Consider the following 72089-nt stretch of genomic DNA (forward strand, 5'->3'; position numbering starts at 1 on the left):
GAGCGTCTGTCTTCATGATTAATTAAGAGAATTAGCATGTTTCGAGCTGCGCAAGGCATATTTTTTTGCGCCCTCAGTATACCAAAGACACAATGTCTTCAAATACACCCTTCCAAATAACAATTACAAGATAAATAGCACAATAAAAAATTGTGCTATTTATCTACAAGCACTTTATACACCATCTAGACTTCGTATCAGTAGGTCCTTATTTTTCTCCTGCTCTATAACACTATAACACAGGGAATACACAAGCAATGCATATGCATTTTCACAACTGTGTTAGTAACAGGAGCAATTCAAAATAGCTGAATGCATTCATTAGAAAGGTTGTCCACAAACATTTGGGCACATTTGGAGCATGTTCTAGAGCCCCAGCTTGAGTCTGGTGTTATTTATATTTTTTTCCCATTATTTCCTCATTCGATTAGCAGCTACACTCCCGGTTAAACCCGGCGCATTGGGTTCACTCGAGACGCTTAATGAGTAATGTAATTGCTTTGACCCATATGCTGTCCTTCATTAATTTAATTGCATAATATACACATGGTGGTGCGATCTACAGCCTGTTTAAATTAGGGCAGCTCAGATGAGAGGAGCGCTCGCTTTCCATAGGGCTTTTGAATGAGACCGACGACTTCTTTTCCATTCGTCGCTATTTGCTTAACAAAAGCCGCCGTCATTTGATTATTTGGGGTTCGGCTGCTGTGGGGAAGCTGCAGAGGGAACGGAGGATTTCTATTGGTGGGCGATTTTCTCCCTGTTATACGCTCAGATGGATCTCTGCTGGCTTACACACACTCACACACACACACACACACACACATACACACCCATACCCATACACACACAGATGCAAAAAAATGTGATTTGATTTTTCTTGGCAATCTGAACTGGGTTAATAGGCCTAATTGTAAAAAAGATTCCCTACAGGGGACTCAAGGAGGGGTGTATTGTGTGTGTGAGAGTAAGTGTGTGTGTGTATATATATGTGTGTGTGTGTGTGTGTGTGTGTAATGTCATAGCGATTGGACTTGATTTTTGTTGGATTTTTTTGAGGTCAGCTGGACTCTCAAAGTGTCGTATCCAGACACGCTGATATGAGCTCTTCTATGTTTCGCCCTGACATACATACATGCATGTGTGTGTGTGTGTGTGTGTGTGTGTGTGTGTGTGTGTGTGTGTGTACGTGTACGTTTCAGAGTGTGTGTATCCGTTCTGGCAGATAAAATACAACAGAGAAGGCCCCAGCCTTATTCTCCTATTGTTGAAAGCAGCAGGTTCTCCATGTTAATATTTACATAGGGAATCCACTATACGATATATATATATATATATAATAATATATAATAATAATAATATATAATAATAAATCAGCTGTTAACCTCTTAACATAATTATGCAGCGTGTGTGTATTTGTGTGTGTATCTGTGTTTATGAGGGGGTTTTTTGGCTGAAAAAAAAAACATATTTTTTTCCTATTAAACTACTATTAAACTATTGCAAAAATAGTGGCAGCTAAAAGTAAGCTTTTTTAAGAGCCCATACCATATGTACATTTATTTTTCTTATGAAATATCTAAAATATCTGCTCTAATGCATCTCCAAATGCCAATTTTAAACCTCTCAATATGCCTTCGAATCAACCCGGCTGCTCTGACCTTAAAGTGGCATTACAGGGCTGTGTGAGCATCACACATCAATAATCGACCAGAACTTTATGTGCCTATATTGCCATTTTTCAAATGAAAAAAATCAATCAGGCTGTTTTGTGGCTGTGACGCATGTAAATAAGCTCTGCTGTGATTGGCTACCTTGCACAGCACCTTGTTTATAAGGCCACCAATGTAGGAACAACAGTGTGATGCAGATCAATGGGAATGTGCTGGTGGTTGTGACACCACAAAGACACGAAGTAACCCTAAAACATGGTGGTTTTTTTTATTCACTTTAAGTGGGGAGATAAAACATATTGAAACATGCAAACTAATTAAAAATGCAGTGTTTCTTACATTTACTTTGATATTGTTTTTTTTTTTTTGTTCAATTCATACAGAATTAACTTAGTTTACGTCTTTTTTTCCTGGTGGCTTCAACAAATTGAATTTGTTAATATGTTTAACATTTTCCCTTTTGCAGTGATATAGATGTTTTCCTCAACACTTAAAGGAGAACTCCGGTGTGAAATGGACTTGGGTTGAAATGAATCCTTGAATCCTTGAAAACATGATAACCAGTACAAACTTTTATTGAATAGTCCACCTCCATTCGTCTCCAGCATTCTGAAATACAGCACTTTTAGCTGATGATCCCAACATGCTTACAGTCATCCCAATAATGGACTGTTCTCTCTGTTACCATCAGGAAAGTGCTTCAGAACCCTGAAATCTAACACTGAAAGAATGAGAAGGAGTTTCTTTCCATATGTCGATCATGCATGAAATGGGGACAGAGGTTACGATACTAAACATGTTAACAGGTACAAATACACTGGACTTTTATTTACTGTAATGTGGACATGCATGTACATACACAACATATATTCACACATAAACTTTATCTCTGTCATGGACTCATGTTATTTATAAATAATATTTGAAGTAAATTTTATCCTTTTTTTGCTTTGTTCAGGTTATCTTTGTTTATCTTTGTTATATGTTTGATTGACCGCAGGTTTTTATATTGTAAATCTTAATATTTTATTTTTCCTACTAGATATTATGCACATTTAACTTTTAAAAAGTTTAAAAATGTAGCTTAGTAATATTGTGTGAGCAAACTGTCGTTCCAAGCATTTCACTAGAGGTCAAACTGTGTATTACTATGTATGAGACAAATAAATTTGAATTTGAATTTGATTTAAATTTACAATGCCAGTGATGCAAAGAAATCCCTTTTTTTTTTACACTTTTAACAAACTCAAATTAGATCCACACTTCTTTTATAGAATTTCAAGGGCCCTGAAATTTTGGTAAACTGCCTAAAACGTAGACCTACATCACAGCTTAACCTCTCAGGGTCCGAGGAAAGTGGTGAGAAATCTTGGGCAAAGGCTCAGGCAGAGAATCTAAACTCTAATGATCAAATAAGATATGGACTAGCTTGAGTTTAAACTGTCTGCAATCAAATAAAAGTCAAACTAAATGTGAGAAACACTATTTAAACTTTAATAACTTTATTTAAATCTGTCCCAATCTTTGCTGATTTTAGGTTGTTCATCTGAAGGCTGCAGTTTTCTATGGTCTGAGACCTTTAAGAGGTCGGGTTGGGTCAGGTGGGGCACAGCAGTTTGGTGCTGCATGAAAAAACAACACTAGTGAAAGTGAGTGTGCTAGTGTGAGTGAGAGAGTGAGTGTGTATGATCATGTTTAGCTGAGTTTAAACTTGCCCTTAGGTGAAAGTGCGTGTGCTAATGGTGTGTGTCAATAAGTGTGTGTATGTATGTGTGTATGAGAGAGAGAGAACTGGAGCAAAATAAATTGTGTTTCCTCATTGGCTCGCTCTGAAGCCTGCAGTTAAAAAGTCGAAATTTCCTTGTTGAGCTGCTTCTCCAACCCAAACACACACACACACACACACACACACACACACACACACACGGCTCTGTGGAAAAGATTCAACTAGCAGCTCTGTTGTGGGGGATGGGGGGCATAGTGTGTCAAGAAACCTCAGGATCTCTCTCTTTCCCACTATTTCCTTTTCCTTCTCTCTCTCCCAGTATTCCTTAACCTCTCTCGCTCTTTCTTCTCTCTCTCTCTCTCTCTCTCTCTCTTTTTTTTTTTACTCACTCTGTGAGTCATTTTATTTTATGGTTGTCTCACTGTTTCTTTTTACTGTATTTTTGTCCTTCTCTTGTTTTCTCTCCGATATTTTTGGTCTTTCTCTTAACTTTTGTTTTCCTTCAGTTTCAGTTCAATCTCTTTTTTTTCTCTCTCTCTTTTTTTAATTGTGTATTACTTCTAAAGCTTTCTCTCTCTCTCTCTCTTTCTCTGTGTACCTTAACATCTTTTGTTTCTCTTTCTCTATCTGTATGTATTGTTTCAGACTTTTTTTTCAGACTCTTTAACTCTCTCTGTTGTTTTTTCCCTCTCTCTCCTTCTCCCTCTCTCCCCTTCTTTTAACCTCTCTCTCTCTCTCTCTCTCTTAAAAAGAGGGGGAAGCAGAGCAGAAGGAAAAACAGCCAAAATCTACATTTTGGGAAGAGTAGTGTGTGTGTGTTAAAGAGAGAGAGAGAGAAAGAGAGAGAGAGAGATTATAGAGAGAGTGTAGAGAGGTGGGGAAGGGAAGGAAAGGAGGAGGGGTGAGTGGGAGGAGCCAGAGGTAGGATGAAATGTGATTGGCTGGGTGGGACGCTGCTGGATCGGGTTTCTCTCTCTCTCTCTCTGCTCGGTAGTTTGTTTTTCTCGCGCTGGAAGTTGGAGCTCAGTTCGGTTGGGTTCCTCGCGCGCGGACTCAAATGAGGTGAGTTGAGCGCTCGAGAGCTGGAAGGGTGGTGTGGGGGGGTGGATAGGGAGGGGGGGGTAAATGTATGGGAGGGGTGGGGGGTAGTCCAGCCTTTAACAAATACACACACACACACACACTTATACACACGCAGGGGCTCAAATTTCTGCAAGGTTTTGGCTCGCGCTCTCCGCTTTAAAGCGCAAGAGTATTTTCTAATTGCGCGTAAAGAGCGCAGGCAGCGAGAGCGCGCGCGGGGTTTGTTTTGTATGGTTTTAATGGTAAAGAGTTGGTGGGGTGTTGGAGGGGTAGTTGTGGGTAAGTTATTGGGGGTTGGGGCAGGTAGGGGGAAGGGGGTGTGTGAGAGAGGGAGAGTGTGTGTGTGTGTGTGTGTGTTAACGCTGTGGACTCGTCAGCTAAAGCCTCTCCTTTTTTTCTGGAATAACAAAAGCTGATCCGGACGCTCCTGGAACTCACACTGGATATTTATTCCCTCTCATCATCTTCATCATCTTCACCATCTTCATCTGATCTTTTACCCCCGCGCGCATGGATTTTACTGCGCATTATTAGCACGCGCAGACTTGGGAGATAAATATGAGAAGGAGCTGCGCGTGCCGCCGATCTGTTTCAGAAAGCTCAAGGTAGGAGATTCTGGTTTGCTGTTGTTTAAAGTTTAAAGGCTTTGGCTTGTTGTTGGTAGAGATGCACCGAAATGAACACATTTTGGCAACAACAAACAGATTAAAACCGAACTGAATAAAACATTGAGAGGTTGAATGCATTTCTAAATCGAGAACACGATTTTTTCTGCAGGTTTTCATCGATTTTACCACTTTTTCACGACTGAATGAATAAAGTTGTAAGTTAGCACATGCATTACGTCTAAATGGAAGCCTAAATGAAATACCGTATATTTGTTAAACACTGAATATGTAAACCAAGCAACAAATTACAGAATTGTTCTATACAAGAATGATTCGAAAAATGATTTTTACTTTTTACTTCAGCTGATCAATGAAAGTGACTTTTTGCGATTTTTTCCGAATATTTTCGGTTGCGGGAATATTCGGTGCATCCCTAGTTGTTCATTAAGCCTAAATGAAATACAATATATTTATTGAACACTGAGCATTTTAACCAAGCAACAAATCACAGAATTGTTTGATTAAAAAATGATTCAGTCGTTTTACTTGTGACCGAACAACGAAAGTGTCTTTTTGCGATTTCTGTCGAATATTTTCGGCTGCCGACTATTCGGTGCATCTCTAGTTGTAAACGTGTTCGGGAATGTGCGGGTCTGCAAATGTTGGTATTGTCGTATTGGCTTCTGTATCGGCAAACCTGCAAGTCTGCAGAGTGCAATCCTATAATATAACAAGCTATATTGTTTTTTCAACTAAAACACTATAGCTGCCCTATACAACCTTTAACTCCTCTGCTACTTAAATAACCATAGCTGAACGTGTTTAATAAAGTTGATAAAGCATGAAGAACCTGAGTATGGAGTGCACCAGTGAAATCAGAGCTTTCTAGAGATTGTGAACCGGCTAAATAGTCTTTTAAGTCTTTCTATGAAATGCATATCCTTTTTTTTGAAGGGTGCAGGGATTTCTGGAGGTGTTTGTTTGGAATCTTGGGAGTAGCTACTGCCAGTGCTGGGAATTTGGTTGATGTGGTAAGAAGGGTTGGTGTTGGGGATATTTCAGGACAGCGGGCAGGAAATAGGATCGCAATGTCGGGGATGTTGGAATGAGAGTAGCAGATTATAGAGACTAGTATGTGTGTTGAATGAATGTTGGAAGTAGTATTGAAGTAATGTAAAAATTTGGGATGCTCGGGATTGTTTAGAATTATTCCTATTGCTATTGGGAATGCTGATGGGATTTATTTTTGCTTTGTGTGTTTTTTTGGGGAACTAATATGGATAAATTGGAGTATTAGATATTTTTGGAAAAGCAAGTGCTTGGGTATGTTTTCTAATCCTGATATTTGAGCTCAGGAATGGAAAGTACTCTTTGGGATGATGTTTTATCATGTCAAGGATGATCCCTGACGCTCGGATCTCTTAATCGTCCCAGTGTATCTACTGATGCTAATCAGACAAAGGGATGAACCAGTGGGTTTTCCATACGGGGAGCGCAGTGTCTGGGGAAAATGTCATTGGATCCTGTTGAAGCCAATTCAGAAGCCCCTCTTGGAGTGTATTGATTATTGATTAGATTTTCTAGTAAAGGGAGGGCGGAGTCTATTGCATTATCTTGGCGGAGTTTTATGGGGCCAAGCCCAAAGAGGACGCGCCGTCCGCCGCCGCAATAAACCCGGCCAACCTTCGTCCTCTGCGCGGGGAGTCGGGCGGGGAGCGGAGCTGCTTCAGGAGAATATTTATGAGAGTTTATCGACCGCGCTGAGCGGGGCTGGGCGGTGTTCCCTGCCGGGGGCGCCCTTGGTGGCGGTGGCGGAGTGATGGTGGAGTGATGGTTGGCTCCAGAAGCGCAGCGGCCAGCGGTGAGAGCGCATTAGTGCAATCAATTCAGCAGCTCAACCCATTACAGCCCTCAGAGCTCTCTCAGCTAGTGCTTTCTGCTGATCACACCATCCACCGTGTCCTGAATCTACTTCTCTTCCCAGAAAACTGGGTTCTTCTAGGGTTCTCCACTAGGTGAGGTTCATCATCAGTAGAAGCCATGGTTCAGAATTAACCAAAGTTTAGACGCTGTAAACCCACAATTAGTTTGAACTCAAACAAATAAAACAAGTTTGTTTTATGTAAAATTGCATGTTTCCAAACATTACTCAACTATTATAAATCAGGTTAACATTTGTTGGTACCTCTACATTAAAATGGAAATCTTTGAGTTGAGTCAACTTATAATAACTGAGTTTAATCTATTGGGACAAACAGTTTGCATTTTGGGTGTGTTCTCCAGATTCTGACACTCACCATCAGTGTGTAGTCATTCTCCCCAGGGCTACTTTTGGTACATTTGCAGAGATCATATGTTATGATTAAATGTCTAGCCACTAAATTCACCTTATTCCAGGCGATCAGTGTGAGTATTTATAAAATAAATAGTTAAGTAAAATGGAATTCAAATGAAAAGTAAGAAGAAATCAACATATTTATTCATAATTCAGTTGTAATAGCTTGATGTTTTAAGTCTTGCTAACCTACTCAATTTTTTTCGAAATAAATTAAACTTATTCGGGCTGGGGACAGAAGCGTAATGGGAAATGGGTAAATGGCTCACTCACACAGTTCACACTTTAATCAACTTAATCAGTGTCTCCAAAAGTGCTCAAACTCAACAGATTACATATTTACTCACTAAATAATCAGTACTCTCCATGCTTAAACAACAAACAGCAGAAATAATCGTTGACTAATCAGCTAATCAGAAAAAAATAACCATCAGATTAAATGGCTACCAAAATAACCATTAGTTGCATCTGTGCGTATCTCAATCTCAAAACATGAGATGCTCTTAAACACTCTTCCACACTAAAAAACGATAATGTGGGTATATGTTAGTAAATAAAACATAATAAAAAAGAGTCCACTCAGCATAAAAATATATGTTTGTTACATTTTTTAAATGGTAAATTCAGACAAATTTAAAATTTATTTTTTGTTTGGATGCCTTATTCTTTTTTATTGCGTGATTTTGCATCAGCACAAGAACAGGTTTTTGCATTTTCCAATTGTACCTATAAGCTCAAATTAATGGAGATTTTTGTAAAGGTTTAATTCAATTATGTTGCTGTTTAAGCTTAATTTAGTTGTTTAGTTGTTTACCAAACGAAACAATGGGATTCATTTTAAGTAAAACAGCTTTAGAAAGTTAAGTTCGTCCAACAATAAAATAAAAACCTCAGCTTTTACTCAACAATATTTTAGTTGGGATTACTTAAAAAATGCATGCAAATAGCTTTTTTAAAGTAGATCCAGTATATTATTCATTAAAGTGTGTAGATCATTCATTTAGAAGAATTCTTTAGAGGTACTTTAATAAAAGAACCAACCCTATACTTTCCTTTGTCTTATGAACCGATGAACCCTTTTTAAGGACACTCAATGCAACAATGCAAAAAAGCAGAGTTCTATTGTTACTCTACAGTCACGCACTGTTTAGTACTAAAAACAGGTTCTTTGACTTGTAACAAAAAAAGTAGAACCCTTTTGTTGCTGCATGGAAGGTTCTACACAATAGATTTATGCACACAAATAGCTGCTGTTGCTACAAATCATACTGTTTTATGAACAAACAGGTGCTTCGTTTATAAATCTTACACTTTATCAAAAGCAGAACCGTTTTTGTGCAAGGTAAAGGGTCGTTTTTTCCTCCAAGCTTCATTAAGCATTGCTACTTGTCTTCACTAAAGAACTTAAGGAGAGAACAGCCTTTATAAAAGCATTTATCAACGTATATGTGTAATTATAACAAAAAAACGAGACCAGCCGTTCTTGGTGACCAGAGGAATGAAAGCATTCTTTAAAAAACAAAACAACCGACTCCACAGAATTGCAGTTGTTTATCGTGATATCACGTTATCATGCATTGTTGTAACCTTTATTTGTTCAGTTTAACCTTTAACTGTTAGTAATGCACCCACAGAAAAACAGTTTTTAAGTTTGTGTAGCAAAATAAAAGGGGTTTTAACGGAGGTTTAACACATTAAAATAGTCCAACAACCTCTGTACTGTAGAGAATGAACATACTGCTATAAAGTAAACCTATAGAGATGTGAACTGTTGCTTTTACTGAATAGCAATAAACTGATTTTCTGAACGGATGATCTGTAAAATAAGGGCGTGTAACTCTTTAACGGTCCTTCAGTAAAGGCAGTGGTTCTGTATTAGAATGTATTAAGCCATTGTCACGCATTTTGCTACTCTATACAACTCAGCTATTGCTAACATAGAAGTGCAAATGCACACATACAGCTTGTCTAGTCCTGTAGAGAAGTCTAGACTAGCAGTGAACAGGACTCTCTGGAACAGACGCATATGAAAGGGGATATTAAAGCAAGAAAAAAACTTTTATATACCACGGAGTTCAGCAAAAAACAAAGAAACACACACTGAATGTGCAACTGTGTCCCAGTTTCATCAATATAATACTTAAAAGTGGTTTCAATGGAGGTTAACACGTTAAAATAATCCAATAACCCTTCTTCATGCTATAGAAAATTAATATACTGCTAAAAAGTGACCCTTTAGTCATATTGTAAAAGAGCTGTTCATTGATTCTGTATGTAACTGTTGCTTTTACTGAAGAAGCGCCCGTGAATGACCCTGAATTAAAGAGCGAAAGAGCAACAAAAAGCGCGTTTGCTTTTTTTTTGTCACAAGCAGAAGAACCTTTTTATCCAGCTGTATAGAGCCGTGTTTTGTTGGGGGTGTAAGGGGAGGATCCCGGGTCCGTTTCCGAATGGAGACGTGCTGTTTTTTTCCCCTTGTTTCTTGTCTTTTCTGCTCTGACTGTGATTTATGCTCAGTGCGGCAGATCCCGGTGCTGCCGCTGGACTGACTGACAGCCGTGTTAATGCTCCATCAGCAGTATGAATGGACGCGGCGCTGCATTGGCTAGCTTTGGAATAAAGCAGCTGTTTTCCCCCGGGGGCCGCTCCTGCAGGGGCCAGCGGAGCGGGGTGATCCCTCTACCCGTCCTTCTATGGCTTTCTCCCGTGTGTAGGTGGTTTCGGGTGGCTTGGGTTTGAATATTTACACGTTTAGAGCTGTTAAATGAAGTCGGGGTTGTCAGTGGCCAATCTGGCGATGATAGCGGGAGTGTTATAATCTAACATGAACTGTTTTTGACTTACTTACAGTGGCATTAAAAAAGAAAGTGAGTGTAAAGTACAGATTCTTGCAGCTTGACTGCTGTTAAAACTGGTGGAGAAGATATTTCAGTATGATTTAAATCTGATAAAGGTTTTATTGGTGAGTGCTCTTCTTCATTTTCCTGTTTTTTGACATTTAAACCAAGTGGCTTTGATTCAAGATATTGTTCACATATCTACACAAATAACCCGTTAACACAAGCTACAAGTGGTTCTTTGATTGATGCCGTTGAACTTTGATTGATGCCGTTGAACGGCAGTTGGTCATTAAATCTGGACCTTGGATCCAGTTATCAGTTCTGAATTTTGCAATCCAGATCACTGGAAATGAACAAAACAGCTGATATAATCCATCGACTGTGTTGTGTTCCGCATCGGATTTCAAGAATTTCAAAGTCCACAGACATTGGAGAACCACTTTTGGAAATATATAAAGATCCATTCTTGAATAGAGAGGTTTGTATGAGTGGAAAAAGCCATAAAAAATGGTAAAACCAATTGGTTGTTTTATGGTATTGCTCAAAGAAACCCTTTTGTAGCAACTTTTAGAGGGAAGTTAATACACCTTTGAAATGGATAAATGACAATTTTTCAATATAAAATGATGATTGTTTTATCTTTCTATGACACATTTAGCAGGTATCTTTATTTTTATGGACCAACAAGACTTAATATACACTCCTTTAAGAGTATATATATTCCGAATACTTTGAAGCATGTCACAAAAAATTATGTTTTAGTGTAAAGAACCTTTAAAATCTCAATAAATAACATTTATAACAAGTGGAGATGGCTCTTTAAACCTTTTCAAAATGTTCTTAACAATCACACATTTCTCTGATGTATTTGTATATCTGATATTGTTTAACGGAACCTGAACTGGCATCAGTAATGTTAGAAATATCCAGTTAATAAAGCTTATTGAGCTCCTCTTATTAAGCTACAGTTTCTGTACAGATGTTTAAAGAGGAAGTGACTCACAGAAGGGAAATCCCACTGTATATTGTGAGTCAGGTGAAAACGTGAGGATATATTTCCTGATGATGAAGTGTAGGCCAATATCGTGCCATATCACACACCCCTAATTATCACATCAGGGTACAGCTTTTTTACTGTTTTTAGCAAAAGAAAAATTTACACTGTTCTCATTTACCATTATATATCTACTAGAGACAGACTATATCTGTCCAATATCATTTATTTTACTTTAATTCCGAATATATGGAGATATTTGGAGTGCACTATTATTAGTATCATGACATCATGTGTGGGTCATTGACTTTTTGTTACAAATCTGATAAAATGATTGTATTTTTTAATACCTCAGTTAGAAGTGTGCCATGCCATATCAGATGCTATAATAACATTAAAATTTGCAGTAGTGTATTCTTGAAATATATATATATATATATATATATTTAATTTAGTGTTTTGTATGTTTAGTGTATCGCCAAGAATATCGATATCACGAAAATACCATGAAATATCGTGATATTATTTTAGGGCCATATCGCCCACCCCTACTGCATACTAACGTTGTATGATGTTTTAAGAAAACTCATACTGCATGTTATTATTATATTACTATTTTTATTATTTGTGGTTGGTCCATAGCCTACGTTGAATTGTTGGATTAAAGGCAGAAACACCACCTTGTAAAGGACAAAATTCATACTGGATATTAATGCTAATATAAATGACTTCTGGATGTTTCTGTTATTATTTTATATTTGATATTGACCTTTTTATGTCACAAACCAATCCTACACAGTAGGATGAACGTGATTAAAGTGTCTAAACCACAAAAATAAATAGCAAAAATGAGCTATAATTACTTGCCAGTGAAGTGGGCGGGGCTAAGGTACTATATCATTGGCTTGTAAACTTGTTCATTGGCTGGTTTATGCTCTATGCTGATGGACAACAAGGAGTATTAGTTAGTGTTATGTAAAACAACATTAAGAAAAAAGGATCATCAATAGATGCCGGGTTTGAAAGGGTTTAAAAGGGTTAAATTGAGCAGAAAAGCACACAATTAAACATTCATGGCCAAAAACGAACAAAGTAATATGTGAAAATTGTCGTAAGGATGAATAACGAATCTCTTTTTCACCATTGCATAAATGTGCTGCTTGTGTTTTTTTGTCCTTTGTCTTTCTTTTCACTTAATTTTGGTGTTCGATTATATTGTGCATCTCTATTATTGGATATAAATATAATCTGGTCTGAAAAAAAGGTATGAAAGAAAAATGAACAGTTTAAAAGGAAAATCATTTTTGAGCAGCAAAACTAAATGCAGTATGATGTTTAAACCGATTTAACAGTGCAGATTATATTGCGTATGTAAACACTGCGGTGCTAAACCAATATATTGTGCCGCTATATATTGTGAAGCTGGCTGACTGCTGCTGACTGAGGGCTGATAAATGACTCTATAGCGCCCCCACAGTCTGTGTTCTGCTGAATGGACGCGTTTGAGTCTGTTCATCTTGTTTCATTGCCCACCTGTGAGTGTGTGTGTGTGTGTGTGTGTGTGAGTGTGTGTGTGGGGAGCTGGTTGGAGCTGCTTTCTGTCTCTGTCTCTCACACACAAACCCACACACACACTTATACACACACACACACACACAAACCCACACACACACTAACACACACACACACTCATACAGGTTCTCCGCTGCTTCGTATTTCTGTACACTTCTGTGCAAAAGCCAGATAAGGAAGTGTGTGAAGCTGCACCCTGTGAGTTTAGCTGTCTAAGCAGTTTTACACTCTTATAAATAAAGGTTACTAAACACTGTTTTTATATGAAATTGATATAAAACCTTCCCTAGTGAAAAAAGGAGATTAAAGTATACTAAGCATTATTTTTATGCTATAGTGCACTAAAGTGTTCTTGTAGCCACATTATTATTAATCAGTATATTTAATGAGTGATAAAATGAAACGTTTTTTTTGTACTTATTATACTTTAATTACAGTATAAAAATAGTACAAAAGTTTTACTTAAGTTGTGCTAAGTGTACTTAACTGTACTTAAATGGAAATATACTATTTTAAATATATACTTAAGTAACATTTAAACATTTAAACTACTTCATGTATGTAACCCCATATATTAAATATGCTTACAGTACAATACAATTATGATACATTTAATGAGGATTACAACTGCATCACTATTTATACACTGAGTATATTAGAAATGTACTAAGAATTGATTTTAATATATTTACATATTAAAAGTACAGATATGCTTCTTGTTCCTGTCTTTTGTATGTTGCACCCTTCTGCTACACTTCATTGGGTATAGAAATATTGTATATTTTAATATACTGTACTACAAATTCTCTACAAATTTACCTTAATTTTTTTTTATAAGAAGTAATAATTTAATATACTTTCAAAAAAAGTGTATAAATGTACACTATTGTACAAAAAAGTATATTTGGAAATAGGTATTATAGAATAATATTAAATTACATTAAACCAAGGTGTACTTCAGTGTAGTCTTTTTTTAAATACACTATATTGCACTTTTTAAAACATACGGTCACAGTTTATTTTCAAACATTTGATGAAAGCATAACATTAATATACTTTTAACATATTTTAAGTAAGTACATAAACCATAACATACATTTCTCAGTGTAAGTACAATTAAGTATACTTATTTTTCACCAAGGTTGGTAAAAGTCCTACATTCTGTGCAAGGTCTTTATGTAGGATTTAAAACAGTGGTTTTGTATTAAAAATAAAAATAAAATCCAAAAAGTAAAATTGATTACTGTCCCACAGCGTCTATATTTATTTAGGGACATTTAGGACATGCTAGGCTAACAATGCTAACAAACACTGCTCATTGACTGTCTCCAGTCTCATCTCTGTAAATACTTTTCCTGTCTACTCTCTCTTTCTCTTCTTCCTCTCCTGTCATTTTCATCATCTTCCTCTCTCTCTCTCTCTCTCTCTCTCTCTCTCTCTCTCTCTCTCTTCTGTCTCTCTCTCTCACATAAACAGGTTGCAACACTTTACATGCATGTCTAAAAATATGTGGACACCTGCTGCTCAACGCTCTGTTTATTCTAGAATCAGTGATATTAATAGGGCGTTTGTCCCACTTTCCCGCAGCAACAGCCTCTAATTATCTGTGAGGGCTTTACACTAGACGTTGGAACATTGCTGTGAGGAGAATATGATTGCACCAGTGAGTTTTGTAGCGGATGGAGCTCCATCACTCCAGAGAACACCGTTGTAAACCCCTCTAGCTCTCTATGCGCTAGGTGACCCGAGGCTCGAGTGTCACGGCGTCTCCAGAGCGTCCCGTTCTATTGGTCAGTGCTTTTCTATAGTGATTATTCACGCTGCGTGTGAACGGCGGCGTCAGCATCAGTTGATCTGTTGATGTTATCATTGTGGCTGAGAACAGTCTGGATACATCTGGACCAAAACTGAACACGGCTAATCAGCTCAGAAACATTAATACTGTATATGAATCATAATCCTAGAGTTTAAAAGTGGAAAAAAGTAACATCTGTGTGAGTGAGTAAGAGAGAGAGAGAGAGAGAGAGTGTGTGTGTGTGTGTGTGTGTAGTAATGATTTGAGTCTCTGTGGAGATGAGAGAGAGCGATGAGTAATCTCATGGTGCTGATTCTAATGCTGGAAACACACACACACACACACACAGAGCCTACTCACTTATATGCATCACTCTATACTTCCTCTGTCCTTCCATTTTCCTATTTTTTCCTTATTTGTCTGCTCTGTCTCTTTATATCTGCTTCTAACTATCACACTCTCTCTCTCACTCTTTCTTTCTGCCTCTATCTCTTTCCCTTTATGTCTGCATCTCTCTCGCTCTTTCTGCTGTTTCTTTCTTTATATCTGCCTCTAACAATCACTCTCTCTTTCATTTCTTCCCCTTTTCCTGCTTCTATTTTTCTTCCTCTTTCTGCTGTTTCTCTCATTTCTGCCTCTATCTCGTTCTCCTTATATCTGCCATTATCACTCTCTCCCTCTCATTGCTTCCCCTTGTTCTACCTCTATTTCTCTCCATCTTTCTGCTCTCTCTTTATTTCTGTCTCTATCTCCTACCCTTTATATCTACACCCATCTTCCTCTTTCTGCTCTCTCTCTCTTTCTCTTTATATCTGCCTCTAACTATCACTCTCTCCCTCTTTCTGCTCTCTCTCTTTCTGTTTATATCTGCCTCTAACTATCACTATCTTCCTCTTTCTGCTCGCTCTTTTTCTCTTTTTTATCTGCCTCTAACTATAACTCTATAACTACAAATTATTGCTTTCTCTTTATCTGCTTCTATTTTTCCCTCTCTTTCTGCTGTTTCTCTCTTTACTTCTATCTCTTTCTCTTCATATTTGTACATCTCTCCCTTTCTGCTCTTTCTCTTTACATCTGCCTCTATCACTCTCTCTTATTGTTTCCCTTTTATCTGCTTCTATTTTTCTTAATATCAATATCTATTTCTCTCTTTATGTGCCTCTATCTCTTTCACTTTATACATCTTTTTTTACATCTTTCTCTCTCTTTCTGCTCTGTCTTTGTTTATATCTGCCTCTAACCATCACTCTCTCTCTTTTATTGCCCCCCTTAACCTGCCTCTAAATATCTCTTTCCCTCTTTTTGCTCCTTCTCTCTCTTTCACTCTCTTTCTCTTTATATCTGCTTCTATCACTCTCTACCTCTTATTGCTCCCCTTAATTTGCCCCTATCTCTCTCCCTCTTTCTGCTGTCTCACTTTATATCTGCCTCTATTTTTCTCCCGCTCACTTCTCTCTCTCTTTATATGTGCCTCTAACTATCTCTCCCTCTTTTTGTTCTCTCTTTATGTCTGCCTCTATCTCTCACCCTCTTTCCGATCTATCTCTCTCCCACTTAATTCTCTATGCCTCCTGCACTCTTTCTTTATATCTGCCTCTAACTATCTCTCACTGTTTTTGTTCTCTCTTTACGTCTGCCTCTCCTTCTTAATTCTCTATGCCTCCTGCACTCTTTCTTTATATCTGCCTCTAACTATCTCTCCCTGTTTTTGTTCTCTCTTTACGTCTGCCTCTCCTTCTTAATTCTCTATGCCTCCTGCACTCTTTCTTTATATCTGCCTCTAACTACCTATCTCTCTCTTTTTGCTCTCTCTTATAACTGCTTCTTAACTATCTCCCTCTTTCTGCTGTCTCTCTCTTTTTTAAAAATAATTCAGAAGTTCTGGTCCTATTGTCTTATTGTTCTCTCTCTGTCTCTCTCTGTCTCTCGCTCTTTTACAAATACACACACACACACACACACACACATACTTGGCAACAACAGTGCCCCTGCAAGTGACTTTTTGTCCCCAGGCCCCCCGTTTTCACCCCTTTATCACCCTGATCCCACAGCAGCCAGAGAAGAGAAAGAGAGAAGGAAAGAAACTTCTATTTTTCTTTTCCCTCATGTGGAGGAGAGAGAGAGAGCTAAATGACAGAAGAGGAGAGAGAGAGAGAGAGAGAGAGAGAGAAGGGTAGAGGGAGGGAGGGGTTTGGTGAATGCTAAGGCAGTAGCGTGCTAGCGGGATGCGGTGTTGCGTGAGTAGCGTGCTCCACCACAGGGCAGAACCAGAAACCGGGCTGAACTCTCCTCAATAGAAAACACGTTTCTCTGGCTGAGGACTGAACCGTAACTCTAGACGCCTGACCTTTGGACGTCCTTTTGTTTCTGTTTTGCATTAGGTTTCCTTCTCTCTCTCTCTCTCCTTTTTTCTGACTTATTATACTCTCCATCCCTCCCTCTCCCCTCTCTGTCTCTCTCTCTCTCTCTCTCCGTGTTTTTCTCCCTCTCTCGCCCGCTCTCGCGTGTGCTGGGCTGGCTGAGCTGCAGGCAGTAATGATGGAGTGCTGGAGCCGGGGCTCGGCTGAGCCGGAGCTGGAGTTTTAGTGGATCTGGTCTGATCTGACAGAGGGCGCTAAAGAGCAGAACTAGACTTCTGATTTAATCAGCGCTTCTGCTCAGACTCCGCCCACTAATGTCTTCTTCCACAGCAACTGTTGCTGAGTTGGACAAGCTTTCATTAACAGTAATATTAACAGCTGAAATAGACTGGAGGTAACAGCGAGTAAAAAGAGTGAAAAAGGAGGAAAAATGGAGGGAATTATGGATGAGAGTATGGGTACAAAGAAAAAGAGAAGAGAGAAAGGATGGATAAGAGTAAGAGAAAGACCATGTGAGGGTGAGAAAGAATGAACAGAAGTAGAGCGAGAGATAGATAATAAAGAAAAAAGAGAAAGGACAGGCAGAGAAAGAAAGGAAACAGCAGTAGAGTGAGAAAAGATAGAGGGAAGGACAGAGAGAGAAAGAATAGAGGAAGGAACAGACAAATGGTATAGAGAAGTAGAATAGATTAAGAAACTTTAGAGGAAGAAAAGGTGAAATGATAATTGAGAGAGAAAGATAGATGATAGTGGGAAAGATAAATAATAAAGTTAGGGAGAAGAAAAGAAAGGATAGAGGAAAAGAGAGAAAATATATATTTATAAAGGAAAGTAAGAGAAGAGAGAACAAGACATGATAGAGGGAGAGGGATAGCTGAAAGGATAGCTTTACATTTTTCTTTAGTAAAACATTTTCTGAATGTTACAGTACCGAGAAAAACAGAGGGAAAGAGATAATGGAAAGGATATATTTAAATTTTTGGTTAGTAGAACATTTTCTGAACGTTACAGTACAGAGAAAAACACAGGGAAAGAGATAATGGAAAGGATAGCTTTTAATTTTTGGTTAGTAAAACATTTTCTGAATGTTACAGTAAAACTTTAACATTCTTAGAAAGTTCAGTTTCTCACGTTTTGTGAATGTTCTTAGAGCTTTTTTATTTAACGTTTTTACACGTTCTGGTAAATTTGCTGCAATGCCACTTGTGTCAGTGTTTATTTATACACTTTTTTAAAGTTTTGGGAATGTTTGCAACCTTTTTTTTTAACATTTCCCTAATGTTAGTATTCATCTAGCTGAGAACTTTATGTCAGAAACTTTCTAATAACCGGATGCAAACCATGTTTTTTAGAACGTTCCTGGAATTATTATTATTGTTGTTGTTTTAACAATACAGGCTAACATTAGTGGAACCCTTTCAAAACTTTGCTAAACATTCTTGGAACGTTCTCTGTTAGCTGGGATAGAATTGTACAGATAGAAAACAGAATAAGAGTGAGATAAAGAAAGAGAGGAGTGATGGAGAAAGAATAGAGAAAGAGAGAGAGAGCGCTGACGTCTGCAGTTCAGTCTAAATCACAGAGTCAGTAGAAACAAAAGGTTCGTTTGTGACCTCATTACAATACTGACGTCTCTTTGAAGTATCGACCTCCTGATCCCACCGCACCCCTCAATACAGCCACCCCCTCCCTCCCTACACTCTCACTGCCTCACCCTGACCACTCTGATCCCCCCAATCTGCTGAATATAATCCCCACACTGTTTACCATAGCATCGTCAGATCACTCTCATTGATCACACTGTGTGTATTGATCAGGAATCATGAATGGACGTGAGGCGGAATAAAGCCGTGCTGAGATTAGAGACCTGAGAGGCTGAGAGAGCTGGACTGATGCGGTAGTTTGTGACTGATAGAGGAGCTGATCTAAGCATCTTATCACTGATCAGATAAACTCCAGCAGTTTGAGGTAGACTAATACAGCTATTGTCAAATTGTTTGCTGGAGTAACTGTGTTCCAGACAACTTTTTACTTCTACTTCTTACATTTTCGCACAATTATCTGAACTTTCTACTCCTTACATTTTAATGAAAACAGCCTCATTACTCCTGTTTCATTTCAGCCCTTTTTTATTCTGGCTTCTCATCCTTCAATAAAACCCCTATCCAGATAAATCTCTCCATCCAGATAGAGTGAATCTGATTGTGATTGGATGTAGAGAAGTATAAACATGTACCATTCTGACTCCCTATTGGTTTATACTGTGATCCATCACGCTTGCACCGCCCCCCCCCCCCCCCACACACACACACTCCAGCAAGAACATAGCAGATGTATGTAGTCTAGTATGAAGATGATTCGTGCAGAGACTCAAGAGAACTCCAGATAAACTCCAGTCCAACTAAACTCCTTTAATATATTTACTATATTCTACTAAAATACATTCATTTACAATCAGCATTTATGCAGCTGAAACAGGGAATAGCCTAGTGCATCTCAAATGTTTCATTAACATTATAATATATCACATTATAGTCATTAGTATAGTCATTGGCTTTTAAAAATATATGTCCTTATATTACTTTTACTTTTAGACTTTAAGTAGTTTTAAAACCAGTACTTCAAAAAATAAAAAACTTGAGTTGATCCTTCAACTTCTACAGAAGTATTTTAAACCCTAGTATCTATACTTCTACCTACAGAGTAATGAATAGGAATACTTTTTGTTTTATAATGCACATGAGATCCTCTCTAATTGGCTATATGTTGGGTGAATGGGTGTAGCTAAACACCTGTAGACTGAACAGGTGGCACTGATCGGTTGTAGGCTGAATGGCTTGGGGCTAAACTACTACAAGCTGAATGGCTAGGGTTGAACATCTGTAGGCTGAATGGGCGGAACTAATCTGCTATAGGCTGAATGGGTGATGCTAATATGCTATAGACTGAATGGATAGATGGATGGATGGGGTGGGGGAGGAGCTGAAGACTCACTGGTTGGGGCTAAACTGTCATGGGTTAATTTGGCGTGGGCCTAAGATGCTGTAGGCTGTATGAACAGGGCTGAACTGTCAATTGGGTGAGGTTAAAATAATATAGACTGAATGGGTGTGGCTACACTTCTAAGGGGGGAAGGGTGGATGTACATACAGCTCTGAAAAAAAAAAGAATTCTGATTTTACTATTTATAGTAGTTGTTTTATTCTATAAACTACGGAAAACATTTCTCCTAAATTCTAAATAAAAATGTTGTCATTTAGAGCATTTATTTTGCTGAAATATCAAAAAATACAAAGCTTTCAGACCGCAAATAATGCTAAAGAAAACAAGTTCATATTCATAAAGTTTTAAGAGTTCAGAAATCAATATTTGGTGGAATAACGCTGGTTTTTAATCACAGTTTTCATGCATCTTGGCATCATGTTCTCCTCCACCAGTCTTACACACTGCTTTTGGATAACTATATGCTGCTTTATTCTTGGTGCAAATAATTCAAGCAGTTCAGTTTGGTGGTTTGATGGCTTGTGATCATCCATCTTCCTTATGATTATATTCCAGAGGTTTTCAATTTTGGAAAATCATAGAAACTCATCATTTTTAAGTGATCTTTTTTTTCCAGAGCTGAATACATGACACAATAAATAGAATAAATGAATAATTGGCTGTTTGCATAGTTTTGTTTATCCTTACTGTGATTTGATAGACACTGTCAGCTATACAGTTGAGGCTCACTGCACATCTCTTGATTAGTTATTGATTAATACTAATACTTTTATCTGTACTGAATAACAAAGTAGGCCTTCCTGATATGAAAGGTTTCACCTGTCAGACAGAATCATTTATCCTCACTACATACAGTCTTAATGCACACACACACACACACACACACAGAGGTGATGCGTCTAAAGGTTGACCAGGTTGTGTCCTTCACTGTGATCAATAAACTGCACATCAAACACTCCCTGATCAATGAGCGCAGGACAGGAACACATACATTGTGCCCATGGCGCTGTGGGAGCAGGTGTGAGTGTCTCAGCTAATTGCAGATGTGTCAATACTCTGTGTGTGAGCGCATGCACACGTGTGTGTGTGTGTGTGTGTGTGTTCAGTAAAAGCACTCAGCGTCCGCCCTCTAGGCTCCACTCAAATAAATGGTTTATATCTGTCCACATCAATCATTTGTCGACCTCATTAATACTTAACTGGACAGAGCTTGTTAATATGCACATACATGTGTGTGTGTGTGTGTGTGTGTTGATGAGGGGGTGCCAACACTGCAGGGCACCACCAACCACAACATGGTCCTAATGGACTGTGTGTGTGTGTCTGTCTCTCTTGGTTTTTTAGTGTGTTGTTGGACTCTCTCAGTATAATAGGACTCAACCAACACTTTAGGGTTGGGAATATCTAGGCCCTTATGGTTTGATTATGAGAGGTCTGCAGTGCGATTATAAAACAATTAGTGTTTAAAGCACTGCCACTATGATCCCGGTCATGCAGCTTGGCATCAGCAGCCGGAGTCTGAGAGAGCACAATTGCTTTTGCACAATTGCCTTGCTCTATGTGGGTGGGTTGATTGCGCTTTTTCCCCTCATTAATCTAAAGGGTGATGTTGATCAGCACAAGGTTGCGTCTGTGAGCTGATGTATCAGAACCGAGTCGCTGCACTGCGCCGAGTCGCTGGCATTGCTGCAGCAGCAGCAGCAGTTTGAGAAGAGGCGGTGTCTGACTTCACATGTATCAGATGAAGTGTATGTGCTAGCCTTCATCCTCCTGGTTTTGGGGCATTGCTAGTAAAAGGGGGAGTGCAGAGGGTTGCATTATCAGCATAGATAAACTGGAGATAACTTTTTGGATACAAGATTACGTTTGGCTTTTGTTTATTGCTCTTGTTTAGAGCACATGCAACTGTAGCTGCCAAACATCGCTGATAAAATTCAGCAAAGTTAAATGACATAAAATTCTGTGGCAATGGAAGTCCATACATCCTGATTTGCAGGGATCCTTCCTAGATTTTTGAGTTATTTGGCGACTTCAGCCTGTCTTAGCAGTAGTGTTGTTAGCATAGCAGTTCAACTGTTTGCGTAACATGGCACGAAGCCCCATACTTTAGTTTTGTTTAGTTACACAGTTTAGTGACACAACTTGCATACTGTGTGGCTCTTGTCAGCGTCTCTTGGCTCTTTTTTCCTTTAACTTCATAGAAACTGAAGTTCTTTCTTATGTAGCTTTTAATGATGTTATGTAATAACAAAAGTTTGGGAGAAGGACCACGCCCGAACTCTACGTTCTAACTCCACCCCGTATCAATCAACCGTCCTATAAATACCTCCCCTAACTAACTATCTCTCGTGACGAAAGTTCGCAACCCACCTCCTCCCCAACAACCCCCTTTTTCTACTCTTCCACTTCTCATTAAATAAAAAGGGGGGGATATAACTGCACGCTTCTTCAAGCACACAGTTCAGAACTCCAGCCCAAATTTCCCTGAGTTCCCTCCCCTTTTTCCTTCTTCTTTCTCTACTTCTTTAGGCGTGGTCCGCACTTAGCAAAATGCATAATGCACTCTTTTTGCGCTAAACTTTTTTTTGCATCTAAGAATTGAAAAACACACACAAACACACACTTATATACACTGCTGCATCCTGTAAGGTTGTCCATTTTTTAGGACAGTCCCAAGAAAACAACTCTATTTCCTACATACATCAAACAAAGCAACATCAAAGCTGTGGGTGTGTGTGTGGGGGGGGGGGGGGGGGTGTAAAACACAGCTGTTTCCCACTATTCTCTCTAAAGGGGGTTACTCACACTAGGTGAACTACACCGTGCCCGAGCACATTTCCCATCCCCCCCAAAAGCCTGGTTGATTTGACTAGTGTGCTCCCTCTCCATACAGAGCTCAGAGCTGGCGTGTGGTACATGGTGAACCATGCTCGGGCCTGCTGGATTTAGACACGGTGTGTGAGAGACACCTCAAGCATGAGAATGCACCCAGAGCCTCTCTAAATCTAAGCATCAACAGTAAATGAAATCAGCAAAATTTAAATTCTGTTCATGCACTGTCTGAATCAGGCAGGCGACGCAATTTGGATAGCCCAAAAAGCTAAAACACAGGGGGAACAAGGAGGGGGACAATCGTGTTCGGGCACGGTACGCAGCAAACAGGTCTAGTGTGAGTATAGCCTTGCACTACAAGGCTTACTCTTCTTTTCTTCTTCTTTCCTTTTTTTTATTAAAGTCAAATAACTCCACATTATTAAGAAATTAACCCATTTTCAGTGTGGACATAAAATGCAATTCTTGCTTTTTTTTGAGGCTCCCTCTGTTCAGTTTTGTATTTTATTTATTTTTTATATTAAAAAACCCATTGTACCCTGGATGTTAATGGCTTGTGTGAAAGAAGATACATGGGCCCCAAAAACTGATCCATTGGTTTTTTTTTTTACTATTTAGTCATTTAAACAACCTCTTATTGATTATATATTTTGATAATGTTTTAAAAAAGGAAGAAATCGCCTGTTTTGTCCCAAATAAATCTTCATATCTTCCAAGTACATGATGATATCAGATTCATTCCGTCTATAAGCAGACAAAATTGTATATTTCTCTGACAATTGACAAAAATTGATTGGGTAAATTTAGAGGCATAGTTAGCACATTTTCATTTTCACAGCTATGAGGTTAAAACCAACTGCATGCAACATAAATCTAAGCATAAATCTCATTTGTGCCACCAAAAACACCTCTCACTAATCAAGCAATGGACTATACAAGACCTTTGAAGGTGTGGTATCTGTGGTATCTGCTCCCAACACTTATATTAAGTTAAGTAGATTCTTCAACATCTAACTTCTTACTTTTAGAAGTTGTGAGGTTGAGCCTCCATGAATTACATCAGTGAGCCTTCATCAGATTAATCATGATTATCATGGGGACACCCCACATTCCCTGCCTGATGTTCTGTAGATGTGATGTTCTGACACAGTTTGACCTTCAGATTCTTAAAGGTCTCATTCCATCGTTTTTTTGTGAAAAAAGTGCTCAGGTGTTTCTGTTTAGCCCTGCTTTAGATGACTGAATTAGAGGTATCTAAATAAACACATAAATATTCATACATGCAAATATATCACCTCTGATTGGCTAACAGCAATGCGGTAGAGAAATCCTACCTGCTGCCTCCCCCCTCAGTCAATTTTACATCTCTAAAACTCAAACGACAAAATGTTTACAGAGATACAGCTTTAGTTAAAGATATAGCACTGAGTGCTAGGTAAAGCGGAGGTGAGCGAGGCAATGAAGTCACTGGTTGACGGTGACTCCCTAGCGTCTCTCTGATCACCTCGTATTTCTGAGGCTTTTCTTTTACTAGATACTGCAGGCAAGGCAGGCTGAAGAACAGTTTCATATGCAGCATGCGTATACAACTCAGAGAGACCTATAGCATTTCACAAAGAACAACACCAATTTGACTTTAGCGGATCGTATTTTAGCCCATTTTATAGAACCTGACTGTTCCATTGTTTTCTAATGTTTATATCCCTCCCTGTATACATGCCATTGGATCCATATAATTAAATTTTATTCCTGTTTACCTGTCAGTGGTTTTAATGTTATGGCTGATTTCTGCAAGCCATCCCCACCTGTTATCTGTGTTAACCTGTCAGCTCCAGTATAAAAATACAGAAGCACCAAACAACACTAACAACCCTCCACCGTCACCAGCACTTCCACCCCCCATGGCTTGACTACAGCGAGGTCTGGACCTCTAATCAGGGGTATCGGTTTCAAATAAAGTGCTCACGTAATCACAGTCACTCACACACACACACACACACACACAGACGTACACACACACAGTGACAGCCAGTCAGCAGGAACATTAGGCTCACTGCTGTGTGTGTGAGTGTGTGTGTGTGTGTGTGAGATGTGATGATGGTGACCGAGGTCACACAGTACAGTACGAACCCTTTTAGTTTCCTGAAATAGCTCTCACCGCGTGCAGTACTGTCTTTGAGTGAGTTTGTGTGTGTGTGTACTGCAGGATCATTGTGTACGGTTGTGTATCTGTTGTCTAACAGTGTGTATGTGTGTGTGTGTGTGTGTTTTGTGCAGGTAACACCCCCGTTCGTGCGGTAGCAGCAGTGTGTAACCTGCAGAGGGAGATGTGTTGGAGGAGTGTTTCCGTTCTTGGCCTGCTGCTGTTGCTGCTGCTGCTCCCAATTCACCATGCTGTCAGTTTCCCAGAGGACACCGTCCCCCTGGACACCGTGGACAGACACTGTAAGACACACCACACAGACACACCGGCATAAACAAAATAAAAAAATTAAGGCACATCATCAAAATTCCTATCTATACAATACGTTATACTCCACCTCAGTTCCTGCGGGTCCTTAAAAAGTCTTAAAATGCTTTAATCTGGGTAATTAAGGTGTTTTAAATTGAGAGAGCTAGCTAACATTAGCAGCAAGCTAGCTAATGTAACTGGGGAGATAACTGAGGTTAAAATAGAGCTAGCTAACATTAGCGGTGAGCTAGCTAACATTACTGGGGAGAAAACTGAGGTTAAAATAGAGCTAGCTTACATTAGCCGCGAGTAAGCTAGTGTTACTGGGAAGAGAACTAAGATTAGCATAGAGCTAGCTAACATTAGCGGCGTGCTCGCTAATTTACTGATGTTTGCAGCAACTTATCAGTTAGAGAACTAGGGTTAGCAGAGAGCTAGCTAACATTAGCATCGAGCTAACTAACATGCTAACAAGTTTTTTTTTTATGATCCCGTTCACTTTATGTATGAAAAAAGACCAGAAAATAGACGTTTATTGATAGTGAACCTTATAATCCTTATAGTGCAAAAAAAGACTGAGTCTACAGTCTCTCACTGGGACTGAATGGGATTTTACCAGTGCTCTGTGAAGCTTTTGTTGAAGCTTTTTGCAGAAACAGAAGGACCAATTCTCCTTTATTGTCATTATATACATAACAAAAGCTCTTTCGCATGAACTGAACAATGAAGAAAGTGCTGGACAGAATAGTGTAGACAAATACTATAGTGCATGGTGTTAAACCAGCTGTCACTGTATTTGTGTTTTTTTTAAGTATAGCACAAAAAAAGTATATGCAGAAGCCAGATATATTACAAAAAAAAATAATAATAATACTGCCCTTAAACACAGAACTATCAGTCAATTTCACACGAATAACAGAATTAAACCAAGCATTTCAAAATTTCAGTAAACATGTCCTCACAGTGCTGGTTGATAAACAGCCAACAGGAAGTAACTTTCCTGGGAAAACATAATGACATCTGTGTCGTAACAAGAGACAGGTACAGGCGAGTAGAGGCAGTGTCAGCCTTATACAAGAGAAACTGTTTAAAAAAAATGGAGCCAAGAAAGCAATATATGTATAACGAACCACCTCCACTTTTGACCTGGTTTAAAAAGACAACTTTGGTTTTTTTTTTTAGTTCATTTGCTGATCAAAAAGGGTCTTAGTGAACAACAAATGAACTAAAAAAACACCAAATTTAAGAAACTATTTTCTGCACTGTATTATTGCAAAAAAACATAGGGGAACTTTGAATTTGATGCACAGACACATTTTGCAGACAACCTCATATCTTAATTAATGCTAGTATTAAACTATATAAGCTAAAAATGTGATACATTTAGCTTTACCATCTGATTTGTTATCTAATATTAAGAGAATATTTTTTCCATATAAAATGATCTTAATATAAAACGTTGAACATTTTGAAAGTATAAGCATTTTTGAAGTTTGAAATTAAGAGACATTTTTGCAAAATATTAAATATGTGTATCTCTTGTGTGTATGCCACTAATCGCCTGTGCATTATACTGTATATATTTACCGTTCTTTTTCAATTCCCAAACCAGTTTCCCTCCAGTTAAAGGATTAACAGGATTTATTTAGCCTCAGCGCTAACATGGCTAAGTATGAATGAAAGCTAGCATGGTGGAGAAGCCAGCAGTGACCATTTTAGCAGTACCTCCCTGTAAGCCTTGTCCCAGATTAACAGAGGGGATTTTGAATGGAGAATCCACAATCCGCCAAGTTAACTAGGCTTAATCTGTGTTCACAAATCTGTGGAACATCTCAGTGGATAATCGTCCAAGCTGAATGCCCGCTAGTACTAGACCGTAGCAGATACGGGTTCTCATTTATTTAAACACAAGTCTTCAGTCATTCTGAATAGATCTTTTTTTTTATTCACAAAAGGTCCCAGAAACCTAATTCAGTCACCTTAGAAGCAAAACACTGCAAAAACTCTTTTTATATTCTGGCATAACTGATATATCTGTTTTTTTAAAGGATGGACACATGCATCAGTGTTTTCTATAATACAGTGGGCCCTATCTTAAACTCAATGCCTACTGCTATGTTACATTTTCATGGTGTGTTCGGGTAAATTTCTCGTGTATTGCTATCTTTGCAACGGAAAACACAGGTGCACCACTGTCTGAATACAACCTAGACAGACGTCATCTGTTGAGGGCTGCACGATATTGGCAAAATTCTACATTGCAAATGTTCCTTTTTCGACAATATATATTGCAATATTAAACAATGCAGGGTCCACCAGCCCTGCCCCATCCTCGCGCTGTCTCGCGTCCGGACCGGTCAAGAGCTGATTCAGAGCCGAGCCGAACAGCAAAACAACAGTAATCAGCCCTTTAATCGTTCATTTAAATGACTTTTATAAAAAGTAAATAAGAGCATTTTTCTGGGATTAAAAGCCTAAATTCAGCTGTAACTGGACATATCTGCACTGCAAAACTGTGCTGGACTGAGGTGCACAGCTTTCCAAACGTGCTCAGGTTTATAAGCACATGCCCAACCATGTGGATGGAGGCCATGCGATTACCTCGTGTTTTCTTCTGATCCCGCCTCTCGTTTTCCCTCTTCCCCTCGTGCTTCTCAGGCAGAAGCAGCCTGTCACTTACACAGACACAGAGACAGCGCTGTGTATCTACATTTTGTGTCAAGAATCAAAACATTGCAGCATGACGTGTTTAATTTAATTGCCTTAGGTGACATTGCACATCCTGTGATGCGACTTTTTTGTATGTGTTCAACGTGATGACGATGCTTAAACGATATATCGTGCAGCCCTAATTTCTAGACTATCAATTGTCACAAACTTATGCCTAACCCAACCAGTGCACAAACACACAGTGTGTTCCTTTTGGTGGTTACGCAAACTGAGAAGTGTTCAGGAAGCTGAGCCCCTAAAATAGCAATCCACCAAAGTCAGAGCGCACCAGGCCCTTAAAGTGAATGGCAAGTGACACACTGATTGGTTTATTGCACGTTACACCCAAAACACACCCATGATAAAATTAAGAGAATTAGTACATGCCTTTTGTGCATTTCAAGCTCAGTTGACGGCTCGCCTATAGATTGCTAAAATAGGGCCCACTGACTGCATTATCCCTGACTACAGTGATTCTACAGGCAGTCTGCTGATGCTGCAAATGTGTAGTGGCATTGGATTTCAATCCTATAGGAAAGAGCTTCTTTAAGGCCATTATATATGCAGCTAGTCATCACCATGCAGCAGAGGTGCAGCTAATCGTTAGTACTCTCCAGGGCAGATTCAGACTGCAGTGCAAATGCAGCTAATCATCAATACTCTGAAAAATCTGATTCAGCTGATCAATGCACTGCAGTTTAAATATAGGTATCTAAAATCAATCTTACTTCGCAGTATAGAAAACCTCAAATATCAGAGTCAGCTAATTAATACTCTGATTTATTAGATCAATACTGCTATAAATGCTGCCAATCCTCAAAAGTCTGATCAATACCCTGCAATTCAGGTCCTGCTAATCGATAACCTCAACTGTCAGAGTCAGTGAATCAATTATTTGCAGTGTAAATGCAGTTATTCATCAGTATTGCTGTAGTATAGGTCCATCTAATCAATACTCTGCAGTATAAATGCAGTTATTCATCAGTACACTCTAGTATAACTCGTTCTAATCAATATTCTGCCTTATAAATGCAGCTATTTATCAGTACGCTCTAGTATAGCTCTTTCTATTCAATAATCTGCAGTATTACTGCAGCTAATGTTCAGTGCCAGCTAATTCAGAATAGCAAATTATTTAGCATAGCTAAAGTGCCACTGTCTAGCTCTTTCTGGATATTAAAATTCCGAGTTTTTCCTGTTTTAGACTCCCGGCAGTATCCAGTGTTTCGGGGACGGCCGTCAGGAAATGAATCACAGCACCGGCTGGACTTCCAGCTGATGACAAAGATTCAGGACACACTCTTCATCGCCGGCAGGTAAAATCCTCACGCTCTTCATCATTCTTTTAAATAAACAAAAATTTAGTCATTCTGTAGATGCTAAATGCTATAATATGATAATAATGTTAGCCTTCTGTAGACTGGCCTACTACCTAGCAAGCTAATGTGAATGAGTTATTTTCAAATGCTCCAGACTTAAAACTGGTCTGATAAATTGGTTGATGAAGATACCAAAGATTGTGTTTTTTTTTTTTGTTGTTGTATGTCTATAATATGTAGTTTCTCACTACATTTGAGATGGCTTATTCTCCTATTCAAAACAGTTTACATTTATTTATCTTACACTGCTAGGATTGTTGCCTTTATTGTTGAATAAAACAGTATATATTTCTTAAACTATGATTATTAGTTAAAATTTAAATTTGTTGTCTTTAAAGGGGCACTAAACCCCCTGATTTTTATCTGACTCCATCTTCGGCTCAAATTCGAAAAATGCCAAAAAATATTGGGTTAGGGAAGTTTGGGCAGGCACTGGGTGATGTATGGGTTTAGATGCAGGGCAGAAGGGGAAGAGCTGATTGGCTGAGCTGAAAAAAAGAGTTTAAAGGTTTTTTTTTTTTTTTAAGCATTATTTAAAAGAAACACTTTAGCTAATTAATGAAGAAATATGGATTAGAGTTTAGTGGCTCTTTATAAGGGTAGAATTGCTTTAATGTGCTATTATATTATCATTATATCAGTGATACAATACTTTCTATTGTTATCTATTGTTCTATAGTTATTGTTTACAATATTGTTATTGTTATTAACAGGCCTAGATTTTGGAAAAAAAATAATTGTGCATCAGTAGCAAGTGCTCCCAAAGATAAAGTGAAATACTTCACCGCTAAGGTACTCTGATTTGATTGGTTTCCTCAGGGAAAGTCTGTTTTTTCTGCTTTTCATTATTTGAATGTTAGCCAATATTTTAAGGGTGAGATTGGTTCTATTCTGTGCTGGGAGCGAGTGAGAACATGCCCTAACTCTCCACCACAAAGGTTATTGGGAAATAAATTACAGAATGCTTGAATGGCTACTCTTGCTGCAGGAAGGCTGATGAAGACAGAAAGGACAATGTGACCTGCATTAGTGGCCAAGCTGGGCAGACTGACAAACTTAGCTCAGTGTTCATCTACTCCCCTCTCTCTCTCTCTCTCTCTCTCTCTCTCTCTCTCTCTCTCTCTCTCCCGCTCTCTATTTTGGCAGTGTTGGCCTGTAATTTGTTTTTCTCCTGTCGTTTGCAGGGACCAAGTCTACTTAGTGAGTCTGAGGGAATCTTACAGGAACGAGATCATTCCCTACAGGGTGAGTTTATCCTGCTAATCCGGCTCTTTAGCTGGAAACACCCTGCACAGTCCTGCACACTTATAATACATGTAATACCTTTAAAGGGCCCATAGCATAGCATAGCATGGAAGACTGGAAAACTGTGCATTACTGTACTAAATGTATAGAATCGTCAACGTTTTACAATATACACACACCAGTCCACTTACAGGAACATATACAGGTTTCTGCGTACTGTACTATATGTGTGGTAGTGTCAGAGAATCTACAACTGCAGTTTAGCTCTACCCAAATTAACCTCTTAAATCCAAGACTTTTTGTGCATTTCTAATTTGTTCCTACTTATTTGGGATTAGAAACTTCCCCTTGTCTTTGCACAGGAAGCAATTTTTGCAAAAAAAAACAATGTCTTCATATGGGGACAGTAGTTTATATGGGAACAGTAGTTTATTTGGGATCAGAAGGACCCAATTACTGCAAAAACTAAATTGTAACTTGCTATAGTAAGTAGATACATTGGTTTTAAACATAAAATTTGATCCAGATTTCTTCCTGGCCCATGTTTCTGTCTGGATTGGCTGTAGAAACTATTGACTGGGATTCCCAGCATCTTTTTTTCAACTAATTAAGTGTAAAAGTGTAAAATACTGTATCTGTAGCTACTGGAGTATTATTTTCACTTCATTACTGTACTTAAGTACTAAAACACTGTATCTGTATCTACTGGAGTATTATTTTTACTACACTACTGTACTTAAGTACTAAAATGCTGTATTTGCATCTACTAGAGTATTATTTTTACATCACTACTGTATTTAAATACTAAAATGCTGTATTTGTATCTACAAGAGTATTATTTTTTACTTCACTACTGTACTTAAGTAGTAAAATACTGTATCTACTGGAGTATTATTTATTTTTACTTCACTACTGTACTTAAGCACTAAAATACTGTATCTACTGGAGTATTATTTTTTTACTTCACTACTGTACTTAAGTACGAAAATACTGTATCTGTATCTACTGGAGTAATAATTTACTTTACTGTACTTAAGTACTAAAATACTGTATCTACTGGAGTATTATTTTTTTTACTTCACTACTGTACTTAAGTACGAAAATACTGTATCTGTATCTACTGGAGTAATAATTTACTTTACTGTACTTAAGTATGAAAATACTGTATTTGTATCTACTAGAGTATTATTTTTTGTACTTCACTGCTGTACTTAAATACTAAAATGCTGTATTTATATCTACAAGAGTATTATTTTTTTACTTCACTACTGTAATTAAGTACTAAAATACTGTATCTGTATCTACTGGAGTATTATTTTACTTCACTACTGTACTTAAGTACTAAAATACTGTATCTGTATCTACTGGAGTATTATTTTTACTCACTACTGTACTTAAGTACTTAAGTACTAAAATGCTGTATTTGTATCAACTGGAGTATTATTTTTACTACACTACTGTACTTAAGTACTAAAATACCGTATCTGTATCAACTGGAGTATTATTTACACTACACTACTGTACTTAAGACCTCGCTGCTTTCCGCTGCTTTCTGTAAAAACTACATTACACAGTACTGTACTTTTACTTTCAGTACTACTTTTAACCATAAAGAACTTCAGTATTTGAGTACAACAAATGTTACTTTAGTACTTTAGTATTTCTACTTCTAAGTGTGGAGCATAAAGAACACTTCAACTTCTATTCAAGAACCTTTTTTAATAGAGCACTTTAAGTACTTTTACTCAAGTCTGGGTCTCTAATACTTTATATTATACATTGATCTGGTCAGAAATCACATAATCAAGTCTATTAGAGAAAACTGAAAACTCAACATTAGGAACATTAGCATTGTAGCTCAAGTGCAAAGCTAAAGAAGTACTCTTTGGACAAGAAGCATTTCTCAGTCATGCAATACATTTAGGGAAAAGGGTTTAAACTGGATTTTTCACTGAATTATCACATTAAAAGGCCTGAAAAGAGCCAGCATACATGGAGCATTATGGGTAACCCGGTTCTTATATTGCAGAAACTAACGTGGAGGTCGGGCCAGGCGGACAGAGAGACGTGTGCCATGAAGGGAAAACACAGAGTGAGTGATTCTCCTCGGCCTTCCTGCGGAAACCAGAGTACTTTGTTTACACGACTGCAGGACTGCACACTTCTCTGCTTACAGCTTTCTCTACCTCCTTCTCTCTCTCTCTCCTTCCCTTCCTGTCTCTTCCTTGTTCTTCTCATTGTCTCTCTCATTCTTCTGTTCATTCTATCTTCTGTGCTGTCTCTTTATTCCCTTTCTCTTCCCCTTATATTTACTTTGTCTGTATTCTTCTACATCTTCTTCTCTTACACCTTCCTTTTTTTCTTCTTTATCTCTCTCATCATCTTTCTTCTTTTCTCTTTTTTACTTTGTTTATTGTTTCACTCTGTACCTCCTTTTCATAACCCTTTTTTATCTCCCTCTCTCTCTCAGGACGAGTGCCATAACTTTATTAAGGTTCTGGTTCCCAGAAATGATGATCTCGTGTTCATCTGCGGCACCAACGGCTTCAACCCCATGTGCCGCTACTACAGGGTACTTCACACACACACACACACACACACACACACACACACACACACACACACACACACACACACACACACAAACACACACACACACACACACACACACAAACTTAATATCAGTTCAGTGTTTATCCAAAAGGAAAAAGTAATATAGTCCATTATGCTTTAAATATATTTCATAGTATAAATATATTGTCTCTGTCTCTCCACCCCACCCTTCACTCTCTCTCTCTCTCTCTCTCTCTCTCTCTCACTTTCTCTCTACCCTACTTTCTCTCTGCTTTTGTGTCTCTCTCACGCCACCCTACTTTCTCTATCACTCTTTGTATCTTCTTCTCCCTACATTCCATCTCCCTTTGTCTCTTTCTCTCTCTCTCTCTCTCTCTCTCTCTTTCTCTCGCTCTTTCTCTCTCTCTCTCTCTCTCAGCTGGATAATCTGGAGTTTGATGGCGAGGAAATCAGTGGGTTGGCGCGATGCCCGTTTGATGCCAAGCAGACCAATGTTGCCCTGTTTGCTGGTATGAATATGTGTGTGTGTGTGTTTGTGTGTGTGTGTGCATTTGTATAACTTTGTGAGGACCAGATGTCCTTACAACCATAGTAGAATGTCTTTAATTGTCATATACAGCTTTGAATTGTTGTTATATTTTATAAACTACAGACAACATTTCTCCCGAATTCCAATTAAAAATACTGTCATTTAGAGCATTTATTTACAGAAAATGAGAAATGGCTGAAATAGTAAAAAAAAAAGATGCAGAGCTTTCAGACCTCAAATAATGCAAAGAAAACAAGTTCATATTCATAAAGTTTTAAGAGTTCAGAAATCAATATTTGGTGGAATAATCCTGGTGCTTTTTAATCATAGTTTTAATGCATCTTGGCATCATGTTCTCCTCCACCAGTCTTACACACTGCTTGTGGATAACTTTATGCTGCTTTACTCCTGGTGCAAAAATTCAAGCAGTTCAGTTTGGTGGTTTGATGGCTTGTGATCATCCATCTTCCTCTTGATTATATTCCAGAGGTTTTCAATTTGGTAAAATCATTATTTAAAAGTGGTCTCTTATATTTTTTTTCCAGAGCTGTTTATAAAATGTATTTAAAATATAGGGGGGGGGGGTAGGTGTAAACATGAGGTAACCGCATGGCCTCCATCCTCATGGTTGGAGATTGCAGATATTTCCAGTTACAGCTGAATTCACGCTTTTAAGCTCAGAAAAACTTCTAAAAGCTCTTTTTTAGCTTTTAAAAAGCCATTTAAATGCCCGATTAAAGGGCCGATTACTGCTGTTTTGCGTTTTTCCTCAGGTTTTGAGTGCTCGGCGCTGACTCAGCTCTTGATTGTTACTGATAATGTACTGTATGTGTGTATGTGTGTGTGTGTGTGTGTTTGTGTGTGTTTCAGACGGTAAGCTGTACTCGGCTACAGTGGCAGACTTCCTTGCCAGCGATGCAGTGATTTACCGCAGCATGGGTGACGGCTCAGCACTCAGAACCATCAAATACGACTCCAAATGGTTAAAAGGTAAAACACACACACAGCCACACACTTGTCTTTCTGTCCATCAGTCTGTCAGAGTGATTCAGCTCCATTCAGCCCCCCGTAACACCCCTTATCCTGCAGACTATCTATCTGTCAGACCTTAAGGACACACACACACAGAGATACACACACACTCAACCTGCAAACTAGGTCACCACCAGACCCTCAGTTCTGAGCAAAAGAACATCAAATATTCACATCAGGTCAGCACTGATAATGCTCTCTCTCTCTCTCTCTCTCACACTTTCCCTTCTCTCTCTCTCTCTCTCTCTCTCTCTCTCTCTGTCTGTCTGTCTGTCCATTTATCTCTCTCCTGCAGAACCACATTTCCTGCATGCAGTGGATTATGGGAATCACGTTTATTTCTTCCTCCGGGAAATCGCAACCGAACACAACAACCTGGGCAAGGTACGTGTCACAGAAACCTCCAATTAAAATAAACACCTTAACAACATTCTATATGTATTTATTACATTCATAATTTATACAGCTACAGTCTCTCATTATGATGAAAATATATATTAATAATACTCTAAATGTAGGTATTGTGATAAAAACTGAGGAGGAGGAGGAGCTACAGTATCTCATTAGGATGAATATATATATATTAATAACATTCAATATTAATAACAAGTCTCTCATTATGATGAAAATATATATTAATAATAGGGGTGTCACGATTCTCTAAATCCTCGATTCGATTTCATTTTCGATTTGAGGGTCACGATTCGATTCGATTCTCGATTTTCTTGTTTTTTTTTCTTGTTATTATTTTATGCCTCATAAAATTTAAATAATATATTTATTATTATTATTATTATTATTATTAATATTATAAATATTATTATTATTATTTATTAAGATATATATGGTAATGCCATCTAGTGACTTTTTTTGGTAGCAACAGTGTGCACTATTAAAACAAGCAGTTTATCAGAGCTGTGTGTGGATGGCTGGTGAAACTGCTCACTTACATGAAGCTGCAGTTCTTCATCCAACCACTAGCAGCAGCAGCACAAGCCCCGCTCTCTTCACTCAGTCACTACTTCAGTACAGCCCAGCCACGGGCTACAGAGCTCAGCCAGTCCGTTTTTACTGTTTCTGTAAACAAATAAAGGTTTTAACCCCACTAACCGGATAATACAGCTCACTACAGTTCATCTTTCAGCCCAAGCAGCTAACAGCAGCAGGTTAGAACAGCCGACACGGAGTCACTGCTCGGATTACATTATAAACAGGTCAGTTAGCGCGCTGCTAACCTCAGGATGTTTATAACTACGGAGTTTAGTGGACACACCACGGCCGCCAGGTAAGTCTTTTAAAGGCTACTGAAGACTATTAAAGGCTATTAGAGGTCATTGAAAGCATTATTGGGGGGCAGAAATCATTACAGGCTGGTTAGATAAGTGATGTGGTGAAACTGTGACTAGCGCTGTCACAGTGATGTTTATTAACGTCATTAAAACAGATTTTGTCAGGTATTGTCTTATAAATATTTACACATAACTTATATCTCTCCTGAAAAGCTTTTATTTTAGTCAGAAACACGCTTGTGTTTACTTTATCTGAGAGAAAGATGTTTTTTTAATTCAATGGAAAGCAACAGGTGTAGTCAATTATAAGTTTAAGATTTTTAATCCACCTCACTGTGATCTATAGTCAGTGTTCTCAAGTCACACTGACACACGCATTTCAGCGAGTTCACACGCTCTCACCTGCGCACCCACCCCTCCGTTAGATACAGATACAAAACCTGCGCGCCCAACCCCCGCCCCCCCTCCCCCGTTGGACAGATAAAAACAGTGATCACACTCCCGCCGACTGCGCTCATGCAGTGCCTATCTCTATTTAAATGAATAGGATGCGCTGTGTTGGTGCCGCGCCATTTGCGCCGATCCTCTTTTTGACTTCGATACTCGAGACCGTGACCTCATTTCGATTCGATTTCGATAAAATATCGAGATCGTGACACCCCTAATTAATAACACTCTAAATGTAGGTATTGTGATAAAAACTGAGGAGGAGGAGCTACAGTCTCTCATTAGGGTGAATATATATATATATATATATTATATATATTCACCCTAATTATATATATATATATATATATATATATTAATAACACTCTAAATGTAGGTATATTGTGATATAAACTTTCCAGATCCTTTCCAGCCTGACATATATACATATACAGTACCAGTCAAAAAATTAAGGTGGACATATTGGCTTTTCATTACTTTAAAATGTTCAGCATTGTAGATTAATACAAAAAGCATCCAAACTATGAAAAAAAAAACATATGGAATATTTGGTAAACAAAAAAAAGTGTTAAAGACACCAGAATATGTTTTATAAATCTTATACTCTTCAAAGTAGCACCTCTAGCTTAGATGGCAGCTTTACACTTGAAGAGGTAGAGTTGGTATACAGTGAATAGCTCTGATCTGATCAAAGTTCGAAACCATATTGTGGCAGGAACTACTTAATTAAGTAAAGAAAAAAAAATACTTGAGAAATAAATAAATGTCAATCAATTTAAAAAAAAAAAAAAAAAAACATTAAGAACTTTGAAAGTATGCTCAAGTGCAGTTGCTAAAAAAAGACCATCGAAAACGTTATGATGAAACTGGCCCTCATCAGGACTGCCCCAGGAAAGGAAGAGCAAGAGTTTCCTCTGTTGTACAGGATAAGTTCATCAGAGTTAATCATCCTCAGAAACCACAAGTTAACAGAACCCCAAATAATAAGAGTTTTTTGTTTGTTTAACACTTATAAGTAACTACATGATGTATTGATGACTAGAGTAGTTTTAATCCCTGTCTAGGAAACTAACCCTAAAGTGTTTGGCCAGTATTCCCTGTCCGCTCTCTGTATGTGTGGCCTGCCAGGTACCCGCTAACGCTAATGAATATTTTAGTTTGCTAATCGCAGTCTGCACCTGGGCCTGGATGATGATTTGTGCTGCTGAATTATTGAAACTCTTACACACCGCTAATTCCATCGCTAAATCCGCTTACTGAAACATCTAATCTTTATCTATTTATCATCTTTATAAAACGCTCCCTCGCGCCTTATTGTTCTCTATATTATTCATGATTAAATGTTCTTGTAAAGTTTGCAACATCTGCATTATGAAATCTCTCCCTCTCTGTAGGCGGTCTACTCTAGAGTAGCTCGGATTTGCAAGAACGATGTCGGCGGTTCTCAGCGAGTTTTGGAGAAGCACTGGACGTCGTTCGTTAAGGCGAGGCTGAACTGCTCTGTTCCCGGAGAATCCTTCTTCTACTTCGAAGTCCTCCAGTCTGTCACCGACATCATCAACATCAACGGCGTGCCGTCCGTCGTGGGAGTGTTTACTACACAGCTAAACAGGTAAACACACTTTTATACACACCTAAAACCTAGATTAGAAAAATGTTTAGGTGATGTTGGCTACAAACCTGTGCTACAGAGAAGCTAATCTATGCCAAAACATAAACATTATAGCACAAAAATGAAGGGAATGTGTGTTTGGTAGATTATTTAGTTGTTGCTACAATGCTTATTGGCAGTGTTGAAAAAGCCTGTTCATTTCCCTTTTAAATGGAGCCCCATTTGTAGGATGAGAACCTGCATTTGTGGGATGAGTAGCAGAGCTGAGTTTATTGGTTGAAAAAAATAGCCAAATTCTCTCTGCCTTTGTAAAACAGCTAATTCTGCCATTGACTCATTTGGTATTTGACGATCTTCTTGGGGTGTCATCTTCTCATCACCTTTAAAATCCCCCATTATATAGAACTTGGGCTTCAGTTATGATAGATACTGGTACCAGGGCTCACTCTAAATAATGCAGCAACTTGGTTTTGAGGAACTCCAGCCCTATTGCACAGGCTCTATCCAGATCAACCAAACGTGGCATGATGCCGATTCTTGGAGCAGCAGACACCTACTGACCACTGTAGCGGAGCCCATGCTCACATTTCCATCACCTGGGGGAACCAGAAGCTCAAAACAAGAGTCAAAAGCAACGGCAGAATAAGCTGTTTCGTATTGGCAGAGAAGATTTGGCCATTTTCTTTCATAGATGCAAACATACTCAGCTCTGCTGCCCATCCTTACAAATGTGTCTCCATTTAAAATCAAAGAGAAATTAGCAGGATTTAATGTATCGGATTTATTGCTGAAAGCATTGATTCAACAATAATACAAATAATCTACCAAACAGGAGTTCCATTACTTTTTGTTCTATGTTTTATATGAGCAAAAGTACTGGGATACCATTTTTCATCCATCCATCCAGAAAGAAAGAAAGAAAGAAAGAAAGAAAGAAAGAAAGAAAGAAAGAAAGAAAGAAAGAAAGAAAGAAAGAAAGAAAGAAAGAAAGAAAGAAAGAAAGAAAGAAAGAAAGAAAGAAAGAAAGAAAGAAAGAAAGAAAGAAAGAAAGAAAGAAAGAAAGAAAGAAAGAATGGGTTGCTCTAAAGATCTATGGCACTGTCCTTCATATTAATCCCTATAGATTATTTGTAGTCTGTTATACAAGATCTAGTAGGTCTTGTAGGTCATGCAAATTACTAAATCGTAGCTATTTAAATGATTCTCTCTGATAAGAATGTTTGCTTTGTTAAGCATTGTACGTTTAAGAATATTTGACTTATTTTTTAACTTTTCACCTTACTTATTTTCAGTAATTCGAATCAAAATAAGCACAAAAAATGAACCGGTCAAGTTATTCTGATGTGCTATTCTTGTGTCCAAATTTAAGCCCAAACAACAAGTGATTTTTGCTTGAATTCACTAATTTTAAGACTTTGAAGCTCCTTATTTTAAGAAATCTCACTAAAAACAAAAGATTTTTGCTTGATTTAGACAGTAGTTCACTTATTTTAAGACTTTGAAGCTCCTTATTTTAAGAAATCTCACTAAAAACAAAAGATTTTTGCTTGATTTAGACAATAATTCACTCATTTTAAGACTTTGAAACTTCTTATTTTAAGAAATCTTACTAAAAACAAGTGATTGTTGCTTGACTTAGGCAGTAATTCACTCGTTTTAAGACTTTGAAGCTTCTTATTTTAAGAAATCTCACTAAAACAAGTGATTGTTGCATTATTTAGACAGTAATTCACTCATTTTAAGACTTTGAAGCTCCTTTTTTTAAGAAATCTCACTAAAAACAAGATATTTTTGCTTGATTAAGACAGTAAATCACTCATTTTGAGACTTTGAGGCTTCTTATTTTAAGAAATCTGACTAAAAACAAGTGATTTTTGCTTGATTTAGGCAGTAATTCACTCATTCTAAGACTTTGAAGCTTCTTATTTTAAGAAATCTCACTAAAAACAAGATATTTTTGCTTGATTAAGACAGTAAATCACTCATTTTGAGACTTTGAAGCTTCTTATTTTAAGAAATCTCACTAAAAACAAGTGATATTTGCTTGATTTAGACAGTAATTCACTCATTTTAAGACTTTGAAGCTTCTTATTTTAAGAAATCTCACTAAAACAAGTGATTTTTGCTTGATTTAGGCAGTAATTCACTCATTCTAAGACTTTGAAGCTTCTTATTTTAAGAAATCTCACTAAAAACAAGATATTTTTGCTTGATTAAGACAGTAAATCACTCATTTTGAGACTTTGAGGCTTCTTATTTTAAGAAATCTGATTAAAACTAGTGATTTTTGCTTGACTTAGACAGTAATTCACTCGTTTTAAGACTTTGAAGCTTCTTATTTTAAGAAATCTCACTAAAAACAAGTGGTTTTTGCTTATTATAAGCACTGATTTATTTGATATCGTTTATTGATCAGTATCCCAGGCTCGGCAGTGTGTGCCTTCTCCATGCCGGACATCGAGAAAGCTTTCCACGGACGCTTTAAGGAGCAGAAGACTGCGGATTCCGTCTGGACACCTTTCCCTGAGGAGAAGCTGCCCAAGCCAAGGTGAGCTGCACCAGCTACACCTGCGGCTAACCACCTAATCGCTCCCGGATTAATTATTCATCAGGGATAATTAGACATGTTGCATATTTAACGCGACGGGCGCAGCAGCCATATGTGTGCGGGTGTAAGTTTACAGGGGTGTGACACACTGTAGCTATATTCTCGTAGAGGGGCTTTTTTGGGAGCTTTTTGTGTGGTTCCTGCCGAGCGTAACCGCCTGTCTGTGTGTGTGTGTGTGTGTGTGTGTCTCCAGGCCAGGCTGCTGTGCGGGTCACGGATCAGCAGAGTCCTACAAAAGCTCCATCGAGTTTCCGGATGAGACGCTGCAGTTCATTAAGTCTCATCCGCTGATGGACACCGCCGTGCCTTCTATAGGAGACGAGCCGTGGTTCACCAAGACCAGAGTCAGGTCAGGACCCAAACTTACTGACCCCACGATAGCACTGGGATTTGAACTAATGACCTTTACATATACATATATATATATACATATATAGTGCATCTCACAAAAATAGAATATCATTGAAAAGAAATCTCATATTACATAGATGTATTACTTCATGTAAGCATGAAGTGCTGTAAGATTTTCTGGTAAAACATTCTCCAAACCATCACTGATTGGTGGAAACTTCACACTAGACCTCGAGCAGTTTGGACTGTGTGTCTCTCCACTCTTCCTCCAGACTCTGCTCCCTTGATTTACAAATGAAATGTAAAATTTACTGATGATCAGTGATGGTTTGGAGAGACATGTCATCTGCTGGTGTTGATCCACTGTGTTTTATTATCAAGTCTAAAATCTTACAGCACTTCACGCTTCCCTCTGCTTCTGACAACTTTTATGCAGATGTGGATTTCATTTTCCAGCAGGAGTTGGCACACTGCCCAAACTGATACCAAAAGTACCAACTGGTCTTATATAATGTTCTAATTTCCTGAGACAATGATTTTTGGGTTTTCATTGGCTGAGTTTCACAATTTGAACCAAATTACTGCAATAAAGTAACTTTCCAATGATATTCTAATTTTTTGAGATACACTAGTATATAAAACCATTGAGACCACCTGAACACTCAGGTACAGCATCAGTTATAGGTAACTGCTTTTGGATCTTTTAAAAAAAATGTCTAGAAGAAGTTCTGGAAAAACTAATATTGTAGGTATAAGCTTTTTATTTCTTGTATATATTAGATACACTTGACTCATAGTTCCAGTGTAAACCTGAAGAACACTAATTGTGTCTTGATCGACTACCTTTGTCTACATTTACTCAAATCTACACAAAATTAAAGGAGGCTGTTGATCCAACATGATTTTCAGGCAAGATCCAGTCATGGCTATACACTCCAGCAGCTTCCTGTGCCTCTAAGTAGCTACTTAATAGTCTATATTCTTAATTAATAGTGTATTCTCTTGCATTAAAGGTACAGACTGACCGCTCTGGCAGTGGATAACGCTGCAGGCCCCTTTAAAAATTACACAGTAGTTTTTATTGGCTCAGAAGGCGGAGTAGTCCTAAAGGTCCTGGCCAAGACGACCGCGCTGTCGCTCAACGAGAGCATCCTGCTGGAGGAGATCGACGTCTTTAACCAGGCCAAGTATGACAATCTTCATCTTATACACACTTTTAACTGTGTTATTTTCTAGTTTTACTCCTTGTATTGTTCCTAATTGCCCATTTACGTCATTAATCACCATCACTAATTTCACTATTAGAGATTTATTACACTTATATACAGCACCACTCAAAAGTTTAATTTATTAATTTTTTCTTAATTGTAGATTAATAGTGAAGACAATTATGAAATCCCTTATAAGGAGATAGGGAACCTAAGAACGGGTAAAAAGCGAAAACGGGCGGAAAATAAAGTCACGCCAAGGGAAGGAATGTAAACACAAGCTCACCATAGAAGCTTTTAATTAATTAATGTATTTATTTACTTATTTTTTCATTATTATTCATTATAGTTTAAACAACCTCATGGGCCAGATGTTTCATGCTTGGCCCGCGGGCCGCCTATTGCTTACCCCTGCCCTATACTGTGTATATGATCAGTAAAGTCATTCTGACAGACAGTAATACACTACAGGAAGTGTAGGGGGTGATCTATAAAGCTCTATAGTGTGTATATGATCAGTAAAGTCATTCTGACAGACTGTAATACACTACAGGAAGCGTAGGGGGCGATCTTTAATGCTCTATAATGCTCTATACTGTGTATATGATCAGTAAAGTCATTCTGACAGACTGTAATAATCTACAGGAAGTGTAGGGGGCATTCTATAAAGCTCTATAGTGTGTATATGATCAGTAAAGTCATTCTGACAGACAGTAATACACTACAGGAAGTGTAGGGGGCGATCTTTAATGCTCTATAAAGCTCTATAGTGTGTATATGATCAGTAAAGTCATTCTGACAGACTGTAATACACTACAGGAAGCGTAGGGGGCGATCTTTAATGCTCTATAATGCTCTATACTGTGTATATGATCAGTAAAGTCATTCTGACAGACTGTAATACACTACAGGAAGCGTAGGGGGCGATCTTTTATGCTCTATAATGCTCTATACTGTGTATATGATCAGTAAAGTCATTCTGAAAGACTGTAATACACTACAGGAAGCGTAGGAGGCACTCTATAATGCTTTATAATGTGCATATGATCAGTAAAGTCAGTGCAATAGGGCTTCTGTTCTGTTGCTGTGCATTACTGGCTGTGAAATGAGCCTGTAATGCAATTATGAGACAATTATGAAATGAGGTAAACATAAAAGCCGCTTATAGCTTGACTGATTCTCTCAGCGTTCTCAGGCTTTATGAGGTAGAACCTTAAATGGTTCTCCAGCTGTTTTAAAGGAGTTCTAGAGGTGCTGAGCTCTTGTTAACTGCTTTTTCTACACTCTGAGCTCCAACTCGTCCCAATTAACACCTGTTTTTTTTATTATTATTATTTATTTATCAGGTGTTTTCGAAGCCAAACACTTTTTTTGGTCTACTACCTAACTGCAGATGTATCCCTTTATAGTTTTTAATCCTTTAATATTCATCTATAATGTAGTAAATTATATAAATAAAGAACAAATATTAATGAAAACTTGTCCAAACTTTTGACTGGTACTTAATCTCTTGTAATCTCTAATCTTAAAATTATGTTCAAGTTTAATCTACATTTGCACCAACTTCTGTGCATGCATATGTATTTGTGTTAAAACCCCTTTTTTTTCTCCAATCTTTTTAATACCATCGCTGTGTGAACTAAAGGTTATCCAGTGATAATGATCATTGCATTATTATATTTAATCATCAATACTTATGCTAAGTATCATACTCTTACAGGAACATGACTTGTAACCACCTTTAACAGCATAGCATCACCATAGCAACCACCTTGGAAATGGTTAACCTTAGCACTTTTCTTTAGTTAGTGAACTTTTCAATGCCGTTTATGGAACCAAGCAGCCCTTATCTTACGTATCTTACATTCAGGAGAACTATATGAACCCCCACCTAGCATCCCTACAGCAACCACCTTGAACACCTTAGCAACCACTCGCAATAGCAAAGCACTTGCATATCAATCCCACAGCAACTACCAGGGAATTGATTTAAAATATCTGCATTTTCCCAGTAATATATATATATATATATTTATATATATATTTTTTTTTCTTCTTCTTTTTCTATAAAGGTTGTGTGGTTATAACATTTTTCTGATTGACATGGTTTGTTTTTTCTCTCTTCTGTGCCGCAGTGCAGCTGATTTGTGGCTAAAAAAAAGCTGAGTGACAGAACAATCTGAGAACATCTGATTAACACCTTCTTCTTCTCTCTCTCTCTCTCTCTCTCTCTCTCTCTCTCTCCTTCTCTCCTCCCCTCTGCAGGTGTTTGTCCAGTAACGAGGACGACCGTCGCATTCTGTCCTTTCACTTAGACAAAGACAGTCACACTCTGTTCGTGGCGTTCTCCAGCTGCGTGGTGCGAATCCCACTGAGCCGCTGCGAGAGACACCGAACCTGCCACAAGTGAGTGCACCCACACACACACACACACACACACACACACATACACATACACATACACACACCTGCCACAGCTACACACACCTGTGTTCGATTAGGTTTTATGTGAAATGCCTTTTTCAAATTACATTTTAGGTATGTTTGACTAAAAAAACGAAACAAAACCAATGGTTGTATGAGCCACACAGACTGTAATACACTACAGGAAGTGTAGGGGGCGCTCTATGATGCTCTATAGCAGGGGTCAGGCAGTTAAGTTTGGCCGTGGGCCAGATATTTTCCAAGCCATTACGTGGCGTGCCACAAAAAAAAAAAAAAAAAATAAAAGTCTGTTTTGAAAAATGGAAGTGTAATGGGATGGAGTGCTACAGACTAGTAGCTCTCCAACCCAGAGGGTTGTTGAACCCAATTACAGAACAGTTGATCTCAAAGAAGCAGGTCAATGTTAGAAGAAAGGAAAAAATTAATAAATAAACACCCCCGCTCCTCACAAGGGATCAACCCTGTGTCGTCAGGGTCGTGGTCCAATACACTACCGCTGCCCTGGGTAGTTAATTGAGAAACAGCTGGGGAAAAAAAGCCCTTATAAGGAGATAGGGAACCTAAGAACGGGTAAAAAGCGAAAACGGGCGGAAAATAAAGTCACGCCAAGGGAAGGAATGTAAACACAAGCTCACCATAGAAGCTTTTAATTAATTAATGTATTTATTTACTTATTTTTTCATTATCATTCATTATAGTTTAAACAACCTCATGGGCCAGATGTTTCATGCTTGGCCCGCGGGCCGCCTATTGCTTACCCCTGCCCTATACTGTGTATATGATCAGTAAAGTCATTCTGACAGACAGTAATACACTACAGGAAGTGTAGGGGGTGATCTATAAAGCTCTATAGTGTGTATATGATCAGTAAAGTCATTCTGACAGACTGTAATACACTACAGGAAGCATAGGGGGCGATCTTTAATGCTCTATAATGCTCTATACTGTGTATATGATCAGTAAAGTCATTCTGACAGACTGTAATAATCTACAGGAAGTGTAGGGGGTGATCTATAAAGCTCTATAGTGTGTATATGATCAGTAAAGTCATTCTGACAGACTGTAATACACTACAGGAAGCGTAGGGGCGATCTTTAATGCTCTATAATGCTCTATACTGTGTATATGATCAGTAAAGTCATTCTGACAGACTGTAATACACTACAGGAAGCGTAGGGGGCGATCTTTAATGCTCTATAATGCTCTATACTGTGTATATGATCAGTAAAGTCTTTCTGACAGACTGTAATACACTACAGGAAGCGTAGGGGGCGATCTTTAATGCTCTATAATGCTCTATACTGTGTATATGATCAGTAAAGTCATTCTGACAGACTGTAATACACTACAGGAAGCGTAGGAGGCACTCTATAATGCTTTATAATGTGCATATGATCAGTAAAGTCAGTGCAATAAGGCTTCTGTTCTGTTGCTGTGCATTACAGGCTGTGTGTTGTTACAGGTCATGTATTGCCTCCAGAGATCCGTACTGTGGATGGATGCCCCACGGAGCTTGTGAGAGGATTCCAGCAGGCGTGCAGTAAGTGATGCACACACACACACACACTCGCACGCACAGCGAGCTCGGAGCTCTGTCGTTGTTAATGAATGAACGTGTTTACTGTTTCACAGCTTTATTCTTAATGAATACACAGAGGTCATTGTGTAGTGGACTCATTTTCTCGCTCTCTCTCTTTTTCTCTCTCTCTCTATATTCTCTCTCTCTCTCTTTTCTCTATCTCTCTCAGGTCTGGTTTTGAGCAGGACGTTGAATTGGGGAACACAGCGCGACTCGGCGACTGTCATGGTAAGATTTGTGTTTTGCAGAAAGTCCATTTGCTCACATTGCCTAACATTAGTAACCCCCACCTTATTAACACACACACACACACACACACACACATTCTCTCACACACATGCATTCACACACACACACACACACACACACTTACGTACTTACTGCCACACGCTACTAATGCCGAGCATAGAGCATCTCAGGCCAGCGGCTCAGGAGAAGCAGAACTGGAGAATAAGTGCTGATTTTTGCATTCATTTTTTTAATAAGAAATATGAGAGCATTCTGTAGTAGCTGTAGGACTTTTATTATTTTAAAATTTTTATTTTCCTTATTTTATGCTGATTTCTTGTTCCTTTAATTCCTTTAGAGTTTTTGACTACTGCTTCAGCGCCAGATTTCAAATCATATGGCGACCCAACCTCTGGTTAGTTTCAGTTTCCTTTACTCGAATGATTTCTTTCCCTGAGTTCAGCATTTTCTCAGTCTCTCGCACTCCTCTCGTCCTCCACTGCTGCCATTTAACCCTTTCGCTGCACATTATCTTCTTCTTCATCATCATCCTCTTCTTCTTCTTCATCATCATCCTCTTCTTCTTCACCAACAGCTTCATCAGCTTCACTACCATCACCAGGGCTTTGCTTCTTTTGGCTGGAGAGTCTTTTCACATCTTTCACCTGTCACTGTTTCATCATCGTCATCTTAAATCACCTTGATTTACCTCTTCTATCTTCATCCCCTGCATGGTCTATATAGCCACACGGCCTCTCTCTCTTCCACCACACAGATCCTCCTTTTCCTGTTTTCTGGGGCTATTCTCTCCTTCTCCCCTCTTTCAGCCGGTATTGTGTCTAATAGATTCATAACTGACTGGAACCTGATTGGGCCTTTAGTCAGTAAATGAGTTAAAAACGTTGGTGTTAGTGTCATTAGCATCTTCTGCTTTAACTAAAAAGCAGAGCTTCTTTTATATTAACTTATAGAAGCATCTATTAAAGCGACAGTTCTGTAAAAAAATAAATCTAAATTCAAACATTGCAGACAATCAGTCAGTGTCTAAAATGTGCTTCTTTAGTTTAAACATTAGCTATGAGGCTAGTATAGCTATATTATATGGAAAAAAGTATTGGGACACATTTAAAACTATTTTTACTAGATTTTGGAGCATTTTTATGCAGTCTTGATTGCATTTAGCATTGCAACTCATCCCTAACTCCTTTCTAAAGTATTTGATAGAGCACCATTATTTCAGAGAACATACAGCTCTGGAAAAAATAAGAGGATACCACTTCAAGAGGAAGATGGATGATCACAAGCCACCAAACCAAGCTGAACTGCTTGAATTTTTGCACCAGGAGTAAAGCAGCATAAAGTTATCCAAAAGCAGTGTGTAAGACTGGTGGAGGAAAAACATGCCACGATGCATAAAAACTGTGATTAAAAACCAGGATTATTCCACCAAAAATTGATTTCTGAACTTTATGAAAATTAACTTGTTATCTTTGAGGTCTTAAAGCTCTGCATCTTTTTTTATTTCAGCCATTTCTCATTTTCTGCAAACAAATGCTCTAAAAAGGAATTGGAATTTGGGAAAAATGTTGCCGCTAGTTTATAGAATAGCTAAGAATAGCTTTTGATAAGTTCCACCTTAAATGCTGCAGCCTCTGCCATACATTGCACCATTTAAGGTGGAACTAGTAGCACTTTTTTATGCTTGTTTGGAAGAAAATGTCATAGTGTTTGGGAATTATTAAGGAAAATACTCAAATTTGTGGGTTGCTTTGGTCGCTTGTGCCTTCGCCATCTTGCCAAGGATTCTCGTAGCCTTCTGTTTTGAGTGTGCGTCTAAAAATTTTAAGTTTAAAGTGCCATGTAGCCCCAATACTTCCCCTAATCTACCCCTCTAGCGTAACAATGACCTCATAGCTCCAGTGCTCAAACTAAAGAAGCACAATAGACACCAAACCATGCCACATTCGGAGGTAATGATGTATTTTTTCGCAGAACTGTCACTTTAAACCTGTAGAAACCAAAGTTAAGGCTCTAAGCTGAGGGCTGTATGCTCCGCCTTCTAACCAAGCTTCTATCGCTGTGCTGTTCCTGCCGCCTGTTCCGTTTCTGAACAATCTGTTTATCACCACAGACTTGGAGTTACCAGCACCGTCAGTCACGCCGTCCGCTGCTTCAGGCCACATAGAATCACCTCAAAGCGCTCCCTCTCTTCCACCCACACGCTTTGGCTCACGGAAATTCGTTCTCCGAGACGACCCAGACACTTCCCAATCGTTGCCGGGGGTGCTGGAGGGTAAGGCCTTACACGGGAGCAATGCTGCGCTGCTGCTGCTCGGAGATCTGGGTAAAACACTACCTGGATAAAAGTTTGATGATGCCTGACTCTTCACAGTGAGCATGTGTTCTTTGTCGAGTTGCAATCATATACTGTTGCTGTCAAATAAAAAATATTGTATCGCCAAAACAGCAACTTTACAGGAGGGAGATAAAACCTTCCTAACTTTCAATGGAAGTCAATGTAAAAAGAGTTCATTTCAGGTCATTTTGGATCATTTTTATTTTTTATTGGTCCATTCTTCAAAAAAAATTGGGCAAAGGGTCAAGAACAGTTTGTGTGTTCAAATTATGTAGTAAACTAAAAATCAACAAAAATGGACATTAGGGGTGGGCGATATGGCCCTAAAGTATCATCACAATATTTTATGGTATTTTCGCGATAACGATACTCTTGGCGATATGACAAAACACTTAAAAAATGCTAAAAAATAATACAAGAAAATAAAAATATATATTGTATTATTACATACAATATTATACTGCACACCCCTAAGTGAGATATTAAAAAATACAAGAATTTTATCAGATTTGTAACAGAAATCAATGATCCAGAATGTCAGGATACTAATAATAATAATGCACTCCAAATATCTCCATATATCCAGAATTAAAGTAAAATAAATGATACTGGACAGATATAATCTGTCTCTAGTAGATATATAATAGGAAATGGGATAGGTGATATGGCACAATATTTTAGCGTATATTTTTTTACGATATAACCGTGTACGATACGATATGGCACACCCCTAATGGACATACATGTTTTTATTGGACAGCAACGATATAAACCTTGTTTGTTATGCTTATGCATTGCAAGCCAGTAGAGAACACATGCAAATTTATTATATAAAAAAAAGAAAAAGAAACATTTGTGAAAGCTAGGCATCAGCAAACTTCTGATTGGGAGTGTATATATTGGCGCTAGCAGCCGTCTGAGAGCGAGAGCATCATCGTCTTGGGAAAAGTCTTATACGAAACATTACATATCAAGCAATTTACAACGCTCAACAAGACGACGCTAGCAGCTACCCTAAGATCCCATCAGCTCATATAGCAGCAAACTTCTTCTTCTGTTCTTTTTGTTCTGTTGTTATTTATTCTTCATCAAATGACTATGATTTACATGTGCTTTGGTTTACCTTTCATCTTTGTCAGACATCTTTTTTGTACAAGATTCCATTTTGTTCTTTTTTAACACTTTACAATTACTTTCTATTTAGGCACCTCTCTCCATGCCTTCCTTTGTTCTTAGTTTTTAGTTTTCTTCAGTTTCTTCTCTTGTTTTTCTGGGTTATAGTAAGCTCTCCCAAAGGCCTTGCCTCCACTGTTGTAGCGTTACACGCCAAAACGCGATTAAAAAGACACTAACACTCTCGAAGTGCCTGCGGATACTAACAAACTTCGAACGAAATCTTCTTCTTTTCGACACAATAACTCTTCTTGACTGTGTTAGCTACTTTGGGTAGAAGGGAAAACTTTCTCTCTCTCTCTCTAACTAGATTTAACACTTTTTTTATTAGACATGCTTTAAAAACTCTTTAGATTCCTTAAATAACTGATTGGATAGTATCTTTCCTAATGTAGCCCTTTTTTTTAGCTTTTAGCTATTTTCTGATTTTCAGGGTTTCTTTATATGTATAGCAAGTCTTCTCTTTCCTATAATTTCCTATAAATACCAACCATACATCTTTAAACTGTTCAGATTACCAGTAGAATCTTATTGTGAAATTTCAGTAAAAAGGCAGAATACCTACAGGGAAAAAGGGGAACAGGCTCTACTTTCTGCTGGGATTTCAGCGGGAAGCAGAGTGAAGTGTGTATGTCCGAGAGTTCACGTGTAATATTGCTGTATGTGTGTTTCAGGTGTTTGGGAGATCCAGTCAGGTGACTCCAATCAGTTGGTACACATGAACATCCTAATCACATGTGTATTTGGTGCCTTCCTTCTGGGAGCGCTCATCGCCGGGATGGTCGTCTACTGCTACCGCGATGCCTTCCTGCGCAAACCGCGCAAGATCCACAAGGATGCAGAGTTGGCGCCATCTTGCACAGACTCCACAGGAAGCTTTGCCAAGCTTAACGGCCTCTTTGAAAGCCCGGTAAAGGAGTACCCACATCCAATGGACACACCCAAGCTCTATTCCAGCCTACTCAATGGAGGGAAAGAGGTCCCACCATCCCCTGATGCCAAGACCATGATCCTCAGTGGGCAGAATCCGGATTTGACAGCTTTACCCACTCCAGAATCCACACCAGTGCTTCAGCAAAAGAACCTGCAGCCGGTCAAAAACCAGTGGGAAAGGTCTCAAGGGAAGCCTGGGCGCAAAGACTGTCCGCCCAAGAGCCCACAGTACCTTCCGTCCAGCTCTCCTACATACCCAGTGCTGGGGAACCATCAAATCCCAAGTGCTGTGGTGCTTCCCAACGCCACACACGAGCATCGGGCATCCAGTCCGGATGGTCCGCGGCCAGAGAAGAAGGTTCAGAACGGCGAACATCACGGCTCTAAATCAGGCCGCAAAGAACACAGACGTTCAGTGGATGCTAGGAACACACTGAATGACCTTCTGAAGCACCTGAATGAGAGCAACAGCAACCCCAACAACACTGCCAAGGGCATCATGGTAGAGGTACCACGTTCTCGGCAACACTTGATGCTTGAGCCCTTGGGCAACGTAGCAGAAATCCCGCCCAAGGTCCCGAGTCGGGAAGCATCTCTCTATTCACCGTCCTCTTCACTGCCCAGGAACAGCCCGACCAAGCGGGTGGATGTACCGTCCACACCCACCTCACCCACGGGGCAACCAGGTGGTACGCTGGAGAGACAGCGGTACCACCGAGGATCTTCTCAGCGCCACTCAATCTCATCACCTCCAAAAGGATTACACTCGCCCAACGGGATGATGATGACCCGCCAGCCCAGCTTCAGCAGGGGCAGGTACGTGCCGCCAATGCCACCCTCGAGACTGGACTCCCACGGGGTGCCAATTGGCATGACGCCCTCGTTGTCTCGGCAGAGCAGCTACAGTGGGCACGGCTCTCTGCCTCGGACAAGCGTAAAACGGACAGCATCGCTAAAACCGGATGTGCCGCCCAAACCGAACGGCTTCGTGCCACAGACTGCTCAAATGAGGGTTGTGAACAAATACAGCTACTGATTGCGCTCCTGTTTTTTTTTTTGTGAGCCAGTTAACAATGTCAACAAGGACACTGGAAGTAAAGGAAAGAAAAGCTTTTCAGCCTTTCGAGGGTCCAGACGTAAAAGTTTACGGACGTCCTCTGGCTGAATGCTTTTCCGAAAGGTCGGTTACTCCGTGATTGGGACACTGGAAGTACACAAATAAGCTTATTGGCCTTAGGAGGGTCTGTAATCATGAACGTTTCTGGGTGTCCTCTTGGGAAAGAGCGTGGCAGAGCCATAGAGACTGGCTCTCGCTGACTTTATTTCACACAGGAGACGAGCCACAGCGTTCTCTGACCTGTCAAGGCGGCCGGCTCGTCTGAGGTCGGAGCAGAGCATCCGCATCGGACTCTTTTTGAGTTGTGGGAATACTTGAAGAAAGCCTCTCGTTCCTCCACTCCACCCTGCAGAGTCCTGCTCTCCGCAAACCGAGCAGAAATGAGGACGGCAGCGGTAGAAAGAGGGGAATTTTGTGCATTAGGCAAAAAAAAAATGTTTTAAAGAAGACAAAACTGTGGAGGGCGTCCATGTGAGAGAACATGCTTTATGCTTTTAGCTGCGTCCAGGGGAGGGACGTAGACTTAGCGCAGACTTTCCTTTTCTGAGGACTAGCCTCTGGGGTTGAGAACAGACTGCATTCAGCGCTCACACAAAAAGGATGCACTTACAGCTGGCCTCTCTCCAGCTGCAGTCATTGCCGTCATAAAACTAAAAACCCATTTCAGGGTACGTTAACATCACACTTGTGTATGTGTGAGTGTGTGCGTGAGTGTGTGCGTGAGAGTGTGTGGGAGTGTGAGAGTGTGAGTGGGGCTGTAGAGGCAGATATTAATCAAACCATTCTCTGTGCAGAGGAAGAGTCCAGGGTGCCTACTTGGACATCGTTTTTTAATTTCTAAACTCACTGAGGAAAATCTTTTCCACAAAACAAGACTTTTTGCTGCTATTGGGATAGATGAAAACTGAAAATTGTTGTGCATGTCGAGTGCTTTCATCAGCTCGGCCCGAGTCGCCCCCTTGCCCCGGGCTGCGTTCGCAGGTTCGGTCCATTTGCGCTTGATCTCGTTGGTCCGGTACGGCATTTTGTCTCACGCCAATTGGGCCCATGGAGACACATAGAGAAGCCTGTAGACTTAGGAAGCACTGCATAAATCTCATACAGTCTCTCTCTGCCGTGCTCGCTTGCTTACTTGTTCGCTTCACAACTCAAATGGATTTCTGTTTTTCCCCCAAATATCAATGCTGTTGATTTGCTAGAGCCTTGTTATTTTCATGTTTCTCTGAATCAGACTATAGACACCTTTATGGAAAAAAAAAAAAATGCGTCCAACATTTATGCCCATGCCATAGCTCCCTATAGGTTATTTTAGAGATCAATAAAAGGTAACCCTATCCTATCCCATATTGTCCTTAAAGTGCTAGATTTGGTCCAGTGTAGAAACACCTCATGGTAATTGTATTAGCTATGATATTAACCTATTAAACTGGCACAAAATTGCACATTCCACCTGGCTGGCAAGGTGCAGCGTGTCCATGTCGCTCAGTACAGGCCAAATACACTGTCTTGGTCCACACAGATGTTAAAAAAAACGCTCCTGAAATGCCGCCAGAGGGTGCAGGGGCCAGGATGCCTCAGCCATTAAAACGACTGTCACGATTAATCGTAGTAACAGCTACCAATGTGTCCTACAAAGTCATGCCGGTAATGACGTTATTGTAAATATATAAATATATAAATATGGATATTTCAGAGGCAAGTGTACCTGGGTTTGTGTATTCTGTGCCTTATTAAAAGACTCGTCAACGGTTACCATTGTTTTAATTTCATTCATGAAGCAATCATTGCACACTTTTCTTTTTTTTTTTTACATCACAGTATGGTAACCATACTTACCAGGGCGAAGTACAAATGGGAACGATACATTAAACAAAGCGATACAGAGCTCGTCGTTCACTAAAGGATTTTAAATTTCAAGAATTAGAGAATGTATTCAGACACTGGGATGTACAGTTTCATGCTGCAAAACTACCCTCATATACATATATATATATATATATACATTTTTTTTTTTTCTTTTCAAATTTTTTCCATTTTCTCCCCAATTTACACGGCCAATTACCCCACCCACTCATTCGGACTCCCTCTATCACTAGTGATGCCCCAACACCCCAGACTTGCACATGCTTCCTCTGATACATGTGAAGCCAGACACCGTTTCTTTTCGAACTGCTGCTGATGCAGCATTGCCGAGCAGCCAGCAAGCGCAGCGGCTCGGTTCCGATACATCAACTCACAGACGCCCTGTTCTGATCAACATCACCCTAGGAGTGATGTGGGGAGAGAGCGTCATCTACACACCTGGAGGGAGCAGGGCCAATTGTGCTCCCTCTGAGCGCCGGCAGCTTGATGGCAAAGCTGCATGAGCGGGGGTTCAAACCTGCGACCTCCCGGTCATAGTGGCAGCTGCTGGACCACTCGGCTCCCTACCCTCACCATGTTTAACGTTTCACACCCAGAATTAGCGTCTCAACAGTATTGAAAAAATTAGGCCTTTTTTACATTCAATTCACTTAAAGACTTAAAGAGATGCCCTCGTGTCTCGCGTGTCGTTCCCAGGATGATCCTGCAGGGCTGACGCCGTGGGTTTGTTTACATGCAGTGATTGTATTTGAGTAACTGCCCGCCCCTGCTCCACTGCCTTGTATATTGCAATATGAACCTGTTTTTTTTTTGTTTTTGTTTTTCTGTTGCAATTTATAAACGAAGCCTTCACATTTCAGCCAACTGTCCCACGTGCAACTCTACCTACATTGTTATTCGTTTTGTTTTTTTTTTCATTTTCAGGTTGTTTTTTTTTTTTTTTTAATACTGTGCAAAACTGGGACTTCATTTTTTAGTTTTTTGTTTGTTTGTTTTCCTCAGAATATTTTATTGTGTAGATACGTTGCAAAAACAGTACTGTGAACATGTAAATAATACCATCATTGTTAAGGATATTTTTGTTGATTTTTTTTAACACGGCATGTATAGTTGAAATAAAATATTACTGCACATAAAAACACATGGCTGTAGTATTATTGCTGTTGCTGCTGTGTAGTTATTTGTTTATTATGTAGTGTACACAAGTTGGTGTGTTGCAATGCTCTTTGCTATCTTACACCCCACCCACAGTCTATCTTCACACTGCTTGTGAATATATCTATCTGGTCTGGAAGTGTTCGAGGTGGTTTGAAGGTGTGTTCAGGTACATTTCTGGTGTATTGCTATCTTGGCAAAGGAAAACCAATCTTGGCAAGGTGCACCACTGATTGAATACAACCTAGACAGATGTGAACAGTCGTTCATTACTATCCTGGCAATACACCCCAGTTTATTAAACTCGCACACATGCAGGACACGCAGCAGTGCACAAACCCAACTTTTACATTAATAATAAACAGAAAATAAAATAACATTGCTTTTCCTGTAAATGAGCTGCTCACACACCTTTACAGCGTAAACTAGCAGGTCAGTTTCCTCTGCTGAGACACTTAGAACCGCTGCGCCCTTAAAATAGCAATCCGCCAAAGTCAGAGCGCACGTGGCTCTTAAAGAGAATGGTAAGTGATATGCGGGTTAACTGCACACCCAAATCACACCCATGATAAATTAAGAGAATTAGTACATGCCTTTTGTGCATTTCAAGCCACGCAAGGTGTACTTTTCCTGTCGTTATGATAGCAAAGACACACTGACGTGCTCTAAATCAAGCTGCACGGTTGCTAAAATAGGGCCCTATATATATTTAATCTGGTTAGTTTTGGATTCACACTGCAGTTCAGTTAGGGAGACAGAGATCCATCTACATGTGCTGTGTCTCTCTGTACTTCACAGTGATTAATGTTTTTTTTAAGAAGGAGTGCACTTTTAGGTGCTGTGCCAAATTATGTCTCTTTCAGAATCTGACTACCTTGGAACAAGAAGATATCAGAACTCGAGTGACATAAAATGGTCTGTGATGAAGGCCTAATTAATTAATTAAATGCTACCATTAAAATAAAGCCATGGCATGAATCACAATATATGATATATAAGTAATAAATCACACTGTGAAAAGATCAGATCCTCCACTTCCTGCAGCCACAGCCTTCCATGCTGCTAAAATTGCGTCAAAAACAAAGACGCACACCCATGGAAAAGCTCTGCACATTGGTAAATTGCCACATCACTCACCTCAGAATTTTCCCAGTTATGCAAGGGTGCGGGTGTGGCCATCATGCCAAAACAAATAGATTTTTGGGGCAGAAATCAGGAAGTACAGGCATCTACAACTCTCCTAATTGAAGTTAAAAAACTCAGTTTAAGTTGTATTAAATTTATGCAGAAATCCAAGTAATCCCAAAGGGTTCGCATACTTTTTCTTCAAACTGTATATAACATGGTTAATACACTTTTTAACCAATATATTTCCATGATTTTACAATAAAACCATAAATCAACTGAGACTATAATCAAAACTGATTATAGTAGGCGTAAAATGAATCTAACACACATGAATCTTTAATAATAAAATGTTTCAGATTCTGCAGATTCTGAGAGTTCCATTATGTAGGGCTTAGTAACTGAATTAACTCTGAGCTGACATTTTTATTAGCTTAAATGGATTTTCTCCATTGATTAGTAGAGCAAATTTCCATGACTTTTCCAAAACTTTCCCTGGTATTTTTATTTTTCCAAAACTTATTCAGGCCTGGAAATAGCTTTTTTCAAATTCCATGATTTTTCCAGGTTTTTCTTGACCTGGCTTTACACTTAATGTAGAGTAATTAGGGCTTCCTCTGCCCATGCCGAAGATCCGCCCACCCTGGAGCTTGGTCTAAAAGATTGGTGCTGGAAACCAAGCAGCATAAAATAGCTCTTTCCATTCAGTGCAGCAGGGACTGGAGTCTGGCTGTGGTGTAATATGCTGGGGGGGGGGGGGGGGGGGGTGTAAAAGAGAGAGAGGGGTCAGTCAGTGTAACTCACACAGCGGAAGATCAGCTCTGCTCTGTTTATACAGCAGCTGCCCAAGAGCTACGGTCAGCCCAACTTCAAAAACCCCTCACTGAGGAAGAAGCAGAACGCTGAGGCTCAGCCCCACACCAGCCTCTGCCTCCACAGCGTGTTTATTACGCTATTTTTAGAGCGCTCTTGTTTTGACGTCGTGGCCCAGCGGAGAATAAACCGCTCCAGATATCGGTGGGAAATTTTCCAGAGCGGTTTGTAAGCCAAGTGGTCAACATCTGCTCCAGCAGCTCAGCCAGCAGCAGTTCACACACACACATACACACACACACACACACACCAGTCTGTCACCCACACACACACACACAGACCAGACCTTCTCACGCAGGCACGTACACTCCAGTGTGTGTATTACACTCTGTGGGTCTAATGTGAGTAAATGCTGCTATTCTAGTGTAAGCGCTGCAGTTTCGGGGGGTCATTTTTCATGTTTTCATCAAACTGGTGGAATATTTGGACCACATAAAGGGATGAATACACACACACACACACACTCACACACAGACAGCTGGTTTCTGATAAGATCAGCTGTGTAAGAGTGATTACAAACACAGTCAGACTGAAGCACTAACATGCTATAAGTCTGAGTTACATTCCAACACTCAAAAGCTACAGCGAAAAACAACAGTTAGAAGGTACTGGACCAATCAGAGACAGCACAATAAATAAAATAAATATATATATATATATATATATATATATATATATATATATATATATATATATATATATATATATATACATACCAAATCTGTGTTACAGTGCATTACAACACTACATCGCACAATGTTATATGAACAGATATTATAATTATACAAATTACAAGCCTTTTCTTTACAAACCCTTATACTTGTAGTTTGTAATGTGTTTTAAATGTCACTTTAAGTACTTATGAGTTTTATACAGTCTTATTACAGTCATTATAAGATATCATGCATGTCATATTATGCATTATAAATGCGTGTATAATACATGTACAAAATCCTCACAGGCTGCATCACTGTCTGGTATGACCACAAGGCCCTTAATGGAGATGTGAGGACAGCAGAAAACATCATAGGCAACAAACTACCAGCCTTACAGGACATCTATCAGTCCTGCTGCTACAGGAACATCAAAAAGATTAGGTCATTCATCAGTCACTCAGCACACAGCCTGATAACCTTACTGCCACCAGACAGGAGGTACCGCAGTATCCAGGCCAGAACAACAAGACTAATGAACAGTTTCTACCCACAGGCCGTCAGGCTTTTGAACAAACTGCGAGAATGTGACACTAATTGACCCCCACATCTTTTAATTTCCAACAATTTTTTTATATTTATTATATATTGCTGCTATGGTAAATAATTTTTTAGTCACTTTAAATATATATACACATATTATTGGAGTAATTTGCCTATACACTTGAGTTTTTAAGGTATTTTATTGTGTTTTTTATGATTATTAATGTTGCACATTTGTTTTATTACTGTAAAGTGATTATCTGAGCATCACCCAAGCATTTTTAATGCACGTACAGGGGTTGGACAATGAAACTGAAACACCTGGTTTTAGACCACAATAATTTATTGTGGTGATGGACAGTTCTGGTGGAAACAGGAGAGTTGAGGTGCACATTGAATTCTGCCGTGATTTGATCAGCCGTGGTTTTGTGTTTTTTGGATACAATTCGGGTTAGCACCCGAACATCCCTTTCAGACAGCTTCCTCTTACAGCGTCCACAGTTAATCCTGTTGGATGTGGTTGGTCCTTTTTGGTGGTATGCTGACATTACCCTGGATATCGTGGCTCTTGATACATCACAAAGACTTGCTGTCTTGACCACAGATGCTCCAGCAAGACGTGCACAACAATTTGTCCTCTTTTGAACTCTGGTATGTCACCCATAATGTTGTGTGCATTGCAATATTTAGAGCAGAACTGTGCTCTTACTCTGCTAATTGAATCTTCACACTCTGCTCTTACTGGTGCAATGTGCAATTAATCAGGGACATGCACAGGAATCTTGAAGGGCAGTTGCTCTAACCTGAAGAAAGGGCAACCAGTAAAAGTTCTGACCCCGTCTGATCTGACTCCATGTTTTATACCCCAAATGACGTGAAACCTGCTGATGAGGCGTTGCTAACGATTAGCTCATGTTAATATGCATAATTTCACGTGTTAGTACTCAAGTTTCACGTGTCTGACCGGACCACTAGTGTTTGGCCTTGACTGTGTTCTTCCAGAATGGAACATAGTGGCACTATCTGTGTGAGTGTGCGTCACCCCCCTCTTTGAAGCCGCTGCAGGTTCCCCCACACACAGAAGGCCGCTTTGATCTAAAAGCCTCCTCTGTAGAAATTTAGTCTCGTACCGAGTGTACCAGTCGAGTTGATGGCCGTTAGTTAGGGTCATGCAGTGAACGAAATGCTTCAAGCATGAGCTACGCAAGTCACACAATAGATTTCATATGTTATATGTTAATGTGTTAGTAACGCGTGGTTAGTCCGCCATACAATAGATCCTATGTGTTAGTAAATGCCTTATGTATCATGTGGGTTAATTTGTCATATAATAGATGTGTTAGTCACATGCCTGATCAAACAATGTTTTACTATATGTGTAAAGAATATATATTGTGGTTATTGGTTAATCTTCTATATAAATGTATATAAAGTACAATGTGAGTATTGATTAATGCATATAAAATACAAGGTTTCACACAATGATTATGTAATTATAGATACTAAGTTAAGTAATCATAACTGAAAGATATTTGTCAATACACCCAAGGTATAATAAACAGTTACTCTTCACTTGATAGGACCTTATTTATTAAAACTTTTTTTTTTTTTATCGCAATGCCGCGCGCGCTTTCCTTATGACTGACGCTAAACTGTTTGATCCAGCTGTTATATTATATTATGTTATATCAATACCATTTTAACGTTTTTCGTTTCTATGTTTTGAAATTCGTTAGATTATATTTTTGTCAACATTTTCGTTTTTTTTTCGTTTGTTATTTTTCTATTAATAATAGAAATTACATAATTTAAAGTAAGTCAGTAGTTACTTTTACTGGTAACTAGTTACTTTAATAGTGGGGTAACTCCGTTAGTAACTCAGTTACTTTTTTGGAGAAGTAACAAGTAAATGAAGAGTTAAACTAATTACTTTTTTAAAGTAATGTGCCCAACACTGGTTTCCCGACACACAACGAGCAGGCTTATTCTATTTGCGTGAATAACATGAAATGTTTAAAATTAATACAGACATGTAGAAAAAAAACAAAGACAAGCTGTAACCTAGATATAAATAATAATATCTTAATAATATAATAATAATAATAATAATAATAATAATAATAATAATAATAATAAATAATATAATAATATGCCAATTAGGCATATTTGTAGCAGTAGGGTATTTTAATTTTCATCCCTGACGCTAATTCATATAAGTTATATACCTGATTTGATCTTTTTCCGTACAGTCCCTGCTAAAGTTTTAGGTGAAGGAGACCTAAAGAAGGTCAGTGCATGTTTCTGGAAAAACAAAAAAGTGGGCGTGATATCGTCCATCGGCACAACCCTAGTTATGAAATCATATTTGCCTAGATTATTTTTTCCCCTCCCTCGGAAGGGCAATATCAGCCAACGACGGCAAAAGGGCAGTTGCCATAGCGTCTGCACGTCACTGCAATTAATGAAGATTGAACACCAGGCTGCTCCAATTTAGCCATGAAACCTCCCGCACTAAAATGACAGGTGTTTCAGTTTCATTGTCCAACCCTTGTATGTCTTGACATGATGAGCAAATGATGCATTGTGCTGCATGGTGGTGGCCCTGTGGGGTCCTGATCACTGAAGAACAGGGTGAAATGATTGAAATATATATTTCAAAGAAGTTAATGTAACTAATTTCATGAGCTTTTGGTGAGTGTAGTGTAGAACTGTCTTAAAATTGAGCATTCAAGACATTTTGCCAAATACGGGAGCATTTAGAAGTGGAATGCTTAAGGTGAGGCATAATTACACTGTTCAGAAACAAAACACACACACACACACTCCCCTCGGGCTTATAGGCTCTGATTCATGTGGTTGTCACTGTGGCTGCAGACAAAGCACTGGGTAATGGAGTTTGACTACACGCTTCACACACATCTTCCACTGTTGCATTGCCCTGCATTGCTAAACACATCAATTGCTCACTGTCTGGGGTCAGATTTATTATACACACTATTACACCTCACCTTAAATACTGCACACACACACACACGTTTACACAGAGCAGTGTTTGGGGATTAACTCAGGTTGAGCTATGCTTAGTCGTTGTTCACACAAGTGCTGAGATTAGAAGCTGTATCCCCCCCCTCCCCCGAGTGCAGTGGTACATTCCACAGCAGACCTCACTACAGCAGCTTCAATAAATACACCCTGGGTCCCCCCAGACTTCTCCCTTCTCCTCTCTTCTCATTTCTTTTTTACGCTTCTATTCTTCTTTTCCCATCTCTGCTGATCTCTCTTTTTAATTCTCTACTCATCTTTACTCTTCTTCTCATCTTTTCTCGTTTTTTTTCTTTCTACTCTATTCATCTCTCTTCTGATCTCCTCTCTTCTCTTCTTTGTTTATCTGCTCTTCTTGTCTCTTCTCTACTCTTCTCCACTCCTCTCTACTCATTTCTTCATATCTACTCTCTACTTTAAACCTCTTTTCCGTTTTCCTCTCTTCCTTCAATTCTCTACTCCTCTACTCTTCTTATCTTGTCTGATCTCTTCTCTTCATGTCTGTCTTCATATCTCTTCTCTAGTTTTCACTTCACCTCTCTCTTCTATTCAATTCTCCTCTCCTCTGATCTCTCTTTCTATCTCTTCTTTTCTACTATCTTTTGATGTCCTCTCTTCTCTTTTCTTTTCTACTCCTCTCTTCAATTCTCTGCTCTTCTCTTCACCCCTCTTCTGATTTTTTCTCTTCTCTTCTCATCTCTCTTCTCTTCAATTCTCTGCTCTTCTCTTCAACCATCTTCTGATTTCTTCTCTTCTGATCTCCCTTCTCTTCACTTCTCAGCTCTTCTCTTTTCCTCTCGTCTGATCTCTCTTCTCTTCTCTACTCCTCTCTTCAATTATCTGCTCTTCTCTTCACCCCTCTTCTGATTCTACTCTTCTCTACACTTTTCTTCTGATCTTTCTTCTCTTCACTTCTCAGCTCTTAGCTCCCCTCCTTTCACCTCTCTCCTGATCTTTTCTCTTCTCTTCACTTCTCAGCTCTTCTCTTTTCCTCTCTTCTGATCTCTCTTCTCTTCTCTACTCCTCTCTTCAATTATCTGCTCTTCTCTTCACCCCTCTTCTGATTTCTACTCTTCTCTACACTTTTCTTCTGATCTTTCTTCTCTTCACTTCTCAGCTCTTAGCTCCCCTCCTTTCACCTCTCTCCTGATCTTTTCTCTTCTCTTCACTTCTCAGCTCTTCTCTTCTCCTCTCTTCTAATCTCTCTTCTCCACTCCTCTCTTCAATGCTCTGCTGTTCTCTTCACCTCTCTTCTGATCTCTCCTCTCTTCACTTCTTAGCTCTTCTCTTCACCTCTCTTCTGACCTCTCTTCTCTTCACTTCTCCACTCCTCTCTTCAATTCTCTGCTCTTCTTTTCACTCCTCTTCTGATCTCTTTTCTTCTCTACTCTTCTTTTCTGATCTCTCTTCTTTTCACTTCTCAGCTCTTCTCTACTCCTCTCTTCTGATCTCTTTTCACTTCTCAGCTCTTAGCTCCCCTCCTCTCTTCTCTCTTCTGATCTCCACACTTCTCCTTATTTCTGATCTTTTCTTCTCTACTCCTCTCAACTATTTTCTCTTCTTTCATATTCTGTCCTGTTTTCTCCTTTGTTTTCTTTTCTTTCTTCTGTTATCTCCGTGTTGTACTCTCCTCTCACTTTTCTTTTCTTCTCCTCTACTCCTCTTTTCTTCTACTCTTTTGCCTGCTTTCTCATATTTTCTCCTGGTTTCACTTCTACTCTTTTCTCCTCTCTTCTCTTCTACTCCACTCTTCTTTTCTCCTCATTATCTATCTTCCTTCTTCTCACTTTTTCATTTTATATTTTAAGGTCTTGTCTTTTCCTCTTTTCCCTTCATGTACTGTATCTTCTCTTCTTCTCTCCTCTCTTCTTTTCTCATTTTTCTTGCCTTCTCGTTTATCTTTTTTTCTCTCTCTCACTTCTCTTGAAGTATTTATGCCTGTCTGTGTGTGTGTGTGTGTGTGTGTGTGTGTGTGTGTGTGTGTGTGTACTCAGGCTTAGGCCTAAGCAAGTTAAAATGCTTATTCATCAGTTCACAGTGTTTTTGTTAGTGTGTGTGTGTGTGTGTGTGTGTGTGTGTGTGTGTGTGTGTGTGTGTGTGTGTGTGTGTGTGTGTATTTGTCTGTGTGGCAAGTTCTATCAGGCCTTTAAGACACAAGCCAGTCTGACAGAGCCTCACCTGGTCTGGCCCTGAGTGGAGTGTGTGTGTGTGTGTGTGTGTGTGTGTGTGTGTGTGTTGGGAAACCCCCACCACAGGAAAGATTCCAGACCACTTCAGAGCAACACACATATACTCACACACACACACAAAGCCTGATGAAAGTTGTTTATGATGGGGCATGATCATGACTGCCAGGACCCATCGTAAAAGGTTAATTACATGCTCTGTGTGCGTGTGCATATGACACACCTGCAGTCCCATAAAACACAATAACAGTGTTTGTCTCGTTGTCTCGCAGGTGAGTGAGTGTATGCGTATATGTGTGTCTAGACGTCGATTCTTTTGAAATATATTACTCAGCAAAGACCTCACAAGTCCAAAGACAATTAGAAACACACACACACACACACACACACACTCACCACAGACACATCACACAGTAGCAGTGTGTTGTATAAATTCAATAATTTGACTGACAGTCATGTGATGGTTATAATGGTCGAATGGTTCAGTCTCTCATTAGGGTGACTATATTTATTAATAACACTCTAAATGTAGGTATTGTGATACAGTCCAGGCCAAAAGTTTGGACACACCTTCTCTTTTTCAGTGCTGTTTTCTTTATTATCATGACTATTTACATTAATAGATTCTCACTGAAGCATCAAAACTATGAATGAACACATGTGGAGTTTTATATACTTAAAATAACTGAAAACATGTTTTATCTTCTAGTTTCTTCAAAATAGTCACCCTTTTGCTCTGATTACTGCTTTGCACACTCTTGGCATCATTCTCTCAATGAGCTTCAAGAGGTGGCCACTTGAAATGGTTTTCAGGGTTAATTAGTGAAATTTCTTGCTTGGGGATGGGGATGATGAGGACGGTCAGTGGTGTTGTGCAGAAGTCAGGTGACTACACAGCCGACAGCCCTATTGGACAACTGATAAAATTCATATTATGGCAAGAACCAATCAGCTAACTAGAGAAAAAAAACGAGTGGCCATCATTACTTTAAGAAATGAAGGTCAGTCAGTCAGGAAAGTTACAAAAACTTTAAATGTCTCCCCAAGTGGAGTCGCAAAAGTGCTACATCAAGTGCAACGAAATTGGCAAATCACAAGTTAACAGCAGCTCAGATCAGAGAGCAGTTTAGTGCCACACAGAGTTCTAGCAGCAGACCCGTCTCTAGAACAACTGTTAAGAGGAGACTCAGGCACAAATCAGGCCTTCATGATCAAATAGCTGCCACTGCTAAGGAGAGGGCCAACAGACACAAGGAATGGACATTAGACCAGTGGAAATCTGTGCTATGGTCTGATGAGTCCAAATTTGAGACCCAGAAATGGTGAACGGATGGATTCCACATGCCTGGTTCCCACTGTGAAGCATGGTGGAGGAGGAGCTGTGATGGTGTGGGTGGGGGTATTTTGCTGGTGACACTGTTGGGGATTTATTCAGAATTCACACTGAACCAGCATGGCTACCACAGCATCCTGCAGCGACGTGCCATCCCATCTGGTTTGCGTTTAGTTGGACGATCATTTATTTTGTGTAAGGGCTATTTGACCAATAAGGAGAGAGATGGAGTGCTGCGGCAGATGAGCTGAACCTCCACAGTCACCGGACCTGAACCCAATCCAGATTTGAGGTTTGGGGTGAGCTGGAGCACAGAGTGAAGAAGGCAAAGAGCCAACAAGTGCTAATAAACACCTCTGAGAACTCCTTCCTTCCTTCAAGACTGTTGGAAAACGTTTCATTTCAGGTGGCCACCTCTTGAAGCTCATTGAGAGAATGACGCAGAGAGTGTGCGAAGCAGTAATCAGAGCAAAGGGGGGCCATTTAGAAGAAACTAGAATAGAAAACATATGTTCAGTTATTTCATAAAACTCTACATGTGTTCATTCATAGTTTTGATGCTTCAGTGAGAATCTACAATGTAAAGTCATGAAAAAAAAAGAAAACAGCACTGAATGAGAGAAAGTGTGTCCAAACTTTTGGCCTGTACTGTAAATGGTGTATTACTCTTTCTGTCCATCTGAATCTGAATCTCAGAGGAAAATGGACACTCTAGCCTGTGTATGAGTGTGTGTGTGTGTGTGCTTATTAAATGTTCTCCTGTGGAGAGGCTCTTTCTCTGGGAGTCTGCAGGAGGCCACGGCCCACAGAGCCTTTATACTCCAGAGAGTGGTGAGAGTGTGTGTGTGTGTGTGTGTGTCTACATTTTAATATGTGTAAATAATAATGTGTCCTAGTGTGCATTGCAAAATGTGTACTTACTATGTGTATGTACGTATATATGTCTGTGTGTGTGTGTGTGTGTATATATACATGTGTGCGTAAGAGTGTAGTTCAGTATCTCACACTGAGTGCAGAAATTACTGCTATTGTTCCTCTCTGTGTGAACAGCCAGACAGAACTTAGAGCTTTAATTACTGTGCACACACACACACACACACAGCTGGTACACACTCACAGAAAGACACTGAGGCAAATTCAGGACAGAGTATCAAATACACACACGTCAATCGACCACTCAACACTCACGATTTGCAGAATTTTACTGAATTTTAAATAACTACCTCATTTGAAAGGATTGGGTCTTTTATGTCAAATCACAAAAAAAACAATCCACAGAAAATAAATCACAGGCTCTGAATATGTGTATGTTTATGTAAACAAAAAAAACTGCTACACAAAAAACAGTAACAGATAGCAGTTTCAACAGTTTAAAAAAAGTCATTCAGAAACAGTTAAGGGGAAGTGTGGAAGTCAAGACGACAATATAAAACTATATTCGGTAACACTCCCTTTGAACTTCCTATGCATAATACCTTATAATGACTGTAATAAGCCTGTATAATAACTGTATAATAAGCACATTATAAACTACAAAGTATAAGGGTTTATAAAGAAAGGGCTTACAATGCCTTATAATATCTGTTCATAAGAACATTGTGCACTGTAGTGCTGTAATGCACTAAAACACAGATTGGGTATATTTTGGTACAACACTATATTGTATAATGTTCTTATATACAGATATTATAAGCAGTGATGGTATAGTTACTTTGAAAAAGTAATCTGATTACTGATTACTCCTTTAAAAAGTAACTTAGTTACTTTATGGATTACTTGGTTTAAAAAGTAACTAAGTTACTTTACACAATACTTTATTAGTTACTTTCAGCAGCTGCAGGCACCACCTCCCACCGCCTAAACATAAACATTATAACCAGTTTTGCCAATACTCCCTTTATTGGAAAATGCATTTTTAACAGCAACAATGTTTCTCTAGACATTTAAAGTTAAACTATTTCCTGAAAAAAGATTTTTTTTTCATAAAAATAAAAGACAGTTTCTTAACATAAATATGTGTTTTTATAAAAAAATATATAAAATAAAGAAAGTCTTTCCTGACCTGACATATTTAACACTGTTATAAAACTATAATAAAACTGTTGTGTTGTGTTGCACTATAGGACTCTGTGGGCGTGGCTTAAGCTTTTGTTCGTTATGGCATTATTTTTTCCCCTTACATTACTTTATGTATAAAAGTTTTGAAAGCAGTACTTTTACTCTTTTACTTAAAGAGTAAAAAGCTTGAGTTGATTCTTCAACTACTACAGAAGTATTTTAAACCCTAATATCTATACTTCTACCTACAGAGTAATGAATGTAAAAAGATTAAATGTTAGTTTAGTTTGTAAAACTTGTATTTAATTTCAACCTAAAGTTCAACCTGATCAGAGACTGTAAAAAAAGATGGACGCCGTGTCTCCGTTTCCATTCATTCAATGAAAATGAAGCCAAAATCTTCCGCCATGTTGTCGATCCTGAAACCCGAGTCTGCGCAGTAGAGACCAGAGGAGGAAAAAAGACTGTGGAGAGACAGCCTACTCATTTAAATAACCCCGCCCCTGAGGGCTGCCTCGAGGTCACAGGCTGCAGAGCGGAGCAGAGCGGAGCTGATGGTCTGTTATTGGTCCCGCCCATAACCAGCCCTTTTACAATAACCACACCTTTTCTTTTTGAATAGAGCTGAATAAAGTTTTAAAATATGAATTCTGTGGGGATATATAAATATAACAATATAATCAGAGGTTACACTAGCTGCTGCATTTAAATAATGGAGGTAGAATTACAGTATATTAAAAAATATATGATTGAAATTTGTCTGTTTTGCCATTGAAACCTATGGGGATGGGTGGGGTTACACAGCTTTCTGAAACTGAACAGCAGGGGGCGCCAGACCTGTGGTGGCTTCACTTTTGAGAGACGATGCTCTGTCCAGCTGTACACAGTCTATGAACCTGATGCATAGTTTCTCTCTCTAAATGTAACTCTTCTTGAAGTCAGAAATGCAAAAAAACGCCTAGTACAGCAAGTTCTGCTAGAGGTAATCTACTCTCTCACTCTCAAAAATTCACCACACAAAATGTACAGTGATCAGACCTTCAGGGGAGAACTGTACCTTTAAATTTACTAGAAAGACACCTGGTGTCTGGCTGAGCTTTCGTCACATTTCAGCCACATAAATGTGAACCAGAAACTTTGAATCAGCTCGTGATCACGTTAGATCCTCTCTCTCTCTCTCTGCCCTGTGTTTTCATCCTCTCTCCTCATTTTCCAAAATAAAAACAACTGTGTTTAAATGTCAGCGGTAATCGTGCTGCTGCTTCACGATTTAAGGTAATTGGACGTGTTTCCAGCGCCGACACACAGCAATTACTCCTACAGTGCAGTCCACTTCAGCTATTTGTTTTGGTTTATGGAGTTTAGAGTTTGGGCTGTTCTGGTTTTAATAATAAGCATCTCACTGTAAAAATAAAAACAGGCCTTTTTTATGAGCTGCTACTACAGCTACTGTCACGTCTTAGCCCTGTCTCATGTCTCTGTGTGTCTTCCCCACGTGACCTGTGCCTCTCTGTGTCTCCTGTCAGTAGATTTCCACCATGTGTTTCTCATTTGTAGCTCCGCCCCTTCCCCAGGTGTTTCCAATTCTAGTGTGTTTTATGTTACTATAAATAGCCCTCCTCTGCCACCTTGTCCTCCGTCGGTCTTTGCACCTTCCCCTGTTGTTTTGTCTCTCTGTTGTTTCACCGCGTTTCATAGCCCTAGTCCTTGCTCTGTGTTTACCTCTGTTTATCTCTTGTGTATATTTCTAGTTTCCTATTTATTTCCATTGTTTTCTCCCTTGCCCTGCTTAGTTTAGTTCTCCTTGTCTAGTTTAGTTTCTTGTTTAGCTCTATGTTCCCTGTATTTAACCTTAGTCATTTGTTTCTCGTTTATTTCTTGTTTTCACGTTTATAGTTTATTGCCTTGTTTATTTTCTAGTTTATTTCCCTTGTATATATATTCCTTATTTGTTTATTATTATCATCGCTTGTTTGTTATTGGTTATTTGTGTTTCTTTGTTACATGTTTACTTGTTCCTCGTTTCCTTGTTTCTTTGTTATTTATTTCATAAATTATTTATTTATATCGCCCTTACCTGCACTTGTGTCCGCTTTCCTCGTCACCCTGCCTGGGTCATTACGTGACAGCTACTGCTTTATTAAACCACAGGACAATTAATTAATAAGGATTTATCATACACAGTCTCATATATAAAATGACACAAACAATAGGCAAAATAACATGATTTACATACCCAAAAACTCAATATACAACAGATATTATTAATTGTTAATTGATATTGCTGGGTAATATGACCTAGAAATGTGAGAAAATATCAATAATCAATTTATTTTCTAAAACACAGTATCAATGTTAAATTATTAGTTTAGCTGTAATGATTGGTGGCAGACAGTGGTTCATTTAAGGTTGTGTTTAAACCCCACCCACAAGATAGCAGTGGATTTTGTAAAATGAGTATTTTATAAGCTGAGTTCTCAATTTCACTACTAACCACAACCAGGCCTGATTACTACCAGACCTGTAGAATCAAGAAATCACTCAAATAATAGAACCTGTCTGACAACATGAAGCAGATAAAAGATCTCAAAAAACAACATATTATTATACCCCGATCTGAAGAAATTCTATTATTCTATTATTCACTAAAGGAAAAAAACATGAAACACTGGTGAATCTTCCCAGGAGTGACCAGCCGACCGAAATTACTCCAAAAGGGCATGAACAACTCATCCAGGAGATCCCAAAAGAACCCAGGTCTCACTCGCCTCAGTTAAGATCAGTGTTAATGATTTAATAATAAATAAATAAAGAGACTGGGTGAAAATGGTCTCAATGGGAGAGTTTCAAGATAAAAATCACTGCTGACCAAAAACAACACAATCACCCGTCTCACATTTACCAACAAACATCCTGATGATCTCCAGAACTTTAAGTAAATATTCTTTTGGCTAAAAAGACAAAAGTGGAACTTTTTGGAAGGTGTGTGTTGCATTGTTACATCTGGTGTAAAACTATATACACATCATTTCAGAAAAAGATCATCATACTGAACGTAGTAAAACATGGTGGTGGTAGTGTGATTAGTGTGATGGTCTGGAGCTGCTGGATAACTTGCTGTAACAGATGGAAGCAGGAATTCTGCTGAAGGAGAATATCAGACCAACTGTTTATGCCTTCAAGCTCAGGTGTACTTGTATTGGGTTCTGCAGCAGGACAATGAACCAGAACACACAAACAAGTTCACCTCTGAATGACTTAAAATACAAAACTAAATGAAGGTTTTGGAGGGTCTAGTTAAAGTCTGATTGAGATGCTGTGGTTGATCTTAACCCTTGTGTGGTTTTCATATTTTTTTTACTCGTTTACTTTGTTACTTGTATTTAATTCAGCAAAATTAAGCAATTTTACATTAAAATGCTTTACACATGCTTGCTTCACCTAAATTGCAAGCAATATAAACAGCTTACATGATTAATATTTGCCCTTTACCTTTCTTATGTTACATTTCTTTTAAAAAGTGCTACTCTTTTTTTTATTAGTTTTTTTAATAAAATGTAAAAGAAAATGAATTAAACTCAAGATATGAGTAGAAAATTTGTTTAGTTTTAAATTTACAAATGAAGCAATGTTTATTAGCCCTTGGCCAAACATACTGTATGTAAATAATAAATGTGGGGGGGGGGGGGGGGGGTACAGTGTGTGTTTATCGAAAATGTGTTTTGATTTATGTTTTTCACAAAAAATGAGCCAATGCCAATGAGTTTGAGTTAGAAAAAATTTTTTTTTAGTATCATTTGATGAAAAATGAAAATGGGTCCCACAGACCCGAACACCACACAAGGGTTAAACAGGACGTTTAAGCTGGAAAATCCTCCAGTGTGTCTGAATTAAAACAATTCTGTAAAGAAGAGTGGAACAAAATTTCTCCACAGAGATGTGAAAGACTCGTTGCCAGTTATCAGTAAAGCTTGATTGCAGTTATTAGGTTAAGGGGGCAAACACTTTTTCACACAGGGTTTTTTATATTTACTCAGGTTATCTTTGTCTGATATTAAAGTTTGCTCGATAAACAGAAAAAAGCAAAAACAATAGAAATCTTGTTCGCAAATACTTTTTACTCCACAGTATGTATTAACTTTCATTTTTCATCTAAAAGTTTCACTAGTACATTTTATTAGTACTACTATTACCATTCTGTATCACTCTGAATGAATGTTACATGAACTTCCCATATCATCATATAAAACCATATGTTCAAATCATGGGTAAATGGAGCATTACAGTAGCAACACTTGCTAAAGTAAATGAATCTGGGAACTGGATCGCATTTTTAACATCAAATTCTCAGATAGAGAAGGAATTAACTTACCTACTGGACGCTAAATATCTGCTGCACATATAGATATAGCTGATATCAGGATCCCATATCCCGCTGTTAATGCACACACCTTCCCCCCTAGACATAAAGCACATTAACAAACATTTAAAGGAGGTCACCAACAACTGCATCAAATTCCCCTATACATGTGCATACGTACACATACACATGCCTATAGGCAGACGAATACATACAAATACAGTACCAGTCAAATGTCCTCAATGAATGTCTTTTTTTTATTCTATTTATGATTTGTTTTTTTATATCGCACACTCTTAGTATTTTAATCTCAGTGTCTGCATGAAGGACAGTCACCTGGAATAGTTTTCTCAGCATCTTGAAAGAAGGAGTTCCTAGAGGTGCTGAACAATAGTTGCTGCTTTTACATACAGTAATTCCATATGTGTCCCTTACCTGTTTTCATATCTTTGATATTAATCTACAATTTAGCAAATAAATTAAATAAAGAAAAGAAAAACATTGAATGAGAAGGTGTGTCCAAACTTTTGACTGGTACTTTATATAGTACAAAAAAAAAACTCACACTTATAAACATTTCAGATGTCATGCATATATAACAGATAAAAGGCACTGTGGTATTCCAGATTGTACTTTGTATTGGTCATCAATACAATTAGTTAAAGGCTGATAAGGATAACTTTTAAAAATGTTAATGGATACATAACTATTTTTGTGATTGACACACAGCAACCATTACTACCTGATAATAATTCCCTTTTATTATGAATAAGTGGGTCTAATCAGGTCTTATTCTAAATGCTTTATTTTG

At 38.8% G+C, this 72089-nt stretch overlaps 1 protein-coding gene across 5 annotated transcripts; it reads left to right on the forward strand.

Annotated features, from left to right (window-relative positions):
* Positions 1-4379: 4379 nt before the first annotated feature.
* sema6dl (sema domain, transmembrane domain (TM), and cytoplasmic domain, (semaphorin) 6D, like) lies at positions 4380-55089 on the forward strand. 5 transcript variants are annotated; one of them, XM_049483386.1, is made up of 20 exons: positions 4382-4461; positions 4895-5087; positions 25099-25266; positions 29187-29298; positions 30546-30606; positions 32636-32698; positions 33077-33178; positions 33599-33689; positions 34580-34699; positions 35037-35125; positions 37872-38089; positions 40506-40637; positions 40891-41046; positions 42062-42235; positions 44522-44662; positions 46164-46241; positions 46450-46508; positions 46867-46923; positions 48640-48801; positions 50712-55089. In XM_049483386.1, exons 3-20 carry the CDS (start codon positions 25149-25151, stop codon positions 52004-52006), a joined length of 3228 nt encoding a protein of 1075 aa, XP_049339343.1. In that variant the 5' UTR covers positions 4382-4461; positions 4895-5087; positions 25099-25148; the 3' UTR covers positions 52007-55089. The 5 variants fall into 5 exon arrangements, with proteins under 5 accessions (XP_049339344.1, XP_049339343.1, XP_049339346.1 ...); XM_049483387.1 differs by lacking the exon at positions 4895-5087 and having other exon boundaries at positions 4380-4461; XM_049483389.1 differs by lacking the exon at positions 48640-48801.
* The last annotated feature ends 17000 nt before the right edge of the window (positions 55090-72089 follow it).

Source organism: Astyanax mexicanus, chromosome 9 (genome assembly GCF_023375975.1).
Source record: "Astyanax mexicanus isolate ESR-SI-001 chromosome 9, AstMex3_surface, whole genome shotgun sequence".
In the NCBI taxonomy this organism is placed as follows: Eukaryota; Metazoa; Chordata; class Actinopteri; order Characiformes; family Acestrorhamphidae; genus Astyanax; species Astyanax mexicanus.

Coding starts and splice junctions, on each gene's coding strand:
- sema6dl (XM_049483387.1), top strand. CDS start 25,149: ATGTGTTGGAGGAGTGTTTCCGTTCTTGGCCTGCTGCTGTTGCTGCTG. Junction 25,267..29,186: donor GGACACCGTGGACAGACACT/GTAAGACACACC, acceptor TTCCTGTTTTAG/ACTCCCGGCAGTATCCAGTG. Junction 35,126..37,871: donor AACACAACAACCTGGGCAAG/GTACGTGTCACA, acceptor CCCTCTCTGTAG/GCGGTCTACTCTAGAGTAGC.